The sequence below is a fragment of the Psittacula echo genome (genome assembly GCF_963264785.1).
Source record: "Psittacula echo genome assembly, chromosome: 5".
NCBI lineage: Eukaryota > Metazoa > Chordata > Aves > Psittaciformes > Psittacidae > Psittacula > Psittacula echo.
In genome coordinates, this window is record NC_137739.1 from 74,247,150 (window position 1) to 74,319,238 (window position 72,089).

Here is a 72,089-nt window from a genome sequence, read left to right on the forward strand (position 1 = left end):
GCTGCTCCATCCCTGGCAGTGTTCAAGGCCAGGCTGGACGGGGCTTGGAGCAACCTGGTCTAGTGGAAGGTGACCCTGCTCATAGCACGGGGTTGAACTGGATGAACATCAAGGGCCTTTCCAACCCAAATTGTTCTGTGAATCTGTAATTCAGCATTAGTGGGCTTCATTACCATGAAGCACAAATAGACACTTTTTATTTCCTGTTTTGTTATTGAAAAATGAATGAGGATTGTAAAAACTGGAGCGAAAGAGTAAGAAAATCTCCTTTTGGTATCACTAAGTACGAGCAGGTTCTATTCACAACAACTGGTCTCTATAAGCTGGAAACACGCTGGCAGCAAGGCACTTGTGCTTTCAGAACCAAGCAAAGCGCGGAACACGCTCTGGTGTGTACCTCACCGGCGGCGCCCGGCGGGGCAGCGCCGTGTTCACCGCCTGCACACCTCACCCACACCTGCGCTTCGGTGCCGACCGGATGCGGGACAACGCGCGGTAACAAAACAAAGACTTTCCCGGCCCCAGCCCCCCTTCCATCCGGCTGCACCGCAGCTATGCCGGTCCCCCGGGGCGGCGGGGGCAGCAGGGCCGCGGCGGTGGCCCGGGAGGGGCAAGTGCAGCGCCGCGGCAAAGCAGCGGTGTGTCTCGGTAACGCGGGGCCGGGCCCCTGGGCGCTGCGGGTCTGGGGCAATACACACCCCTCCCGCTGTTCACTGCCGCGGAATCCCGCCCACCCCCGGCCCTCTCGTGTGTCATGCCCCTTTCCTCAGCCAATGAGAAGCGTCGCGGAAGGCGGGGCTTGGGGAGCTCCCTGACACGAGTCCAATGGGAAGCGCAAGCTGACCGAGCGGTGACCAATGGGGGACGACACCGGTGAGTGCGAGACTGAGAGGCGAGCGGCTGGGCGGGCAGGGGGCGCGGCCGAGAGGGCGAGGGCACTCAATTAGGTGAGGGCGGAGTTGACGGGCGGTAGCGGAGGCCAATGGCGGCGAGGAGGCGGGGCCCTGCCCTCCCCTCCCGCCGCCGAAGCTGCCAGAGAGTCAGGTGGCTCCGGGATGCGCGGCCGCGGCGGCAGGCGGAGGCGGCGAGGGGGGGGCCCGGCGGAGGCTCGGCGGCACGCGCTGCCTGCCCTCGCCTCTTCCCGCGCTGGGCTGAGGCGGCCCCGCACCGGGCGCTGACCATCCCCCCCTCAGGCGCCGGGCCGCATGAACAATAGGCGGCGGTACCGGCTCCGCCGCCCCCCGCAGCGCCCGGCAGCCGCGGGCGCCTCCCCCTATGGAGCAGCCTCGCCATGGAGCCCCTCACAGAGCTCAGCCAGGAGGGCGCGGGCGGCGGGGAGCCGCCGGGCGACGAGCCGCTCTGGACCGCCGTCTTCGAGTACGAGGCGTGCGGCGAGGACGAGCTGAGCCTGCGGCCGGGGGACGTGGTGCAGGTGCTGTCCCGAGACTCGCACGTGTCCGGTGACGAGGGCTGGTGGACGGGCAAGATCGACCAGCGCGTCGGCATCTTCCCCAGCAACTACGTGAGCAGCGGCGTGCAGGGGGGCGGCCCGGAGCTGCGGGCCCGATACCCGCCGCCCCCCGCTATACAGCGTAAGGCGGCCTGCGCCCGGGGAGGGGGGCTCGGAGCGGCCCCTTGCCATCTCCCGGCGGGAAGGAGATGGGAGGAGACCTGTTCCCGGCAGTTCGGGAGAGCTGGGGGGGCGGGACCGGGCCGGGTCGGTGGGAGCCAGACCTGATAGGATGGGGTGGGAGGAGAGCCCCGACCCTCCTGAGCTCCCTGACGGCTACTGGGACTGCCGCTGATGGGAGGAGGAGCAGCCCAAGGGGGAGCGACCGCGGCGAGGCGGGGGGGCAGGGGACAGCGGGCACCGCGCCGGCCCTTGCCGCGAGAGCGGAGGGGCGATGCGGCGGCTTGGCCCTTACCACTCTGCCGGTCCGGTCCGTTCCCTTTCCCACCCGCAGCCGCATTCCTGCTGCTCCAGTACCCTTCTGCTTTCCAGGCCGGCTCTCCGTTCCGACCCTCGCTCAGGCGTTAGCGTTTCGCTGGCGCCGGGAGCAGTTTCCCATTGTTAAGTGCTGTGTTTGCAGGGACTGATAAATCTTCACCAAGTGGAAGAAGCTTGGTGGCTGAGCAGTGTGTGTGTGTGGGGTCACCGGGGGCTCTGCTGGCACCCCCTTAGAAATAACATCCTCAAGGAGAGGTCGCTGTGTAGGTAGGAAGCCATTGCTTTCTGCAGTGTTGTTTCACTGCTAATGCTTGCTCAGTATCTTCCTCTCTCCTAACCAAAAGCTTATTATTTCTGACTTAAAAATTCCTTAGTTGGCTTGTGTTACCAGGTTCTTCCCTAGCCCTTTGCTATCTTAATAATTCTTTTTAAATACTGTGAGTGAGTTTTATCCAAGTTTGGATATCTGGGCCTACCTGAGGGTTGCTTGGTGAAGTTGTGATGCTGAAGCCACAAAGGGATTGGTTTGTTTCTGTGAACTTCAGTGCAGTTTTGAAGCCTTTGTTGGAGACAGAGAATAGGGATGTTTCATCTCTACATTTGTTTTAGCCACTATGGACAATTGTGGAAAGAGAAACAGCGTGGAATGACTGTTTCTAGATCCTGTTTATCTATCTCTATTGACAATTCAGGCAAGAGTAAAGCTTTTTTTGGAGGGGCAGAGAAAAATCTTCAGACTAGTAGACTTTTCTAGAAAGGAAAAGGAGTAAAAAGATGCTTTGTCCTATCTAGGACATATCTCCAAGGAATACAACTAATAGCTTTTGTCTTATTCTATGTTCTGATTGAAAACATTTAGGTAAAACCTCAGTGGTTTGTAGTATTGGCCTTTGGATTGTGAAGGGACTAGGCTGGGCAGTGGTGGTGCTTGCATTCATGCTGTACTAGCATAGGTAAATTATTCCTACCCCCGTGCACTGTGAATGCTCATTATGTTTTGCCTTTGAGATAGGAGAACCATTTCTGCAGAAATTCCTGAAGCCTCAGCTCCCCTCCTGTTTTGGCTGTTAGGTGCAGGCTTTGGATTCTCCTGCCTTACTGCACTTGCTATGGTTTGGTAGTTCAGGAACAGTTGTGAAGTTGCATCTTCCCATTTTATTCTTATCTTACCCTTTTAGTGGCACAGCAGGACCATGCTACTTCTGTTAAGTCATCAACCATATGTTCATGACAGTAGAATTTATTGCTCCCCAGTAAGTTTTTAGTATGCCAAAGTAGTTGGTTTTAAGAAACAATGCAATTTGGACAGGGGATAAAGGTGGTTAAATTGGATTGGATTGAAGTTTCATGTTAAAAATCTCTTTGCAAGGAACGATACCTACTCTTAGAGATGGTGATGTTAGTTTGATAGCTGTTGGATTAACAAGCTTATTGTCTGTTAACTTATTGGGCTCTGAAGTACTGAAGTTTTGCAGGAGTTAAGCAAGGTGTCATTACAGATGTGCACTGTGGCACAGGAGCTAATTTTAGTTGCTTTCCTAAAGTTTATTTCATGTTTGCTGAAGGCTTTGGAGTGTAAGTCCTAGAGATTCTGTTCCCACTGAGAGCTGTAGTACTATAACTAGTAATTGCATGCTGTCTTCCAGCCATTCACGTAGCGTGCTTGAATCTTAACCTCAGTGAGGGTACCGTGGATGATCAAAGTAGCCTCTTAAGGCTGTCAGCAGTGGGCCAGCTTGAAGGACCCTCATCTGTGCTGTGGGCTCTTGCACGCCAGAGATTGAATTAAATAGCTTAATTGTATGGTATAATAAATGCAGATTAAACAGCACCTACTTTGCACTTGTCAAGATGGCCACTGGCTCATGGTTTACAGGCTCTGTAATTCCTTGTCAGTCCTCAGAGGAATGATAGCACTTCAGCTCTTAAATTCTAAGCCAAAACATGCATGTTAAACATTCCATTTCCCTTAGGGTCCAGTAAGGCAGGTCTGCCAAATTAAAAAGGAGTTTAGAAAAGCAGTTAGACTGTTTAGAAAGGTGAAGAAAAACAAGTATTTTATGCACTAATGTAGCTCTATAACTAGGAAGCTGAAAAAAAAACCAACAACCAAACCTGAAAAAACTAATTCAGGACAAAGTGCCCTGAAAACCCTCTCCAAAAATGAAATAAAACTCTTGTAAGGATGAGGGGTTGTTTTCTGAGGAAGCTATCCCTGGGGGTAAGCTGGCCGGTCTGCCTTAAAGAAACATGCATTTTCAAAGTAAAGCTAAGGTCATAATTGTGAATAAAACTTTCTTTGCAAACCAACTTGCAGTGTAACACATTAAACTCCATCTGGAAGCAGTTTCACCTTCCAGATTTGCTCTAATTAATTTGTGCACCCGGCAGGGCTCTGTTCTTGCTGAAGTGGAACATAGGGGTCACAACGGACAGAAAGAGTTTTGCTTGCCAGGTCTTAGGTTTTCCTTTGCGGGCCCCGGTGCAGGCAGGGTCCCACCAGAGGCAGGGCCGGGTGCTGCGCTCCGTTTCGGAGCTGTCCGTTCAGCACCGCCGCGCAGGTGCCCCGCTGAGCCAGCGGGAAGTGCTCTCTCTACGTGTCTTCAGTTCGTCCTGAATCCATGAAATCCATGAAGGCACTGCGTATGAATACCACCCGAGTGTTGTGTGTCTGGAGTTCAGGGAATGGCCTGTCCATCAGGCATCGTGGCTCACGTGCTTGTTCATTTGCTGTCTTTTAATTGCCCTCGTCCCTAGGAGCAAGTTAAGTGAGCATTCCACCAGTGCTGAAATTCTGATTGAAGGTGATAGGACTCAGTATCTGATTTCTTTAGTTCTTTTGTCAGTGAGAAATACCAGAGCAGCTCCTTTTGTATATTCTCAGTGACAGAGTAGTCTCATTTGTGGAGTTAGTGTCATTATGGTCTTGTTCTATAATTTCTGTATTTCCAGTCAGAATCTTCTGCTTCATCTTTTCTAGTAATCTGTAGCTCATGAGCATTTGAACACCAAGGCTGCTGCTATAGGGGTGCAACCTTCTTTGTTGTGTAAATCCTTGAAGTTCAGACCATTACCCAAAAGATGTACTCACAGGAACAGGCAAATTCTTCTTGTGTTCTGGACTGGAAAGGGCCTTTTCTCCTTTTGGAAGACTTTCCTGGTCAGCATTCTGTCTTGCTTCCCATTAATCTGTTGTTCATGGAACACTAGGAAAAAGAGCACAGGCATCCTTATTACACTAGCTAAGGTAGTATGTATTGGCTGTACTGCATGGGAAGGTTGATGATACAATCCCCAGATGTAGTCAACTCCTAGCTCATAGATTTGACTGACCTATGAAAGTAAGACAAGCTTTTACGAATCATGTTCAGGGAAGATAGAACTCAGTCTTAAAACCGCAGAAGTCTGCAGCTGTGTTTTTATCAACTCCATACAGTTTTGTGACAATGTCTTGTACTTTTACGTAGGCATTTAATTAGAGTAAGGGAAATATTTTATTTAAGTGGAATCTAACCTGCTCCCTTGCCTTGTGTGACTGTGTAATTTCTTTTGAAAACAGTGGAGAGTTCTGTGTGTACAATCGATAACTAGAAAACCCAGTAATATAATACAGTACTCTGTATTAATACCTACATCAAGTAAGTCCATTACAGACTTAATTTCCTTTCTGCTAGACAAAGCAGGGGAACAGATGTCAGATTTGGCATTTCAAATGCAGGAAAGTATTAAAAGTCTTGGTGAATTTCTGCTTAAATCCTGGCATTATGTTATTTTTTTTGTCAGACAGAATGGCATCAATGGTGTCTCACCAGTGGCCTACCAGTACTGTAAATACAACAGTGTCAGTATGTGGATTTCCCATTCTATATTTGTCAGTATTGAATAGGTTCTTTTGGCCATCTGTGAGCATAAACTGTGTACAGCTGTACAGGGTTCATTTCCTCACCACTTGTGCTCCAGATGAAATTTATATGCTGAATTAAGACTTCTGCATATGTATATTTTTACTACACAACACCACACAGCCATCAGTTACTGTGACAGCCTGTAAAGTATAGCTGTGAGTGCATGGGAATGGAAAATTATGATTCTGTTGTTTCATATAGTTTCTGTAATGCAGACGTAGTGGGCATTAATCAAAACAACATTTTTCCTCCTGAGTATGCAGAGCTAGCAATATGTGGTCTGATCCATCTGTTTGTCACACTACTGTCAGTAATGTCAGAATTGGTTAACGAACCTGCAGTGCTTGTAGAAGTGTGGAAGAATGAGCATGATTTTGGAAGGACTGAAAGATCATTAGTGGCTGTTGAATAAGAGACATTCGAATAAGGGACAAATGCAGGAGCAGATGCTTTTTGTGTTAAATTTTAGCTGTGTTGCATTAAGCACTGTATAGTGAAGTCAGTGGGCGTTCTTTCTTTTCTGGAATCTTGTAATGTCACTGAGGGGCTGTCAGTGTTAGAAGGGGTTAAGTGTGGTAAGAGGAGGCTATTTTATTGTGTCATTTGCCAGCATTAGGTCAAATTCATCACCATTCACAGTGAGTACTTCATACAGGTTTTATAGTACTTCAATATCTGTTTTACTATATTGTTTGTCAATGTAAGATTGTCAGAAGGGACTACTGCTTTCATTTGTATTGTTTTGGAGTGAAAATTGGCCCTTCCTGCAAGGGTGAGGCTGGGCAACAGGGACCTTCAGCTGAGCCAATGTTCAGACTGGATAGTTGCTAAATGTTTACATATTCTTTTTTTTCCTTTTTCCCTAGTCCTGGAGATCGACTTCTCAGAGCTTGTTCTGGAGGAAATCATTGGCATAGGGGGCTTCGGAAAAGTGTATCGAGCTGTATGGGTAGGAGATGAGGTTGCTGTCAAGGCAGCTCGCTATGATCCTGATGAGGACATCAGCCAGACCATTGAGAATGTCCGCCAAGAGGCCAAGCTCTTTGCAATGTTAAAGCATCCCAACATCATTGCCCTGAGGGGCGTGTGTTTGAAGGAACCTAATCTTTGTTTAATCATGGAGTTTGCCCGTGGCGGATCACTAAATAGAGTGTTGTCTGGTAAAAGGATACCTCCTGACATACTAGTGAACTGGGCAGTACAAATTGCAAGGGGAATGAACTACCTGCACGAGGAAGCAATTGTTCCCATAATTCACCGTGACCTGAAGTCCAGCAACAGTAAGTGCTACACAGTGAGCAGCCAGGCTCCTGGGATACGGTTTTGGAAAGAAATTGCACAAAGAACGAGGGCAGTAATGTTAACTTAGTGATCCTTTCTTGTGAACCACTGTATCCTCTAATTCAATCCCAGAGGGGTTTATTTTTTCTACAGTATGGTGTTACAGACCACTGGAAATGTGTAAATGCTTTCACTTTGTAGAAGCAGCTTAAATGATTGGATGGAAGACCAGCTGTAAATGTAACATGCTTCTCTAGTAGTTCATATATATATATATACATACACACACACACAGAGTGTCTCAGTTTTATTGCATTTCAGCAGTCTCCTGTATGTTGAAATGTCTTGTTGAAGTCTTGTTTACTCTCCCTCCACTTTTTGGAAGGATAAATGCTCCTTTGGAAAGATGAATGCTTTCATTTTAGTTGGTAGATTTTGCTGTATAGATAAGATGCAAGCCTGTTTTCCTTGTGGGAGATTTAACCCATCCCTTCTGAATTTGATCTTTCTTTATCCCTCATAGAGCTGGTGTTGACGGAAACATTAACTCAGGTAAATGAAATGTCCTTGCACACCCAGGACTTCAGCTGTTGTTTGTGCTGCTTTACATGGGATGAAGCTGACCCATTAGAGCATGGGGACTGAACTTTGATAGTTACTATTCTGGAAATCATGGTGAATAGCTACTCTGTAGTACTAATAGCATTATTGTCTGCCACTTGGGTGTTGTTTTTGTAGTGTGTCTGTTTTCCTAAAGTTAAAATTACCTTGAAGTTAAACACATGCACAGAACATTATTTATGAGTGTGGGAGCAAACTGCTGCAGTTGTTTGAAGATCATCATCTCCTTTCCTGATGCCTGCATGCAGCTGTTTAGCCTTTCTCTCTGCTTGTCTGTGACTTGTTGGTGAGAGCAAACACATACCTGCATGTTAGCTGCAATGGTTTAGACAGGTGTGTTAGTATAATTTTAATTTATGGCTTGAGTTAATAAAGACGCTAGGAACTGGGTAGCTTGGATGCAGGCACGTGTTCTCTTTTGCTTTGAGGGCAGTAACATCTAGCAAAGAGGTCTGACAGATGGGAATATTAATATCTTAAATAGATTCACTAGAGCTAGCATTAACCATTACAATTGTGTAAATTTCCAGGCTTTGCAGAATCCTTCTGTGTTTTTTCGTCCTCAAATCTTGAGGCAGTGAATTTACATAGCTTGTTATGAAGGAAAAAAAAAAGAATTACTAACTCTTGTTAGTGAGTTTGAAATTAGGAACTAGGAGAGCTTTCAAATTAGTTTCTGTGGTATTATTATTACACTATTGAAGTTTCCCTTTTTGTCAGAATAAGGCAATCTTAATGTCTATAAAATATTTACTAATATCTAAATCCTTCCCTTACAGATGGCAGTATATACAGGCATATGGATAAATGCTGTAAAATGAATGATTGATTGGCTTGGTTAATGGATGACTGGCTGTATCTGTGAATAGTAATAAATTATTCCCTTTAAGTGTTGCACCTTTTCTCCTTACTTAAGAAAATATTTACTTGCTTATTTTGCTAACAGACTGTTAAGACGTTATTGTTTAATGTTGTCTGAACATTTTTTGAGGTTTACAATGAAAGTTATTTTTAAAATAAAAAGCTGCTAGCTCTCGGTATTTCACTGTTTTATTTACACTAGGTACTGCTTGTTGACAGAGGGGAACGTCAACCAGAGGACCAGCCCAACTAGAGGGGCACCAGTGCACAGTGCCACTAACCAGACACAGACATGGATGCTAGAAAACATCTGTACTGTCAGCAGCAAGAGTAAATGTCTCTTGTCACAGTGAATCAGCAGTATGTAATTGTTCTGCACTGTAAATTGTCAGTGAGAATTTGAAGGTATTGCTAAATATATTAGTAGAATTTTCCTCATTTGAGAGGAAGGAAATAAAGGGTGAGGAAGAATCAATAGGAATGTCTGTGGAAGGATTCAAAGACATCCTATGTTTGGAGGGGAGAAGTAGAGAATTTATGTGGTGGTCTTGACCAAAGATACCATCAGATCTAGTACAGAAATAAGGGGCATAGGAAAATTCTAGCCCAGCTAAGTCTGCAGCAAGCAGTATTACATTTGGGAAACTATATAAATGTAGGAGCTGGTACTGGAGGGAAGGACTTCAGATATTTTAAGGAAAATTCCTTGGTTTGTACTCTCTTTTGAAATGATGAGTTAGTAACCTCAGATATGGGCTTGACGTATTACAACAGCTATTTAGTTTGGCAATACAGAATTCTTAATTCTGTGCTGTCTGGTGGAAGAGAAATTTTAAAAAAATGTGTACTATTTTAAAAATTTGAAAATACATGTTATTTTCTGGGTGTATCTATAGAGCAAGTATCATTAATATTAGATTATGACAAGGGTAGAGCTTTGGAGAAGGCAAGGGGGTGAGGGGAACTGTTGGTCTTTTCTGTTTGGTTGGATTTATTGTCCCCAAAAGTGTGTATTAGCCATAGATGCAGATAGACTTAACTCGTTACGATAAACAACTTTGGACTGCCCAGGTCATGTCTTTCCTGAGTACTCTGTCACTGCATTGCTGAAATCCCTTATATGTAGTAAGCATCTTGGAAATTTCTCTCCTCTGTTTTCTATGAAAAGGTTTTTACTAGTTTTGTGAAGATGAGTGGACAAAGTGTGCTGTCGTATTCTGATTTATATATGGCTTTATTTGCGTTTTCAGTGTTTTTCTGATGTACTTAGTCTTCTCAATGTCTGTGGATAACTGAGATCAGGTTATGTTGTTAGCTTTATGCCTGTAGTTGTGAGTCTTTAGCATTTACTTGTGTTACCCAGCTGCCAACAGATAGATTGTAATGTGTCTCTGGAGAAGGACCAGCTTCTGCTTGCAAGAACTGGGGAAAGATTCGTGCAGACTCATTTCTTTTATGTACTAAACATCTAGAAGTACTGTAGAGCTGTCAGGGGAGCATCAGCTGTATTGATCTTCTGATTGGTACTACCTACGTTTAGTAATAGATAGTGATTCTCATGCATCTCATTTTGCTTTCAACACCAGCTGGGACCTGCACTATCCATCTGAAGCTGCAGGATGAGTTAGTTTGGGAGGCAGAGAACAAGATGGGGGAGTGGGAAAGAACGGAGTTGCCTTATTTAAAATCAAAGTTTCTACTAGAATAGAGGAAAATTGGAGACCTGCTTTCAGAGATCTGCCTATATTTTGGCAGATACAGAATGCATAAAGACTGTACTTCATGATGAAACTTTTCAGAAGTCCATGTTACATTTTAAACGGTAAAATAAGTCAAGCGGGCACCTGAATACAAGTCTAAAATTACCCTCAGGATATGGAAGAAAAACAAACCCCTTTTTAATCAGAACTATTGCAGCTTTGTGGACTCAAGTAGGAGGTAGCAAAACAATGCTTAGAATGATTCTCAGCATTTCGGATGGCATGATAAAGAAGATAAGATTCTGATTGCTTTGGAAGGCAATTTCATCTTGTAAAGGGCTGAGCTTCAGGAGATTATTTGAAGATTCCAGGAAGTGTCTGTTTCTTGAGATTCTCATCAAAAAGCACTCTCCAAACTGTTTTTCTTCCTTTAATGAAAAGGTGGACATTTTGTCTGTTCAAGCATTGTTCTTCATTTTTTTCCTCCTTTTCATTAGCATGACTTTATGCTTAATAGTAATACATTTAGCGTGTAATAAGATTGCCCAGTACATTTTAAGTACCACGTTCACTGGAGGCAGATTTTTATTGTAAAACTTACAGGCTGAGGGTTGCCCACTTCATTGCATTAGGGATGCTATAAGGAAATGAGTACGTAAAGATCTTTACAGAACAAATTGAACACCTGTGATTTATTTTTAGAGTCCCTGAAATCCTTTTTGCTGTCAGTTCAGTTGGCAGTGAAGTCTGGTAGGAGAGTGTTCCAGTGGTGTTACAAACTTGCGTGTCAGCTGTATAACTACACAAGAGAAAGATAACAACCCAGGAAAAAAATTGTTTGGCTCTGTAAGGAGATAAGTTTTTCTCCTTTGGCATTTGATTCGAGAGAAGAGATTCAGAGCAGCCCTGTGGAGAAGGACTTGGGGGTGTTGGTTGATGAGAAAATGAACATGAGCCGGCTTCAGTGTGCGCTCGCAGCCCAGAAAGCCAACCGTATCCTGGGCTGCATCAAAAGGAGCGTGACCAGCAGGTCAAAGGAGGTGATCCTGCCCCTCTACTCTGCTCTCGTGAGACCTCACTTGGAGTCTTGTGTGCAGTTCTGGTGTCCTTAACGTAAAAAGGACATGGAACTGTTGGAACAAGTCCAGAGGAGGGCCACGAGGATGATCAGGGGACTGGAGCACCTCCCGTATGAAGATAGGCTGAGAAAGTTGGGGCTGTTCAGCCTGGAGAAGAGAAGGCTGCTTGGAGACCTCATAGCAGCCTTCCAGTATCTGAAGGGGGCCTACAAGGATGCTGGGGATGGAGTATTCATCAGGGACTGTAGTGACAGGACAAGGATTAAAACTTAAACAGGGGAAGTTTTGGTTGGATATAAGGAGGAAGTTCTTTACTGTAAGGGTGATGAGACACTGGAATGGGTTGCCCAAGGAAGCTGTGAATGCTCCATGGCTGGCAGTGTTCAAGGCCAGGTTGGATGAGGCCTTGGGTGGCATGGTTTAGTTTGAGGTGTCCCTGCCCATGTCAGGGGGGTTGGAACTAGATGATCTTAAGGTCCTTTCCAACCCTAACTATTCTATGATTCTAAGAGATGCAGTTTATTCCATATAAAAATTAATCTGGCAGAATCCTCTCTGGCTTCTTTTACTTCCCTTCATCTGGTGATTGCTACTCTTTCCCTCTTCAGCTGCATGTTGGCGCTTCACTGAGCTTATGTTACGGAATTGGTAGTAGGCCTCTCCCAATGTGAAGGCTTCTAAATAATCTAAATGCTGAGCTCTAGCGGAAAAAAGCAACTAGAAATGCCTTCTGAAGTCAAATCACTATGTTTAGTACAGCTCTTAGAGTTTTCCTCCTTCTTATCTCTTATTTGTTATGTGAATTTAATTTCCAGAGAAACGTGCTTGGGATATAATGCTTAGGATCAGAAAGGGCAGTCTTGTTGGTTTTAGTGAAGAATTGTAAATAATGAAGCTGGTTCTGTTTGTTTCTATTTGTCTGTCAGTGTTAGATATGCCAGCATTCCTGTAGGAATAATGCCAGTTAACTAATGCTGCAGAGAACTAGTAAAAGCATATTTGCTCTTTTTTTGACTGGCTCAGCAAAATGCATTTGTTATTTGCACTATGTTGAAAGATTTTGCTGAGGGTGTTCATGCAAGTTAGCAAAGTGCTTTATAAAAGTCACCATGTTTGTGTTCCACAAAGTGGCACAGAAGATTAGCAGCAAAGTGACATAGACAAGGTCAGAGAAAGAGGTAAGGACAGAGCTCAAAATAAACCCTAACAATTCTGATTCAGTCAAGTCAGTGGTTCTTCCCCTCTTGTTCTTTGAAGGCATTCACCTCTCCTACTTTTTGGATCACCGAGGTAAGCTTGTGGCATCCTGAGATTCAAAGCTCTAGCTTTCCAAAGAAATTCAGACTCTGCTATAGCTTTGCTTATTCATTTTTTGCAGTTGTTAAAGCTTTTTTCTGTTCATGAAAGTGCTAATAGAGTTGACCTTCACATGGTCTCTGGACAGTTCTTCCTAAGACTTAAAATATTCCTTGCTCCTTTTCTTCTTTTTTTTTTTAATTTTTTTAAATTTTGTTTTTAAAGTATAGGCAGAATTTAGAGACAGGGATTCTTTGTGACTAGTTCACATCCAACCCAAGGACAACACAGAACTTGAATTTACATATCAATCTCGATAACGTGAGCAGGTATCTCATTCCTTGTTGCAGTATTCACTTCCCAGTCCATTCATAATTGACACTCTTCGTATCAATTATCAATCTTAGTATCAGTCTTAGTATCAATCAAGTATCAATCTTAGTACTTAATGTAAACGTATTTGTTGTAGAGAAGAGCTCTTCCAGGGTCTGCTTGAAGCATGTTGGCAGAGGAGTTTGGAAGTCTGCACTATTATTGCTGCTGCTGGTACTTCAGCATAATTTGCTGACTAACTCCGCAATGTTGTACCTTCTATCAGAATGGATTTCCTTTGTCAGGGTAATTAGACAAGTATGAGTAATGCTTTATGTAAAGTATAGTGAAACTGTTTCAATGGCATTGGATCTGAATGCTTTACACTGGGTGAATAATTGATCCGGCCTTGGCTGGGTGATTCCTTGTGCTTGAAGAGGAAAGTGTTAAAAATTTTTATTTATTTATTTATGTATGTATTTATTTTAGGTTTAGAATGTGTGCAGAGTAGAAATCAAGCCTTTCAAACAGCCTGAATATACTCCTATGGGTGATTAAAGATGACTCTCCAGGTTCTGCCCTTAGGCAATTATCTGATTCTGTGGGCATGCTATACAATATTGCTAATGGTGCATAATTCCTAGTTCTGGTTACTCTGCTTATTTCTCTGTCTCCCCAGAGTATCAGCCTTTGTATGGATATGCTGACCACTTGCATTGTGATTAAAAAAAAATCCAAGTAACTAGGATATTTTTGCATGTGATGAAGAAATTCATGCCGGTAATGCCACAACATTTGTTGAACAGAATGAAGATATTAAACCTGAAAGTGATGATAATTTTTAGGCTGTTAAGACACAGGAATTCATGGAAGTAGGGTGACAGCTTACTTTCTTGATTTTTGTGGTTTTTTTTTTTTTTTTTTGGTTGTGGGTTATTTTTTTTTCTTAGCTCGTATGAATTAGTGCAACTGCTTTGCCTCTGAGAGGTTTGACAGATGCTTTCATGTTGCAGTCTGATTTCCAGTATGTTTTAGTAGATTGTTCGAAGTTGCAAAATGAAAATACACCTCCTGTAAGTGGTTTGGTTTTGATTTGATGTCTTCACTGTTAATTGCATGTCAGAAAGACTTCATGGAACACGTTTGATGTCCACAAGAACGCTTTGGTATTCTCCTGCCCACACCGAAAAGCGAAATGGCAATTTCACAGATGGAATCCCTTATTTTCTTAGATAAGAATGGAAAGAGTTCCTCTCATTTTTAAGAAGTGGAATTGTGTCTGTTACTTTTAAAAACCAGCTCATACCCTTTTCATGTCTTTTTGCCACTGCGTATTTTTTTCTGCAAGGTTCTTTTCTGCTCCTAAGAACAAAATAACCCCAAGTTATGACACTAAGCACTTTCTCTAAATTGTGCATATGGAAGCATAGAACAGATATGAGAAGACTTAAGCACCATGATGCAGGAGGTGTGCCTAGGCATCTGTGTGCCGCTCCCATGAATTCACTGTCTGACCATCTGTGACAGAGCTGGGATAAATCTGTGTTCTTCTGAAATTTCTAAGTAGCAAGTCAAGTGAGAATAGCCTTGTTGTGGCATTTCCAGGAAGCTAGAATAACTTTTTCAGCTCTCCCACCCCCTTTTTTAAATTGGTGTTTCTCCCATGTCAATTATCTTAATTTGAATTTTGAGAGATTTTTTGTCAGCAGTTTCAGTTTTGCTTTTCTCATCAAACAATTTCTGCAGAATTTCAACATACCTAAAGCAAACAACCTCACTTTTGAAGCATCAGAAGTTAAGCACAGTCTTGCTCTTTGAAGTGATGATTCATCACCCAAGATGGTTTCCTTAATTTAAACCCATTTTGAAGATGGTGCCTCTTCCCTTATGGCAAGACAAAGAAAGCCTTAAGCTGTTGGAAAGAATACAGGATATAGCACATGATTTTAAGTAGCTGCTTTTTGGTACACATTTATTTTCTGATTCTAGGAGAGTTTCGGTTAGACTGGTGTGACTTAGATTTCCAGAAGGTTGCCCAAGTTGACTGGCATAGCTGATAATTGCTTCTTAATTGTCTGACCGCTGATGGAAAAGTCAATTCAGTATTCCTCAGACCTGAACTTTTTGCAGATATGAAGAAGAAATAGTAACAGAACCTCATGCATTTAGGAGAAACTGTCTCAATGTATAAAGATTTATAATGATGTTTGTTGGTTTCATCAGTGTTTCTTAAGATCAGAGAGAAGAGGACTCACATGTGCAGCAGTGAATCTTTGGGTCCTAGCCTGTAGCAGACTCATTCTGGTGGTAATGGCAGCATGGTGCAGCATCCTTCAGGGTCCTTTTCGGAAGGAAGTTGCCAAAGGATAGATAGCCCTCCTGTGAGCTGTTCAGGTTACTACCATACACAGCCCTTCCACTCTGCTTTCTAAAAGCATTGTCATATTGCTCAAGCGTTTATTATAACACCATTTTGGTCTGCTGTTTGTATTGCAACTTGAAGCCTTCCTTTAAAATGTGAGCATGGCTTCAACCTTGCTGATTTGTAGAGTTATTGTTTAGATGTGTAGAAAATGATAGTCATCCTGCCAATAGCTCCATTTACTAGTAACAGTTAAATATTTCTGCCAACTAAGACCTTGCTGATCATAACAATTGCTGTGCTTAAACTGGGGATTCCTGGGGGGTTCTCGAGGTACTATAAAGTGGTAGTATGGATATTTGCTGTAAAAGAGAGTATTTGTAAGGGCAGTGGGATGTATATGAACCAGGCCGCGTGGTCCATTTGCCGCAAAAGTGTTAGAGGATTTCCTGTTGTTTCTCCTCTTTGACTATGGGCCTAGGAAAAAATGATAGAGAGAATAGTCCTTAGTTGGTTTTGATTTTGCATTGTTCAAGGATTCTGAAAATAAGAAAATCACATAACTTTGATAAATGGAACTCGATATGCCTAATTCTTCTTGTTGAAGCATTGTCAGTCTTGCCCTTGGATTTATTGATTTGCTTTTTCTTATTTGATGTAATCAGTCAAATAGCATGTGGTTTCGATATGATTATGGTCATCTGGTAACTGGAGGATATTCTTAATGCTTCACCAGGGTACTGTGTAGTCGCTTTAGTGATCACTGAGAAAGCTGAGTCAGAAAACTGATAGAAATCTTACACATCAAAAAGTGAACAGCGTTCTGATAGCTTTACTGCATGAGCTGTTATCTTGCATGGACTTTCATGTGCAACAGTGCAGGACTACCCTCTTTCTCAGCAGCTGCCATCTTGTACTGCTCAGCTTAAGGTAAAACTTGGCAGTATTCAATAAAGTCTAAATTTCACTGTTGTCATCTGTAACTTGGTGTTGATTGTGCATCACGGAGCCCTTTTAATATTTATTCTGATTAATGGAAATATACCTTTCATCCTTTTTTTATGGTTTTTTAATTACATCTGATTTAAAAAACAAAACCAAACCAAAACCACCAACCAACCAAACCACCAAAAATACTTCCTCAGCTTCTGGTGTGGTTTTTGCTGCTGCCTGTGAAATTTTTGTCTTCCCTACCTTTTAGACTGCGGAGTACCAGCCTGTTTCAGGAATTAATGGTACTTGGTGTTATTGTCTGTTTCATAGGGGTGTCTTAACTGAAGCCAAAGCAAAACAGTTTTGCACTACTTTTGTCACCATGAATTTCATGGTTTTATTTGCCTGGAAATGGCTCCCACTGAACCAGCATTATTATTAAATCTCTTTTCAAGCAGTCTCTTGAGCAACAACTAATGAATGTCTTTCATGCAATTCTGCTCATCTCTTTCCTTTTTTTGTTGTTGCCTAATACAGTTCTTGATTTGTTGCAAGCTTTCAAACTGATATGATCTGGCTAAGCACTGTGTTGGGTACAGATGTAGTTATATTTTTTCCTTAGAGCATTTAGCTGATTATGAGGAGTACAGTAATCCATGCCTGAGCTGGAAGGTTGTTCCAGTGCAAGCAGTATGGCAGGATATAGTCTGAAACCAAAGCTGTTCTATTTTCCAGGAAACTCAGCTGAGTGTTCTCCAGGAGCTTTCAGTGAGTTTTTGACCAGATCACTAAAATGATTAAGACTTTTATCAGCTTGGCTGAAAAAAGATGAAAGGATCAATTCTAAATATATCATGGCTGTGGAGGCCTTTCCTATCCCCTCCCCCATTATGCATTAGCTCTTTAGAGTTAGTGAACTGCACAGCTTAAAATCCAAGAACTGCTGTGCTGCCACATCCATCACCTCTTCTAGGTTGATAGAAGAGGACAGTTGGCCAGCTTGGTGGATTTGCTGAACTCTCATGTGCACCCAATAATTAAAAAGCTTTTGCTTCCAAAGTATCTTTTTTTTTTATTAATGTGTTGTTGCTGGATGGTTAGTAATAAAAAAGAGGAAATATTTGCATGTTACTAGGGACAATATTTGTATTTGATTTTCCTTCTAATATATGAAATTTTGAGTGAGTCTTAAATTCTGTGCTCTTCAGGATCTTACGAAACACTTGCTCTAATGTTTGTTTGTGGTGCATAAGCCTAAAGATGCAGCCCTACTGAAGTGAACGGCAGAGTACTCAGCAGAAGGTGGGTAAAGGCTGCATGCGGAAAGCCCAGACTCAATCCATGTGCAGATCTGTTAATCACTTTAAGTACTTTGAATGAAGGATCAAGAGCAGATTGCTCATTATCTGGATACTTGTGAAGCAAAGCTGTGCAGACTGACTAAGGAAGGTAGAGCTAAAATTGCAAATTAGATTTTGGCAATCCGTTACAATATGAGGTCTCATTTTGGAGTGAGTTTTTGAAATCCTTTCCCCAAAGCTTAGTTTTGTCCTGAAGGCAGTATGCCAGTGTACTGCCGGTAGGACTTAATAATTTAAAAAAAAAAACACCTGGCAAGCTCAGTCCCTTGTCCCCTTTGCAATAATGATGCTTTTTCGATGTGTTAGATAAAGTGCAGCTAGCGCCTGGCTAGACCATGACACTCTGACAATGCAGCAGTATATTAAGGCTATATTTTTATCTAACATCTGGTATTTACCACCACCACCATCTGAGCTGAAATGTATCTTGAGAAGATTTGCTTACTCATGGGAGGGAAAAATGGGATTGGAACAATCATGATAAGTTCCAGAGAGGGACTTTTACAAGGGCCTGTAGTGACAGAACAAGGAGAAATGACAGAGGGGAAATTTAGATTAGATATTAGGAAGAAGCTCTTCACTATGGGGGTGGTGAAGCTGTGGCACAGGTTGCCCAGAGAAGCTGTGGTTGCCTCATCCCTGGCACTGTTGAAGGCCAGGTTGGACAGGGCTTGGAGCAACTTGGTCTAGTGGAAGGTGTCCCTGCCTGTTGTAGGGGGCTGGAACTAAACAGTCTTTTAAGGTCCCTTCCAACACAAACCGTTCTATGATTCTGTCAAGTTCAGTGAAGCCATCTTGTATGCAAGAGTATTTTTGTTTGATCTAAGGACAGTTTTCTCCTTCAAACATAGTTTAAAACCTATAGGACTATGGTTAATATTTGCTATTACTATAGTACCTTCTAAATAAGAGCCCTGAAGATTTCAGAATGCATTGTGTTTCTTCAGAGTAGAAGGGAAGCGATGAGCAAATGGCTGCATGGTGCTGAGTTACTGGTTGGGTCTAAACCACAACAGTTTAGGAGAGAGTCAAAGGGATTTGGACATAGGAAAGATTGTACCTAGATTGTGAGGAGATGAGTACAAAAAATACCGTAAACTGAAATGGGGTGTCCCAGTTGTGAAATTCCATTGGGTGTGTGTCGGGGAAGAAATTCAAAATTAGGTGTAGGATTAATATTTTAGTGTTCATGGACCCTTCGGAGTAGAAGTTCTCAGGAAGAGCCTCCAGAGCAGTCCTACCTCAGATAACTTTATTCTGTGGTCTGAAAAACAAACCCATAGAAAACATAAGAGGTTGAGTGAGGAGATTCTTGTGCTCAAGATGAGGTTTCCTGTAACAGATTGGCTTGGTTTTGGACACATTCTGCCATGGGTGGGTGGGAGAGTCTGGATCCTGTGATATTAATCAGTCTTTTTTTCCTTTCTGGCGTACTGTCAGCTTCAGTAAGCCTTTAACTGACTTCTGAAACTTGTGTAAAGCAATTTTTTAATAAACTTGGAATTGTTTGGAAATGTAAATATTCTCAGTTTCCTTCAACTCTTGCACTTGAGACTTCTGCTGTATTGCAGGAAGAATTTTAATGGTAGTGCCTCCTCATACAGGTCTGGATTGTTCTTAAATCCTACCATGGAAAAGTCTTGCAGCTTTTACAGCTGAAACCCTACTTATGTTTTGCATTTAAGGATCTTGGATTGAAAAAGCATTCATTGGTTTCTGTAAGGTTTCTAGTTTTTCTGTAAAGTCTCTATTCTTTTCTTTTTGTAAAGCTGTTGCACCTGGGGTTTGATGGACTAAGCATCTGATACCTTTCCTGAATTATCTAAATGGAGGAAGTGGATGGGCACATGCTTATCCACTATCTGACAAAACTTTTGCTGTTTTTGCATTTTGGTAAATGAAGCCATGGTAAACTGTTCTGTTTTCAGGATGGAGGAGGAAATGTATCTAATATTCCCACCCACAATGAGTGCTCAACTGCAGCAATGGTCTTTCACACTCCAATTATGACAGGGTAAGCATTAGTTTCCCAATTTGAGGCTGCCTCTTGATCTTATTGCTGTTGAAAATGGTGGTTGTACAGTAACAGATGAGCAAAGGCCTATGGGAAAACAAATTTGTTGCTGTAGGTTCTTGAGTTGCTCTGGGCTGATCTGCAGAAACACCCACCTGCAGCAGAAATGCCTGGTATTAGAATTAAATGTTTCTACACCAAGTAAAATAGTAAAGTTGACATTTATCCGATTTGTAGTCCTTCCTCTTGTCACTCTCACCCACCCATCACCATTGCTGCCATTTAGCTCTTGGACTAACCAAGAGAGAGTCCAAGCTCTCTCTTGCACTGTAACCAGCTGATGTGGCTGAGGAAACAGAATGCAGCACAAAACAATGAGTAAGGGCTCTTGGGAATGGGTGTGAGTGGGATGTAGTTGTGGGCCAAATCCTCTTGCTGGAGTTTCTCCTCATGTCTTGATGTGACTACTTTACTAATTCCTGGAATCTTGGAAGCCAAAGCATTCAACCCACAGCAGTGCTAAATTTGGTGAAGACTGTACAGAACTACTGAAGTGCTCTGACACTCACAGGTATTCACGTATTTCCACTACCTTTTGGGTTTTTCAGGTCTTCTCAACTCTACATCATCAAGTCCTATCTGACCAATTTGGTGGCCTTCTCTGATGGGGCTACAGAACTGATTCATAGGGACAGAGCAGTTGATGTCATCCACCTGGACTTGTGCAAAGCGTTCGACACTGTCCTACATGACATCCTTGTCTCTAAATTTGATAGATGGACCACTCGGTGGATAAAGAACTGGCTGGATGGCCGCACACAAAGAGTTGTGGTCAATGGCTCAATGTCCAGTTGGAGACCAGTAACGAGTGGTGTCCCTCAGGGATCGGTGTTGGGACCGGTCTTGTTCAACATCTTTGTCGGTGATATGGACAGTGGGATTGAGTGCGCCCTCAGCAAGTTTGCCGATGACACCAAACTGTGTGGTTCTGTTGATACACTAGAGGGAAGGGATGCCATCCAGAGGGACCTTGACACACTTGTGAGGTGGGCTGATGCCAACCTTATGAAGTTTAACCATGCCAAGTGCAAGGTCCTACACCTGGGTGGGAGCAATCCCAGGCACAGCTACAGGTTGGGCAGAGAAGAGATTCAGAGCAGCCCTGCAGAGAAGGACTTGGGAGTGTTGGTCGATGAGAAAATGAACATGAGCCAGCTTCAGTGTGAGCTCACAGCCCAGAAAGCCAACCGTATCCTGGGCTGCATCAAGAGGAGCGTGACCAGCAGGTGGAAGGAGATGATCCTGCCCCTCTACTTTGCTCTCGTGAGACCTCACTTGGAGTATTGTGTGCAGTTCTGGTGTCCTCAACATACAAAGGACATGGAACTGTTGGAACAAGTCCAGAGGAGGGCCATGAGGATGATCAGGGGACTGGAGCACCTCCTGTATGAAGACAGGCTGAGAAAGTTGGGGCTGTTCAGCCTGGAGAAGAGAAGGCTGCGTGGAGACCTCATAGCAGCCTTCCAGTATCTGAAGGGGGCCTACAAGGATGCTGGGGAAGGACTCTTCATCAGGAACTGTAGTGACAGGACAAGGGGTAACGGGTTCAAACTTAAACAGGGGAAGTTTAGGTTGGTTGTAAGGAAGAAATTCTTTACTGTGAGGGTGGTGAGGCACTGGAATGGGTTGCCCAAGGAAGCTGTGAATGCTCCATGGCTGGCAGTGTTCAAGGCCAGGTTGGATGAGGCTTTGGGTGGCATGGTTTAGTGTGAGGTGTCCCTGCCCATGGCAGGGGGGTTGGAACTAGATAATCTTAAGGTCCTTTCCAACTCTGATGATTCTATGATTCTAAGTTGCTGTGTCTTTTTGGTAGCTTGCAGTTAGGGCTTCACCTGGGACTTCCACCACCCCCGGTGTCTCTAGGTTCGGGAGGTTCCTTTAAGCTCAGGCTAACTTGAAGTACTTTCGTAATCAGATTTTCTTAAGTTTCTAGCAAACAAGCCTATGAGATTTTCATCAGATTGTTCTTTCAACCTGTTTCAAAGCACCAATGTCTACCCTAGCATTCTGAAAACACTCTTAGTGGTAGGCTTAGTGAAGAATGGATAAAGCTTCAAAATATAACAGTAGAACATGAGTTAATGTTGCTTTATCACTAGGTGGTAGCCCTGTTGTTTCATGGTCTGCCTAGAATTGTGGTGGTTAAATAAAAAAAAAAGGCAAGTATTCTGTCACTAAAATACGACTACTGTCTCAGTTGGGGAAAAGTTATGTGGAAGTTAAATGTGAAGCCAGCAATTATCCATCAAGTTAGAGATATATCCTGGTGTACCACAGGCAACAAATCCAGGTTTTTTGGATTTTTTTGAAAACCTTACAGTAGGGAACCTTGTCTTCCAGCCTGCTCACTTCCATATTTCTTTCTATATGCTTTCAGTTCACATTGCACTTAGTCCCTCTCTTACTTAATTCTCCCTTCATTTAATTATTGTAACCATTTCCATCAGGCTTAATATTCATTAGCTAATAGATTTCTGTTCTTGTGTGCCAGGCTTACTGAGTATCATCACTTGGTGTGAACCCTAAGCTGGACCATGCAAGAGAAAGTCTTGGATTTTTTTTGCAATTTCTTCCATGCTTCTTAATACTTACACTCTGGACTGGGAAAGGGAGCATGAAGTTGTTGATGCAGCAGTTGTCATGAAATATGGAGGCAACGGGCAAGTTTGGTGCTTAACTATTGTGTGGTATTGTAAGGTAATCTTACTTTCCTTGGTATTTTGTCAGTGTCAGTTTTTGCCTTAGGAAGTTCTCTATTGTAAATTGGGAATACAACAACAGAGTAGTTAAAGAAGCTGAAGCTGGTATAGCCAGAAATTTTTTGTATGCCTGGCTGTTCACACTGTTTTGTGCAGTAGACAGCAGCCCATTTCCTCTATCTTTGTATGTAACAATGGGCTATTTTTGCAGTGGGTGATCACACTGTAGTAGTTCCTCCCTGAATGTTGTTCTGCTTCAGAAGTGATGACTCAGCTTTGAGCACAAGCAAAGGAATATTCTGTTCAGCATTACACTGTGCAGATAAACCTAATCCTTTCTCTAGGTTGAGGAACCAGGAAAAGGCGATTATATGACTGTATTTTGCTGCCTTGTCACTTGATTTTGACAATGAGCTGAAATGAGGAGCCATTTCCTGCCAGTTCTTTGGTGTTCCTAGCAACTGTATCAGCATGGGTTAAAGTGTTTATTTTGCTCTGCTTGCTCTTTCCCACTGCTTAGGGCCACTAGAGACTAAGAATTGGACAGTTCTAACTGTCCAAAATCGTAGCTGAAAACTAAAATAACCCTCCCAAAAGAAACAAGCAAAAAAATCTGATGGTGTTACTGCCTTCCAGGAGAAGTTTGTGTTTGTGGGAGAAGGTTATAGCATGTTTTCTGGCTTTGCTGGTGTAACTTGAGGGGAACAGCAGCTGTTAATTTAGTTGCCAAAAAAAATTTTCTTAATTTCCCTTGTGAAAACTTTCCTTCTGTGAAAATAATCTACTTCTTTAAATTATCTTTTCCTGCATTCTGGAGGTAGTATAGTGCTGGGTGAAAAACAGGCGGTGTATTACTGAGGTTTTATAAAGTGATCAATCTAAAACCTAAGTAAAGCTTTATCATGTTTGGTTTAGTGATTAGATTGAAAGATTGAGTGCAGATGGCTTATCTGTTTATGTAGGGTAAAGGAGTGTGTTTGAAAGAAAAATAGATGGGTTTGAGAAAAAGAAAATTAAAGGAAAGGGATAGAAATTTTTATATTCTAGCAGAAGGAAAGAGATCCAGACCATTAGTGCCTCTAGCATAATTGGAAAGAAGAAAGAACATGTAATAGAAATAAGTCAAGCGGAAAAAAAAAAAATATCAACAATGCAGTTATTTGCATTGGACCACTATAATAAAGTTGAGAATATTCCCCAAACAAAGTTTGCTCAGCAGTTTTACGCTTCTTACTGCAATGGCTAAGAAGCAGGAGCAATATTGATATATTAGATGTGGTTTATCCGGCCCTCTTCTGATTTATTAAAATGTAGTTATAACTAGATCAAAGGATATACAGCTTTATACCCATGTCTTTACCTTGGCGTGGTGGATTTGTGTGTCTGATCTCATGGTACGTGCAGTAACAAAATTTGAAAGCTGCAGGTTTCGGTGGTTTTGCTGCAGCGCTTTCTCTGTATTCCCAGTCCTAAACGCACCAGTGCAGGTTCATGAGTTCCTAGTGGAAATTCAGTGTTCTAACATGAAGGCCCACTTTTGGAACTTGCCTTAAAGGTCTTATTAGACCAACAGCAGCCTTAACTCTGTCCTGTTAAATAATCCTGCACTGTCTAATGTCTCACAGAACAGCCATCTCCATAATGACTTGTGATGATGACACAGAACTGAAGATCCAGTAGTAATAACTACATAAAGGCTGAAAGATATAATGGTTTTTAGAAATCTTAAATTGTTTTTTTTTTTTATTGCTTTGAATGCTAAGGAAGAGGGTTTTGTCTTTCTAGTAAAGCATAATAATGTGGAATGGGGGCTAGCAGGGGGAAGAGATGACTGTCAGATACCATTGTGTCAGTCATACCTCAGTGGGTCTGTTTCTGTTAGGTCTATTTTCAGTGTAAATCTTTGTTTAAACAGCAAAAGCATCTGAGTTGGCCCTGGCCCTAGAAATGGGTCCTGGCCCATTCTTCTTGATGTCACTGATACACAGCTGTGACTCATGATACTGAGAATCATCTCCTTTGGGATCTGTTACCGCTGGGATCTGCGTACTTCTGAAGACTTGATTACTTTCAGTAAGGCTGACACTGGATTCTATCAAAAGCCTGCTAGCTATTAGTACACATACAAAATGATACTTAAACTGAAGAATGTAAACAGGCTTCACCCAACCTCAAGAAGTTGATTTCTATCACTTCCAACTCTGCTAGAAAAGCTGCTAGCTCAAATCACAAACAAGGGTAGGAGGATGTTGGGTACATCATCGGTTTTTCTCCCCACGCCTTGCTAACCAAGAAACCATCTTTTAATGGTACCAGCATTAGCTGAATTAACTCCCCATTACTCTTTGTGCAGATTGAGACTGGAATGAGAAACTCCAATTGTATCAGGAAAGTCTCTAATGACACTTCTGTTTCAGCATCTGGTGTTGCCTACTAACTAAAGAGGATTAGACACAGTGAAAGATCTGGTTAATGGCCAGCATTCAGTGCTGCAGAATGTACTGAAGATGCTGTTTGTGAACTTTGAGTCTGTTTTGGCTCTGGCCTCTTAACTATTGCTTCAAGAGTCAGAACAACTAAATAGACTGTATCTTAAGTAACTGGACCTATTCTTGTGGAAATTTTTATTGCTCTTCCAGAATATTGTGATTTGGAAGGGGTAAATACCAGGACTTGTGAACTAAGGATGATTATCTGATAATATGCATCTCAATTGCTGATTTCACTTATGGCAACAAGGACAAATTAAAGGATACAAGTAAGAGAGGCTGTTTAGTAGCTGGGATGGTCTTACAGGGGTAGGTGCTGCAGTTAGTACGGTGAGCATGGTGGTAATTGTCCATGAATTGCACAAGCACAGGGTATTCTAAATCTTCAGAGTGGACTACCAACTGCCACCTATAGGTCTGAACTACTCGGAGATGACTGAAAATGCTGTAAAGTTAGTGATGAAAGGAACCCATGCTGCGCTGCCTTTTCTCTTTGTTACTGAAACTTGTTTTGTCCTCAGCAGAAGCCAAAGCATCACGTACATGGAAACCTGTACTGAAAATATAAGTTTACTCATCTCTAGCAATACATGGTTGTTCGATTAATTGCTGTAAAGTCAGGCACTAAGGACTGCACCAGACTGTCTTGTCAAATGATCTTTGAATTCTGCCTTACACTATTCTGCTGGTTAGTTTGTCTTGTCAGCAAACCAATAAACATTGGTTTATTGCCATTGGTTACCTAACCCACCCCTTTGTTTATATGGTGCCCACTTATTTCTCTGTGATTTTCAGGAAACCTCATAGGAGTCTGAAATGAAAATATCCTTAAGGCTTCTTGTAGGGCAGGAAAGATGTTTTCAGAGACTATGGGGGAACCTCAGTAGACATTTCCATTTCAAAGAAGAAAGACGGTTCTTCATCATAACCTAGATAAGAGGAGGCCCAGTGTTTTATTTTTACCTTTGTATCTCTCTTAAGCTCAGACCTAGCATGTCTGAACTGACTGTTGTCTTTCAGAACTTGCTGTCTGCCTGTGTCTCAAGACATTACATAGTGGGATCAAATCATTATCGGCAATGATTCTTGAGAGTACTTATGGTAATAAAATTCCTAGTAAATTCTCAGTGGTTGAAATTACACATCTAGATCACATGTAGCTGTATCTGGATGACTGCCTGATCTAGGGAAGGTCTTGCTAGGAGATACCAAGGCCTATTTGGGTCATGTTGCTTGTTTTCTCAGCTGGGAAACCTTGAGATATGGAAGAGTTCTCTTGCTAGACAGAATTTGTTTGAGCTGTCATTAATTTGTCATTGTCAAATGCTTATTTTCCAGAGGACAAATTAAAAATCTTTCAGGAATATATGAAAATGTATGTGAGCATTTGTGGATTATTACTTCTATAAGCACAGGTGTTGAGGATAACCCTTCATCTAAAGTTGCTAACAATTTTTCATGCTAGTTTAAGCCACTGTGCTTTGCTTTGCACTTGCTATGTGCAAAGAACACGGTATTGGTGATTTGCTATATTAAGTTGTTTTGCTGTTGCAGTTGGGTCCTCAAAGCTGTTATAACGTGCTTTTAATTCCCCTTTTGAATGTGTTTGTAATACCTGGTTTGCTTCACCAGTCCCTTTTGTACACTGCCAGTTGGCTCTTACTCATACTGCTTAAGATCAGCTTTTAGCCTGGGTTACAGTGGGAAAAGATGCTTTTGAGTTATTAGGAGCAGTAGTACATAGCATACCTTCATCTACAACTTGGCTCTGTGCATGCACACAGGAGGAGATCACTTGCATGGGCCCTGCTGGAACAGGGCAATGGTGACCCACCAGCTAACAAGCTAACACACATTCTGCATGTTCCTGCTGACTTGCCTCTTGTTCTTCCCTAGTTGCCTGAAAACTAGGCCTAGTATCTTTGCTGCCAAACAATTCATCTTTTTTAGGGCTGGGAATGTGGAATATTTTCAATTCAATTTTCTACCTTTTGAAAAACCTTTTTATCTCATGCAGAAATTTTAAATCAACACACCAGAATGAGACTATTTACTGCCTTGGTTAGATTAGCTGTGTTTTTTGGTGTAGGTGCTTTGTATTTGTGTCTGAATTCTTCTTGTTAGGCTGATCACCTGGCTGCTGTTAGCTCTGTCCTAAGTGATCAGATCTATTCAGAGATGGAAGGGAATGTTAAATCTAAGTGTAGGAAATATGTTGCTTATTGCGGTAGACTAATGAGTTGCAGAAGAGAACTTGCTCTCAAAGTATTAAACAAGAGGTAATAACTGGTTGTAAATAAACTCACAAGCAAATGAAACCATGTTGGTTAGCATGAATAAAATGCATTTGCAGTGTCCTAGCAACTTGGCTTGTGTTCTCCATGGAAGAGATTTTTAAGGAAGAAACTGAAAGGAATTAATATTTCACCTGTTTATAAGATTCTTCATTGAATCTGAACAAACACAAGAGGGAGAATCAAGGTTTTTGGTTTGAAAATCTGACAAATGGGCTAGGGAGATTCCTAGCAGTTACGAGTGAGCCTGTTGGTACTGACCACGATAAGGAGAACTGAAACAGATACTGGAAAGAGATATGATTCTTAAAATTAAGTTTTACAACTTTGGGTTGCAGGATTGTTATCCCAAGCAGTTTTTACAAGGAAATAAGAGGGGAGCCAAGGATGTAACTAAGGAATCAAGGACTTGCAATAATTCCAGCTCTTTCATTGTCCTTCCTTGTGGTCTTTTGTCATGGTAATTTATCTTACTTAGTGTGCATCTGACAAAAGAACAAGTTCATGGATACAAAAGATCTGTGTAAGTACTAATTATTTTGTTAGAAGCTAATACAAATCAAGGTAATTAGATTTAAATAACCTCTTGCCAGGAAGGTATGTACAATCCAACTGTGATATCTGGCGCTCTGTCTTGTTATTGAGCTCATTCAAATAGAATATGTTCTGCCTTTTGAACAACAAATTTGTTTGTTGCTCACTGTGCTTATGGAGGAAAGCAAAAAACTCTAAAGCCATGCTTGTTTGTTTCAAAGTTTTGTTTTGCCTTTACAGCTTCATGGTATATCTACATATTGCTGCATTTAAAATTTAAATTAGATTTTATTATTCTGCCAACTCTGTAGGCAGAGTGCATACACGCTAGAAGAAGAAACTTGGTATGTATATTCCAATGAGTTTTTTACACTTGCAGTTAGTGAGCGACGTGTTAGCAATTTGTTTTAGCAGTCCTTCATCTACTAGAAAGAAGGAAAAATGGCTTGCTAGAAGAAGATGCACAAAGGAAGCCTTCTTCTGTTCCTGTTTCTTGTGATGGTTCTGTTCTGCACTGAAATGTGGCGCTAAAAATACATATACTTTCGCACAAATGAGAGGAGTAGTAATTACAGTCCTCAAACTCCTCCTCCTTCTGCAATTAGGGAAATGGAGCATTCAGTAATGTTAGAAAGGAATTTTGCAATAGAAGCAAGAACCAAGAGCTTAACCATGAGTCCAGTTCATTCACAACTTGAGCTGGCCCACAAAAGTCTTGAAGTATTATTTTGCAAATTCTGAAACCTTGTAGAAAGAGTAGCTGATTTATTTTTTTTTAATATTAATAATATTAATTTTTTTTTTCATTTTCAGAGAACAGACTCTTCAACATTAATAAAAGTAAATGCAGTATTTAACATTTAGATGTGTATTACTTACTATGCAGAAGGGTTCAAATAACATTTTGGGTTCTATTTCATGGGATATCCCATTTTGATTGTTGGAGGGAAATATGAGAATGGATATAAGATTATTCTCCTCCCTTTCCACTTTCCCCCTCAAAAGCTATGTTAGCTGCAGACTGATACTTGAGCCTTTTCATGGACTGCTAAAAATAGTCATGGAGATGATTTTTATAGTACTGTAATTTTTGCAATGTTTTCGTCTTTTACAGGTTTTGTTATGATCCATGGTTGGTTGGTTGTAGGCTGCTTGGTTTGTTTGGGGTTTTATTATTGTTTTAATTTATTTATTCAGTTCATACACATATACATAGGAAGGGGAAAATCCCCTCTTGTTTTCTAAGAACCTTTGTCTACTAAAATTATTAGTGTAGTAGTATTAGTGGCTTGATGCCTTTCACTGTGAAGTCATTGTACTCATGGCAATACAAATATTTTTTTCTATGTGGCTCTTTACAAGTAGCTGAAAATCATTCCATGACTGTGTCAGTTATGGAAGTTTAGTGGCCTATTATATTCTGTTGCTTGATGTTACATTGCTGGCACACCTTTTGTGGTCACTTTATATTAAGATAAAGAGAATAATGAGGTGCTGCTAAAGCTAGGTGGATACTTCTGGCCTCTGGTTTACACTCATTTCACAGTGGGATGACAGTACAGCTTTCTGGCTAATGAGGAATATTTATACCAAAGTATTCCTGAGTTCTGCCTCCTCAAGATTTTTTTTAAAGTTCTTGGGAATAGACTCCTTTGCCATTGAAACACAGCAGCTTAACTAAAAAAATAGTTTCATAATGATGGGGGTGGGGAGTCTATAACATGGTGGTGTATATGAAGTCTTGAACTGGGCATGTTATTACAGATCCTAAACATTAATTCATCTAATTGTGACTTAAAAAAACCCCAAAACAACTGTGTACATAGAGCTGCCACTACTGACACATTTACATGAACAGTATTTCCAGCCTGTGTGTGTATCTGGATTTAAAAAAAAATAAAGTCCTCTAAGCAGTTCAAGAAAAAGATGCTATTACTGGCTTGCTGAGAGAGGATTAATTAGGAAATGTCTTCCCTCATCTGGATTTCTAGAAGTTACAGTGGTTCACTTCCTCTTAGCAGAGAATTATTATGCAGAATGACACTAGGCACTATATAAAATTATCATGTTGTTATCTGTTTGTTCTCTGGGGCTTGGTATTTTGGTTAAATATGAAGTTATTTGCTAGACAACAGATCACTTGTCAGATAAAGGGATCAGCTTAAAATAACTTGTAACAGTGTGGTATGTTTGAATAACAAAAAGTCAGGGAGAATCTTGAAACTGGGGAGATCTCCAGGAGGATCTTTTTCGCATAAATACTAGCTTTACTCTGCATACCTTTTATCCCCCCCTCCCCTTCCCTTTTCTCCAGTACTGATACTCGAAAAGGTGGAAAATGGAGATCTGAGCAACAAGATATTGAAGATCACGGATTTCGGCTTGGCCAGGGAGTGGCATAAAACTACCAAAATGAGCGCAGCTGGGACATATGCCTGGATGGCTCCTGAGGTCATCCGCTCCTCCATGTTCTCCAAAGGCAGCGATGTGTGGAGGTATACATTTGGCATTAAGTGATTGGATACTAAGAAGTAACTAGACCTGCCAGAAAACCTCTCTTATGTTTAAGGATGAGTAATGGTGAACCAGATACTAAAGTTCAGGTCTTAAAAAAGCTTTATCCATCAGCTTTCCATCTATCAGATTCTCAGACTACTTTATATTGCTTGTAAACTTTATTTTTTTACTGTAGGAAGTGGTGAGCCAGCTCCTGCATGCCTCTAAATTTTTGTTGTACTATAAATTTATGTTCAGATTATCCTATGATTCCCAATTCCATCTGCTTAGTCTAAAACAAACTTTTTGTGCTTATTTGGCTATTGGCTGACATAATCAAAGGCCATAAAACTGTGAAGTACTTAGAATTACAATTTTTTTACTGTTTTACCAACAGTAAGATCATTTTATGGTTTTGGTAATAGTCTATCACTGATGTATATGTACATAAACATGCCGTACTTAGTCAAATTCCCTGTGCAGTTTCAGCATGGATACATTTTTCACTTTCATAATAATCTTAGGAATTATATCCACCCTTCTAGTCTTTCATATAGAATAGTAAATCTCTTCTCTAGGTCCATCTGAGTATGTAATCCATAAGTTGTAATTTGCATGTATATATTGTCTTTTCCAGTCATGCACTGGGATTTTTGAGAATAGGAGTTACTTTGGTGGAGAGGAGTATAAGGGTCAGCCTATAGACTTCTAGAAATTGAGTTTGAATATGACCATTAAGTGGATTGGTAAATCCAGAATTTGGTAAATAGCTCTAGAACAATGACTTTTCTGGATGCTGTGTGACACAGAATTAGTACTGAACATCTGAAACAGATGAGGTAGATGGAATTTTGTTGGTGGGGGGAGAGTTGTTGAAATGTCAGGGTGACTGTCTTTAGAGGAGTTGAATTCTGTTGCTGGCCAGTAATGCTCCCACACAAGTATGTGCATGCTGTGAAATCTGTCAGGATAAAGAAATATCCCAGCTGGCAGAATTGTCTGGTTCTTATGGCAAAGATTTGGTGTGGGGAGTTTAATTTTCCTCATCCAATTTCCTGAATAGATAATATATTGCCTTGTGATAAGCCTGTCAACTTGTATTTTGTGCACTAGTGGTGTGGATAAAATTCTGACTCTGTAATTAAGTGTGGTAGCCTCTGTAGTTAATCTGAGACGAACTAAGCAAGGCTTTTATTCTGAGCAAAGTCTAGCAGAAATTAAAACCTCAAGGCTGTGCACCTTTTCTGTGCACATGATGACAGTACTGGTTTGTACACAGTTTGTCAAGCTCAAACCTCAATTCTTTCTTCTCTGAAACAGTGCTGGGAATGGCCTTTAAAGGGTAACCTGGGGGAGAGGAAGGGAAGGGGGAGACAACTTCCCTGTGATTGTAACTTTACTAATTCAAGCATGCTGTGAACAGATGGGTAGATGTTCTGTACTATTATGACATCATTTTAGGGAAGATAAGATAATAAGTCAGTTGGTGATTTTCATAATGGTAGGTCAAGTGCCTCTGTACCTGTGCAAAAATACCTATTTGGTCATTGACTTAAGGACTGTGAATCACTTCAGGATTTCAGAATTGTAAATAACTGAAATTATTTGTTAAAATATTTTCAGAATATTGTATTTCTATTTTTAAGATTCTTTCCTAATTTTCTCTTTTTATAGTTACCAGTCTTCCCTTGAAAACAGGTTGAGTTTCTCTCGGTGCTCTTCCTTACAGAGGGTCATCTCCATTAGGAGACCTGTTATACTGTCTCTGAATAAGCTTTCTCTCTGGTGGCCAAAACCTTGAATCATAGTTAAATAAGCTGAAAAGAACATGGTGCTTGAGGCATGTATACAGAGGACAAATACTTGCCAGTGCAGTCACTACTGTTGTGCCAATGATTGTCAGCACTAGATTTTACAAAGGCGGTCATGGTCATGTGCAATAAATCCTGTCCCCACCCAAGGATTCAATTTGAAATTCTTAACAGGATGAGGCTAGCCTCTCCTCTTGTCCGCTTCAACCTCTTGGTTAATCACTGGAATAAAGGGAATTTTTTGCCTGACAACCTTACAGTTAGTCTGTGCAGCATCAACAAAATTGGCTGTCTCTATTAGCATTCACAAACCCTTTTATTTCAACACCTTTTCTTTAAAGCTTATTAGAATAATACTGCTGGTTGAATTGCTGCCCAGCCTTTTAACAGTGACAAACAGGTGAAGAAGATGCTGAAGATGTTTGCCAGGACTGAAATTGCCAATCTTACCATAAATAACTGCTTCATGCAATTCCTTTCAAAACATGTATCGAGCTCCATTTAAAAAACTCACTTGTCCCACTCTAAAGGAGGGTTGGCAAAAATTTACAAGGCTGAGGAATGTTCACATGCTCTGGTGTCTGTCACCAGGCTTGAGCCACTGTGAATCTTCTTGATAATAGCAGCACTTGGTACTTCTTGCTAGAGAAGATTTTTTGCTGTGAGTTTTGCTGTGCTTCACCCACAAGCTTTAGCTATACAGTAGAAACCTTGTGCTTATATTGTGTAGAGGACAAAGAAGCTACGATTTTATTTAAATATGTCAGTTTCTGTAAGTCTATTTGTGTTTGAGAGTTATGCATTTGCTTTGCATTTACAGGTGTGAGGAGGTAGTGCAGATAATTGCAGTTTATCCAGTCCTGTACACTAAGCAGTAGACATATAATTCAAATTTCTTTGTCATTTTAACTGTTTAAATGTATTTCTTGTTTGCTGCACACTTTGGTTTTTGACTTGTGCTGCTTAAAAGGCAATCATGTTGTCAGTATGATTGGTATGCAGAATGTAAAGCCACCATACAACCTTCATCTGAGTTCCCTGTGTTCTTCAGTTTAGATGTTTTGAAGATGTATCTATTCTGAGACCAGTAAAATAATTAGGAATTTAGTTTTCATTTAGGAATGGAATACCAGAACTACCTAAAACATCTGATTAGCAGATCAGGATGTTTCAGTGGTGGGTGTAAGAACTTCAGTCACTAGAATATTTCATTTGAATCAGGTCTTGGCAAGCGTTTCCATCTGCAATTTACTGCTTGCAGGCTTCTGTAGTCTTCTGTGTGTAATGAAGCACTGGCAAGACTTCAGTACCTGGCAGATAAATGTTGACTAGCAATGTTGGTAGAAGCTCATGTGGGACAAGTGTTGCAACTGACTGTTGTGAAATATACAGGAAATGTCCACTCTGGAACTGCCAGTCTGATAACAGGCAAAGTGCTAACTTTTAATAGCCATTAAAATGTAATGAAGTTTATTTCTTAACGAAAGTTATGTATTAATGTTCTGGTTTCTGTTGTTGCTGGTATTTCCTTATTGGGCTGATAGTTCCTTTCTCATGGAAAGTGCTGTACCTAGGGAGATGGATAAGAGCAACCTATGGTACAGTAACTTTTGAGCAAGAACAGTGAGAAGAAATTACTGGTTTTTTGTAAGTTCACAGACTTACAAGGGAGGTGGCAAAATCACATGTGAAATCCTGCAAGACCTTCAGCCTTCTTCCTGAAAATTCAGTCTGTACGATTGGACCTGATGTTAAATGGCTTAAGGGATTACTGGGTCACTGGGAGATGGTTAATTATTCATACAAGTGTCAGTTGACTTGGATGCATGGTCAGCATCACATGGCTCATTTTGTAATTAAAGCCCCAAAATTGCTACTATGTGCTGCAAGAATAAAGGAGCTTGATAAGTTTTGGTTCCTCCCTGTTGAGAGTGAGGAGAGGCCCATGATCCTTTCTTCCTATGCCTCTTTTTTTGTATAAATCTCTCTGTCTCTGGCTTTTTCCTTTGGCATTCCCAATCCTCTGCTTGAGGAATTAGTGGAAACCACTCTGTTCAGCACCTCTCTTGCTGTTTAATCACTTGGGATGATTGTTGGTCATATACCACAAAGCAGTGTTTCCCTTGTTCTGCAGAAGCAGTATTATCAGCAAAGAACTGTAAGTACATGAGGAAGAGGTGGATTCAGCTTTGTCAGAAACAAAGTGACCTTTTCTGCAATCTCTCCATTCCTTTGTCTTTGTAAAAATTACCCCACTGAAGAAATGCTTTGAACACATCAGTAGTGCTTTCCTAACCATACCATTACAAACCCTGTCTAATACATGCTTTATTCAGCACTAGTGGTAAAGTAATAACAAAACTCTTTGGTACCTTTTCCTGACTTTTGATATCAACATTTGCACCCAAACTGGAGAATAACATGAAAAAAAAAATCAGATTTATACAGGCCAAATATATATATTCAGTCCAGGATTCCTTTTCTTTGAGTCTTAGGAATCCTAGGAAGACAGAAATAAAATGGGAAATTCTTAAACTCCTATTAATTAATTAATTAATTTATTTATTTATTTCAGATGAAGCCCTTGAGACAGTCAGGAACTGAGAACCTTGATGGAAAGAAACGTGCTAGCAGCAAAGGTGGAATCTAGTGACTAGAATTCTGTATCTAAACAGGAAAAGTAGAGTTAAGCCTGTTCAACAGCAGTAGTTACAATGAACTTGATGGGTTGGGGAGAAGATTGCAGGGGTACAGGTTGCAATGAAATAATGAAAGCTTTGGTGACTCCCAAATGGATAGTGCACTTGCTGCTTTGAAACAAGAAGAGATTAATCTTTGAGCTTCAGAAATTGCTGTTTCATGGAGCAGCTATGCAGGGAGCATTCAGGAGAAGCAGCTTTTCATTTGGTCTTTGGCTGTGCTTAGGAGAGGCTTTCAAAACTGTACAATGTGACTGTGATCAAAATATATGTATACTTAGATTTAATATCTTTGCCAGAGCCATTAAGAAAAATCAGTCTGTTATGATAGTGTTTAATATCAAGGAGATTAATGACAACATTGAGGAATTTTGTGTAAAAACAATAAAACGAGAATGTGGAACATGGTTATATTTTGAGGATGCTATGTTAAAGCTCAGAGAAATGCACAGGAAAGACTTTAAATGAATGAAGAAGACAATATAGAAGAGACATCCTTCAAAAGGATGAACTTGTATTCAAATGAGGCATGGACTTAAGTGCTGGCAAGTTGAATGTAAAACACTCCAGAAAATTAAAAGGATTTTCAGGAGAGTCTTGTGAAAACCGTAGAAACCAATAAATTGCTTTCAAACGCAGCACAGGTGAAAACAGTGCAGGAGAACATATGGCCCACAGGCCACTTAGTGACTTGTGTCTGCTGTAGTGGAACAAAGAGGGGCTTTTTATGCTGAAGATTTCTCTTTAGGGTAGCTGGAGGACATCTCATGCTGAAGTACTGTCCACAGAGGTGTTAAAACTGACTGATGAAATGGGCAGTAACAATTTGCTGGAATTTACAGTGGCACCGAGGATTCTGCAGCAACATAACAGAGCTGTGCTGTGTAATATGTTGCTTAAAGCTGCCTTAATGCTAGAGGAAATGGAAGGCAGCAGACATGATGACAGGTCTTAAGAGCTTCCTGAGGATCAGCAAGTCTGATTTGGAGTTCTACTAAATGGTAGAAACAGCACTAAAGAGGGAGGGCCTGATGGACATATGAGCATATCTAGGGAAGAGTCAGCTTTTGTTAGAAGGAAATGAGATCTTGTGAAAAAATGGGAATTCTTGAAGGAGTTACTGAGTATGTGGACAAGTGGTAAGATTGCTTGTGCTATATTTGGTTTTATGGAAACTTAAAAAAAAAAAATCTTTCTTCAAAAGCTTTTAAAGAAAGTAAATTGATGGGGGAAAAGAGGACATGTCTGTTTCTCATCACTTAGTTCTTAATTACTAGAGGAATAAATCAGTTTTCTTGGGGAATTATGTGTTCAACGTAATCATAAGTAATTAGAAAAAAACCAATAAATGGGTAGGTAACGTTTGCTGATAATACCAAGTTATTCATGATAAGAAAAGTTAATCACTGCAGAGAGCTGAGGAAAAGTTTTACTGTAATGAATGATAAAATAGATGAAATGGTAATAAATACAAAATAGTACATAGGAGAGAATTTCACATGTACAGTGATGGACTCTAAATTTTACTATTATGATTCAGTAAAAAGATATTGGAGTTACTGTGGGTAACCTAGCTCATGTTGTAAGGAGTCAGAAAGGCAAGTGGCAAATTAAAATCTAACAGGAAAGAAAGAAGAAAACAGGAAATACTGTGCCTCTCTGTATCTTTAAAACATTGTGATTTTGGTCATTCCAAAAGAAGAGGCCGAGTTCAATGAAAGATATGAAATGGCTTCTCTTCAGGAGAGTAACTAGATTAGGACTTAACTAGAATAGGATTTTGGGAGCTGGAGGGAAAATGATTTAGGCAGGATGTAGTAGGAGTCTGTGAAATCATGGAAGGCATGGTAGAAATTGACAGAAAATTTATGTTCATTCTTCCTTGTATTGAAAGAACTACAGGGAAGCAAATGAAACACCTAATGACAAGCCCAAACCAAACATGTGCAATTATTTTTTGGTAATGCGCCATTAAGTTTGTGGGGTTCACTACCACAGAACATGGTAAATGTGTTCAGAAGAGAATATGACAGGTCAATGGAAGAAAAAACTGTCAGGTCACAAAGTATGAAGCTGTCTCTGTCTCAGGTTTCCTAGAAGCAGAGAGAATATTCTGAGGATAGGTTGTTTATCATATACCTGGGAAAAGAACAGTCCTGGAACTATTTCTTTAACTTCATAGTTAATATTTCATAGAACATTTTAAGAACAACTTGATTCTGAAGAAGTATTTTTCAGTTATTTTTAACAATTGCAACCTACCAGACAATCCTCCTTCACATTTTTGAGAGTTTCACTGGGTTCTGGTTTGAATTTTGCTAAATTAGTCAGAAGGTTTTTGTTAATGTTTTCCAGAGTGTTCCCGGTTTCCAGAGAGAAAATTATTTTTGCCTAAAAAGCGAAAATGGCTCTTTCAGTCTTAATAAAAAAAGCAGGTAAAATAAGGCAGTTTGCCAGCTTGGCAGCCATGATGAGCTTGTCCAGAAAACTGCTATTTCTTCGTCTACCAGACTCGCCCTGATAGGTTCAGGTACTTTTTTGTTGCTTAACCGTGAATGTGTTAAAGTCAAATACCTATTGTCTTTTTTGTTTTCTTCCTGGCAGTTACGGTGTGCTGCTTTGGGAGCTGCTAACAGGGGAAGTACCATTCCGAGGAATTGATGGTCTTGCAGTAGCATACGGTGTTGCCATGAATAAACTTGCCCTTCCAATCCCTTCCACATGTCCAGAGCCTTTTGCCAAACTCATGGAAGGTAAGCCATGGAAGGTGTGAGTATGGTTTGTGCTGTATCTGGATTGTCTCCTTGTGTTTGGCTTTATTCAGTGGTGCAAGTTATGATGGGAGCTAGGCTTGACTGTTAGTGTTGCTGTGACAGTTACTCTATTGCGAGAGTAGCACATGAAAGTAATTTCCCTGCCATTTTTTAATCAACTGGCTTTGTAGGAAAATGGGGGCTACTGCTGTTGTCATCTAGCTTCTTGTTTTCTAGTACTGAAGACTCACCAACACCAAAACTTAACATATATTGGTCTAGTTTGAAGTCTTCGACTTTATTTGAAATTCATAGCTTGAACATCTTGCTAGGCAGTGTCTGGTTTGGAATGAAACTTTATCCTACTGACATTTCAGGGAGAGGGTTTAAGTGTGGCTTTGACATTTGAAAACAACCCATATTATCAGCCAGAATGATGTGATTTTCTGCTTTGTGTGTGGAGATAGTTCATGCCCAAAGTAGGCTATATATGGAGGAAAGTAATATAGGAGTTTGTTATCAGAGCTTCTGTAGTTATTAAAAAGGATTCTGTGAGGTAGCTTTTGGGTGTACCTATGTGACCTGCTCTGCTGGCTATTGCAACTACTGACTTATCTCCTGAGCTTCAGTTGTGCCTCCCTTCCCTCCCTCCTTCCTTTCCTCTCTCTCTCACAGTAGTACCTTTAGCGTGTTTTTCAGTGACCCTATTCCCAAGTTGCAGGTATGGTAGCTTGGAAGCAATATAAAGCAACAAACTGCATCTGAAAGAGTTAATGCAACTACAAGCTCAGTGCTATACCAGGGCAATTTATTTTGACATGGTTCCCTGAAAATGCCCTGGATTTGTTAAATCTAAGTAAGGTATCTGCTGCTGGGGTTAAAAATAATGCCCTCTATTGGGAAACTAGGCTAGAGACTCATGGCCAGTGCTTGAACCCAGCAGCACAGGAGTGCACCCACATGGCTTTGGAACACTCAGCTTCTCCATGTGCAGGGGGAAGAAGAGAACAAGAAAACAATTACTTTCTGCCCCTTCACCAAAACTGTTTTTCAGATAGATTATTTCCCATCTCGGGTGAACTCTTGTTCCCCTAATGCTGCTTTTGCTTTTGAATGACTGTCCTGGTGGTCTTTGCTGAGACAACAGAGCTGAACTTTCCCTCCTTACAGAAAAGACTTGTATGACAACTGTCCTCATTAGTGCAAATAATGGCAAATCTAGGCCTGGGAGAATAAAAGCCATGGGCCACCTGCATAGTTATCCTGTTAACTCATTCATTCATGCATTTGGCTGGCTGTGGCGTTTTGTTTTACTTTGGGTCACATTTGCTTTGCCATGCTTAAAACCTGGGGTAAAGAAGTAGGAATTATGGCACTGACTGTCCAGCTGTATTGCACATTGCTACTAATTGGTCAGCAGCAGGGGACCTTCACAGTGCTCTTTAACATCCTCAATACTCTATTTTGATAAGAGAAGCATTTTGAAATCCGTAAACACAAATGTGTTCCAGCTTATGCCTCCTGGAACCTGACCAGATGCTTAAATACCAGCATTTTGATACCAGCAGTTTTGAAACCGAAGTTCCCAAGTGCAAAATCTCAGTAATGCTAAAATCAAAGGAAAGACCTGCAAAACCAAGCCTCACCAGTTGCACGGATTTTGTGAAGTGTTATTTGGTTTTAATTACAGCTGCTCCTTGGTGTATTTCAATCCATGAAACTGATGAATGAATGTCTTTTAAGACATCACCAGAATGTTTATAAGCATGTTTCCTTTTTTCCAGCTGGAAGGTCCAGGAAACTTTAGAAAATCTTTACAACTCCTGCCTCATGCTGCAGTAATGTGTATCTGAAATCCAGTGGCCACTTAAAGCAATGATAGTGTGAGCATATTGAGGGACACCCATGTGTTAGTTTCTTCCATTCATGCACAGAAACTGTTTTGCTTAGAAATATACTTGATTGCTAAGCTTTTTCTGTTTGGTTCTTCTCCAGTTTTGGCATGCAGGCCTCTACCAGTACTAGAGAGAATAAGGATACTTGTTGAGCAAGAACCTGTGTAAATGCCAGTATGGGACAATATAGAATGAGAAAGTGATGCTTTCTGCAGGAGTAGAAATAATAGTGAAGTGAGAGGGAGAACTGAATAAGTAAGAATTTTGTATTCAAAAGCATTGTTAAGTAAAATATTTTGACTTAATGGCTTTTTAAAAACATATTATTAATGATTTTTGTAGCTTGAGATGTTGCTTCATACCATTTTCTATTTCAATTTCTGTTTTCAACATTCAGTTCCCATCACTGTAAAAGGAGTACCTTTTTGTACTGTTGCTAGTTGAGTTGCCTCATGTGGTAAGATAGAACCTTAAATTCTGTGGTTTTAGAGCTCTGTAACTGGGTAAGTTATTACATTAGATTGTAAATGAAAAAGCTTATTTATCTGTGGTTTCTCTTAAAAGCAAAATAAAAAAGCCTGATCAAACAATTTTCTCTCAAATAATAAAGATCCCTTAAAAATAAGAAAACTGAAAATGCACTATTTGATGTCATTATGTGCTTGAATCTCCTGTTTTCACTCAAGTTATGCTTAATGCCCAGTCTGCTTTACAGGAGAGATGTTCAGTTCTGTGGAAGAGATTCATAATGACTCAGCTTAATATTAGAGTTTGGCATTAGAGAGAGCTCTTATAGCATATCCTGCACTATGGCTGTTAACATTGCAGTGTAAGTGTGATAGAACAATTGTTTGCACGTCTTGCATAGTGTCTACAGTCTGTGAGCACATACAACTTAAAGCAAAATATTTAAGGAAATTATTTATGATTTTTAATATATACTTGAAAATGTAACTTCCTGTAAAATTAGTAAACTTCTATTTTAGGTGGCATATTACTGCAGTAGAACCTACAGACCAGGTAGTTCAAGATCTTAGGTGATGCTGGGTATTGTATGAACATGAAAGCCTGAAATCCATACTTGACTATGAACCTACAATAGTCAATACAAGTGGGAAATGGAAAAGATGAGGTAACACGGATAGTGTGCATGCTACTCTTAGCCACTGGGGATCAGTAAAGTACTACTCATCTTCAAACCTCCATACCAAGAGATGCTTAACAACTGCTTGTTTTTGTCCTATTCTAGATTGTTGGAACCCTGACCCACACTCACGACCTTCCTTTGCCAGTATCCTAGACCATCTCACCGCCATAGAAGAGTCTGGTTTCTTTGAAATGCCCAAAGATTCCTTCCACTCCCTGCAGGAAGACTGGAAACAAGAGATCCAAGAGATGTTTGATCAGCTCAGAGCCAAAGAAAAGGTAATAATAAGTCCCAAAATCAATGGCAGGTTTTGATGCACAAAAGGGAAGAATCGTGAGTAAAATAAATATCCTCATGCTGAGCTGCTATTCTAATACTGTAGTGAGCTTCCATTACGCACTGTGCAAATTGCTGTGATGAGTTGTCTTCATTGTTTAATGTATCTGATAGCTATTTCACTGTTAGATCTTAATTGAGAAGCCAAATGATAACTGTTAACAGTAAATGCAGAGGAGGTGGTTTCAACATATATACTCTAATAAGCATTGCAGTTTTGGTTCTGTCAGGTTTGTGTTTTCCAGGTTTTAAGCACAGCCAAAGTGGATAGACTATAATAAGCATGAGTGCTACCAGGGGAATGGCCTAATAAGTGTTACAATTGAAGTCCATCTGGGTAAATAGCAGGAAACAAAAATGCTAGCAGGAATAAAAGGAATTGTGGCCGTCAGCCTCCAAGACGCATTTCTTCAAGCATACTTGCGGAAAGCACAGCTTGCTGCATCTATGTAAACATAGATGGGTCCTTGCAGGGACTGCCTTTACAGTTGTTGCTATGAAATACTGCAGTGGAATCACTAATAATATTTTTATAAAGGTTGATCTCTTGCCTAAAAATAATTTTGTAATAAGCAACCAACTTGATTTGGGCTCAGAAGTTGGACTTGGGAGGCAGAGAGAAGGAACTTTATATATCCTGTTCACCTCAGGAGTGAAATGTACTAAATTTCACCTCCATCATGATGTAACATGAGGTAACAGTGACATCACTAAAAAAAATTAAATAATCTAAGCTAAAATCTGTCTGTATTCTAGCTGAAGTTTAGCTTGAAGTTTTTAGCTCTGCATTGGAACTAGCCAGCTGGAGATAATTATTCCGAGTGATGAATTCTTTTGTCCTTGTGGTAAGAGGAGTGCAATAAAAAGACATTTTGAGATCTCAAGGACAGTTTCAATTGATTTATTTTGTCAACAGGGGAAAAATTGAAAAGTTTGCCTTATGCATCTTTAAACCTAAGGAGCAGCCATGCTTGGTGGAAAATGATGGGAATGGCCTCCTGATGTTTTCCTCATTCATTTTTGTCAGAGATGTGTTTTTTGCTATTACGATGCATGAGATGACAAGGTTATTTTTAAATAGTCTAAGTCATTACTGAAGTTAATATAGGTACTTATTGAACAGGAAAGCAAGGATTGATTCTTTTGACTGTTATGAATAAATCTTCCAGAACTTGTTCCCATATGCATGGTGCTCTTCAATGGCGCTCATAAACATGTTCATGTTAGATATCCAGAGTATTTTCTCATGACAATGAATTTAGGACTCAGTGCCTTTGCACAGAATCACAGTGTGGTTGAAGTTGGAGGGGCCTCTGAAGGTCATGTGGTCCAAGTCCCCTATTCACACACAGCCAGCTAGAGCCAGTTGCCCAGGACTGTGTCCCAATGGTTTGCAAGGTGGAAAACTCCACAACCCCTATGGGTAACCTGTGCCAGTGTTCAGTAATGCTTATGGTAAAAAAGGGTTCAGAGGGTATCTCCTGTGTGCCCATTGCCTCTTATCCTGTCACTAGGCACTGCTGAAAGGAGCCTGGCCTGTTTTCTTTGCACCCTTCCTTCAGGCTTTTATATACACTGATAAGATCGCCTTTCCCCCCACCCAAACCTTCTCTTTGCTAGGATAAGCAGACCCATCTCTCTTAGCCTTTCCTCCCAGGAGAGATGCTCCAGTCTCTTTATGATCTTCAAGGCCCTTTGTTGGACTCTTTCCTTGTCAGTTTTTTTTTTTTTGGAGACCCCAGAGCTGGACTGGGGATTGTGCGTGCTGCCTCATGAACTAGAACAGGATTCTGCGTGCAGCCTCACAATGCTGATACTCTTATTGTAATACCCATAGGAAGGATCTTGAATGGCAAGCACAGAAGTTCTTGAAGATTGCTTTTGGCTTTCAGCTGAGCCTTTAAACAGTAGTGCTAGCAGTGCTGTGAGCACAAGTCATTGCTGCTGTATCTTCAGAATATATAGTGTTAGTCTTAACCCACAGGTCACAAGGTAGTTTTTTGTTTCTCCTTTCTTCTCTCCCTGCAGGAGCTGCGCACATGGGAAGAAGAGCTGACTCGTGCTGCTGTTGAACAGAAGAACCATGAGGAGTTGCTACGAAGGAGGGAACAGGAGCTGGCAGAACGTGAGATTGACATCCTGGAAAGGGAGCTCAACATCATTATCCACCAGCTGTGTCAGGAGAAGCCTCGAGTGAAGAAACGCATGGGGAAGTTCAAGAGGAACCGGCTCAAGTTAAAAGATGGCAATCATATCAGCCTGCCTTCAGGTTGGTCACATGTTAGGCTGTGTCAGGTGAAATGGGAAGAACAGTTGAACCTGTAGGTTTGGTAACTCCTTTCTACTGATACTTACACATTAGAATCATAGAATCTAGAAAGTATTTGATGTACCTTGGGAAAAACGTGCGTCTTGAGATCAAGAAACTTATGAAAATATGATCATCTTGTGGCTAGCATTCCCCTAAATTCCAAATATAAAGGACAGAAGTAAGTTGGAGTTATTACATGTTTGTTAGTCAGTGGCTCTATGTGGTTCATGGTAAAAATGTCGGTGTTGCAGTTTAACAATTTGATACTCAAATTGATCAGTTTAAGAAAGAGGATGTACATAAAAAATGATGGAGGTTCTTGCATTAGTAATGTTTTACATAATGCTGCAGCAGAAGCCATAATCTACTGGATTTCGTGGTGCAGGAATCTAAAAATTTTCTAAAAAGTCAATAGCTGTGAGACTACAGCCCTACATTGCTAGTTTCGTATGTGAACTCATATTAACACACAAGTGACCTCTAATACCACCCTTCTGGAAGAAAATGTTAAGTACCAGTGGTGTGTCACGGAAGTCACTCTTAAGAGAGTGAAGATGGTGATTTTCAGAAATACTGAGTCCTTATCATTTCTTCTGTTGGTTCTTTATGGAGATTCAAATTTGTGAAAGAACAAAAGTGCTGGTTTAGTGAATCACCTGAGGCTCATCCATCATTACCTCAAGAATCATGGCTTATGCTATATTTTGTGTTTTCTGAGAGAGGTTGGCTGTTCAGAAGAGCAATGATAAAATGTGCTTGTTAACTATGCTTTCCTTTAGGTCTGTAAACACGTATTGCTGGTGGTTTTGCTTACCTTAAACTGAGAGAAGATAAAAGGAATTTATCCAGGGATATAGTTGGGCTTAAATGTCAGTCAACGCATGGGGATATGTGTGTGTGTGTGTGTATCTCACATATACACTAAGACGATATATTTTTGTGAGTGTGAATGCACATCTTTGTTCTGAAGTAACTGCATGTACAGCAGCAGAATAGCTATTAACTGTAAAACTTCATTTCTACATAGATCCTGTAATTTGCACTCTTCAAAAGTTAGCATGAATTATTACTTCATTTTTCTTATATTAAGCAAAAGAATTTTAACTGTCTTTCTGTTTTTGTTTTGATTTTTTTTCTCTTGGGAAACAGATTTTCAGCATAAATTCACTGTGCAGGCTTCTCCAACGATGGATAAAAGGAAAAGCTTGATCAGTAGCTGCTCCAGCCCTCCTGCAAGTCCTACCATTATTCCCAGACTCAGGGCCATACAGTGTAAGGAGCTCAATGTAGTATTGAATTTGGGAAATGTGCAGTCTGTCAGCGTGGTAAGATGCCAAGATTCCATATCTAGGACAGACTGTAAAGAAAGTGTTCCTAAAATGTTTGCCTTGTGTCCTGCATGTATGCATTTGGAGAGAAAAATGGAGTGCGTTGGTGATGGGGCGGGAAGTATCTCCTTTGGAGCCCAAACCTGATTTACCCATGCTCTTGAAACATTGCTGCTTATATAGAAAAATACATTGCTTGGGTGTACTAACTTGCAGAACAGATCTGTGAAACATTATTGAGGTGGATTAAGTTACTGTTGGAAGGAAAGAAAAACAAGGGCACTTGTCATGAAAATAGTTTCCCATAATAAACCAGAATTAGGCAGACAATCATGTTTAGAAGTATGAAAAGGACATTAATTAATGTGTAGTGTTTGCATTGGATATCACAACACTTGTGTGTCTGGTATCAAACTGGTAGTTCTAGAAGAAAAACCAGTGATGGCATAAAGCTGTAAAGCCTACTTATACTAGTTTTGAAGGGATGTGGTTGTTAGATATGTGTTGATAAATGGTCAGAACTATGGCAAATAAACCTGAAGGGATGTTTTCATTACTATTCCTGTTCAAGCCTAAGTTTTATTCTTTATGTTGCTGTGGAACCAATTCTTTAATTTGTATATCTTTTTTTCTTTCCCATTTTCCACTGTTCTTGCCACCTGTGAAGTGACTCCTGCTGAAAGCAGTAAAACGTGGGGACGAAGCTCAGTCCTTCCAAAGGAGGAAGGAGAGGAAGAAGAGAAGAGAGGCCAGAAAAAAAAGGGACGCACCTGGGGACCGAGCTCACTTTGTCACAAGGAGCTAGGCGCAGGAGAAGATGGGTAAGAGAGAGCCTGGGAGCAGACTGGTTTCTAGGTTCTAAAATCAGTTATGAGCTGGCTCACAGGAGATTCACCTTTCCTCTTGCAAACACTTTCCTTTTCCAAACTTATTTTCTGTACGAGGGATATTAGAGATTACAATACTGCATTGCAGTCAGGCCCTTGTAGAGGTACAGCATTGACTGATGTTTTCACTGTCTTGTTTTGCCTTGATATGTGTACTTGTAAGCAGTAGAATTTTGTGGCTGTGCAAAACTTTTTCTCTAGTAGCTTTTCTTTATTTCCAGGCTCAACTTCCTGTAGTTTCATATAATAGCTGAAACTACTTCTCCTTTTACAATTCACAGCTATGCTTTTTCTTGTCCTAAATGCTGTTATTTGAGGTTCAACAAGGCAAAGTGCTGGGTCCTGCATTTGGGCCACAACCTCATGCTATGCTCCAGGCTTGGGGAAGAGCTGCTCAGCAGACAAGGACCTGGGGGTGTTGGTTGATGGAGCTAAACATAAGCCATCTTGTGCCCAGGCAGCCAAGAAGGCCAACGGCATCCTGGCCTGTATCAGAAATAGCGTAGCCAGCAGGGCCAGGGTAGTGATCTCCCCCTGTGCTCAGCAGTGATGAGAGCACACCTTGAATACTGTGTTCAGCTCTATACCCTCACTACAAGAAAGGCATTGGGCTGCTGGAGTGGGTCCAGAGAAGGGCAATAAAGCTGATGAAGGATCTGGAGCACAAGTCTGATGAGGAACGGTTGAGGGAACTGGGAGTGTTTAGTCTGGAGAAGGGAAGGCTCAGGGGGAACTTTATCACTCTCTACAATTGCCTGAAAGGAGGCTGTAGTGAGGTGGGGGTTGGTCTCTTCTCCCAAGTAACAAATGATAGGACAAGAGGTAATGGCCTCAAGCTGTGCCAGGGGAGGTTTAGGCTGGATATTAGGAGTAATTTCTTCATGTAGAGGGTGCTCAGGCATTGAAACAGGCTGCCCGGGGCAGTGGTGGAATCATCGTCCCTGGAAGTGTTCAAAAACCATGTAGATGAGGCTCTCAGTGATATGGTTTAGTGGTATTCTTGGCAGTCCTGGGATAATGGTTGGACTTGATGATCAAAGGTCTTTTCCAACCTAGTCGATTCTATGATTATTTTAAAAGTATCTGGTAGAGCCAGGAACGTATCTTCTCTTTGGGCTTTTGAAAAGGACATGTAGCTTGAGTGAATATATCCTGAAAGTGATTTTTGCGGAGATCTATTTCTATAGATTCTTATCTTGTGGCTTCTTTTTTTGTGTACGTGTTTGAATTGTTTATACCAGGACCTCAATGGATCATTGCTGAAATGCTGCTTTAAACATAGGAATATTTTGATCTTCTAAGAGGTTTGAATGCCTTGTTATTTTTAGTGGAGTTGGAAGTTTTTTCCCCTGCTAAATTTTTGACTCCTGCCATATTTTTTAGCAGAGAAAATAAAATGGTTGTCATTTTCTTTAAAATTATGTCCTCAGGTGTGAAATTCTTGGAAAATGGATATTTTACATAATGCATCACTATCGCAGTCCTCTGCAAGAGGGCCTGGATCTGAGTGTTCTAATGACATTAAAATGTTCTCCCTCAAAGGTGCTCTTGACATGCTAACAGGGCAATGTGGGGGAAGCTGCTTTGACTGCTGCCTATGCTTTACCTATTGTCACACTTTAAAATCACTAATTATATAAAAGGGTGGGAGATCACTGAAGCTGGTAGAAAAACATTTCTACCTTGATAGAAGTCACGTTCTTAGAATTCTGGGAATAAAGCTCTTCAGTTTTCTGTTCAATCTGAAGCTCTGAATTGCTTTCAGGTTCAGACAGCTGGAGGGGAGTTGCTTGTTAACCATGGTTGCTCTTACAACTGAGATGTTGGGTAGTATTCATCACCTTTTCCAGGGAGACTCAATGCAGCTATAGCATTTTGCAGAGTATCTGAAACATGATAGTGTTGCTGAGAGGGCAGCGTGGTTAACACATAAAATGAACTACGGCTTCTTGCCGAGATTATGCAGACTTAATTTTGAGGTCTGCACTGCAGACTTTAAATTAAAGAGGGCAGAGTTGCAGTAAACATTAGTGACTCAAAAGATTGAGTGCTTGCTATTTTTACTATTTTATAATTCTAATTTTAGAGGGTAGGGGGCTAATGAGGTAAAGTGAAGAGCTAAACTTAGGATAGAAAAGTCCAATTCAAATCTTCTTCGTGACACTGTTCTAGTAGCAGCAGTGCTACTATTCCAGCTGCTTTCACGACTCTGATCAATGGAACTTGAATCTTCATCTTTTTTATTACTTTCCATGTGATCTCCACAGAAGGCAGTTCTAAATCTATGCAAGAATTACATTGTGGGAATTTCAGTGAAATTCTCTAGCATGAATAAACTGACCTGTAATTAACATCAAGTAAAGGCAGTCATTAAAAGATTATACAGTGATTATTCACTCTTCTGCATTTGTCTTTGAGCGTAATTAATATGCACAGCAGCAGAAGGATGCTATGCTAAATTGCAGAGACTGGATGAAGCTTTATGTTGGACCAGTGTTGTGACAGTTCATTTTTGATCTTATGCTATATTCTCAAGGATATCTGGCAAAGTCTTAATTGTCTTTAAACTGGGCATTGACTAGTCTCTAGCTGTTACTGTGGTATGGGTGATCTATACCCTATTTAAGTTTTCATGCTGGTGGTGCTACCGATTTTACAGAAGGTGACACTAGATGTGGGGTAGTCATAGTTCTTTAGCAATGCTCTCTTAAAATCTTGCAAGCTAAATAGGGGTGAGGCTGAGAATAGACACATTTTATTCATGACTGTATTGTATTAGTGCCTCAACATTACAGAATGGTATTACGACACTGGAGGTGCAGTCTTATAGTTGTAGGGAAGTTTTTTGCAGTTTGCTGAGCAAATAAGCCTTGTCACCTTATTACTCCTAAAGAGAGGTGCTTTTGACTTCCCGATAGAAAAAGGCAACAGAGAAGTAACTCAACCATAATATAACAAACAGAGTAATAACCTTCCTGTTATTTAATATAAATAGATTACAGGTAAGTGTAGGGATTGGTGCACAGACGGGAGGTTGCCAGGAGAGACAGGAACCAGCTGATCCTGGGGAAGTGCTTAGGCGGCAAATATAAGGAATTCTAACTGCGCAATAAATGGTTGATGACCCGCATTCCGTGAATGCTCTATGTCTCAGCCCTAGTTCGGAGGGAACTAGTGCTTCCGTCCCTCACCACATGAGTAGCGAGAAACTACAGGTAAGAAGTCTTCAGGTTCCTGAATTGTTGTGCTGGTGTCTGAAATAGATAGTTTTACTGCTAATGCTTTCAAATCATTCCAGCTGATTTTTCCTTGGAGCAGTAACAGGTAATATTGCTGTAGTAGGAATGTACTCAGCATGTTTTGAATTGTTTACAAATGCACACTACTGTCTAATTTTTAAGAGGATGTCCAGCTATCCTCTGGACAAGTTTTTGGGGTTGCTTGTAACTTGGGGAGGAGGGAGAGAAGAAATGAAAAATAAAAAGGATGAAGATTTTATAACCTGGAGGCAATCATAGCAGGCCTTGAAACTATTTTGGTAGCTATTTATCTTTCTGTTCAGATTGAGCTGCTTACTAGAGTTGTTTCTGATGTCATGAAAGTACCACAGGGAACAAATAGGTTGATGGTAGTGAATACCTATGAATACTAATAAGCTCAGGTGCCTGGTGACATACCCTTAAATGCAGATGACATCAGAGTAAGGATTTGGGTTTGGGATTTTCACTCGTTTGTGGTTTAGGGTTTTTTTTTTTTGTCTGTAAGTAAAAGAAGCAATGACATGATTTATGATTTTAATTACCTGTTTTTCCATAATACATTTTTAAATGTCTGTACTTCAATGAGGTGTTTTCTTTAGAGAACAAATATTGGGATTTATAATACAAAGGCATGACTCCACTCTTGCAATGACTTGAGCATATTATTGCCCCAGTGAGTGATCTTTGACTTCCATTGTTCATTTGTATTTCACATGGAGATGTTTTTGGAGATATTTTTCCCCTCCTTCTGCTGAGCACTTTGTTTTTTACCTGCCATGGTAGGTTTGCCTTGGTTTAAAAAGAAAGTGTTCCATCTGATTTTTTTAGTGGTGTTTTCTATTATTCTGCATTCATGGTATCAGAGGGCTTTTGACTGCCATGGTGTAATGAATGAGGGAGGGACTTTTGGACTTTTCTTGTATTTTAAGGTGCTGTAAAGATGTTGCAAAATGTCTTGCTATGGGAGGAGTTCAAATATATGTAGTTAAAGTGGATTCATGCATACCCTATGTAGAATATGGAAGGGGGGAATGAAAATTGGTTGTGAACATGGTACATTTTCTCCCATCTTTCTACTGTTTCAGTCTGAAAGCTCTGGTAGAAGGATACAAACAGTGGTCATCCAGTGCACCGAACCTTGGGAAGATCCAGAGAACTGCGCCTGCTTTTCCAGGTTTCACCAGCTTAGCAGAGATGGGTAAAAGAATTCCCTGGACTTTATATTCTCATCTCCACTTCCATTCACATCTGAATGAACCTCTCTTTTCCTGACCTTCACCCAGTACCTTACAGCAATGTTTTCATTTAGGTGGTATCCAGTTTTCTTTTATTCTTTGTGAAATAACTACTTTCTCCTTTTTGGTTTTCTTTCTGTTTACCTTTCTGCTTGTGCCTCTTATCTGTCAAGGAAACAAGCTTCTTTCAGTTCCCCTCTAGCTCTGTGCTACCTCTCAGCTCCATTCTTGTTGATGTATTTAGATGTGGAGCATGGTTACACCTTCGCTTGTAACGAGAGATCCTTGTAGTTTTCCTGCCTTTTGCTCTTCACTCCCAAACATAAAATTTTACTCTAGAAGTAACTGAGGTGTAACTTGTTTCTGAAATACTGTTCTGCAGTTGATCCCAAACACTTTGGTAGTGTTTCCAGTTATCTGTCTCAGTCTATGTGCTTTGGAGACAGTAGCCTGTGAGTATTTTGGCACTTGGAATGATGCTTGCAATGAGGACACTTCTGTCTTCTGAGGTGAAGCTTATTTTCATGTATATTTGTTAGACAGTGAAATTTACCAGTGAAAACGTTACATCGATGCAAAGTCTGTTTTCATTTGCTTTTCAGATGATGAAGACAGTGAATGCCTTAATGGGGAGGGCAAGGTTCACCCTTCACCTGGGCACAATCAGTCATACCTCTGCATCCCATTTCAGAAGAATGAAGACTGGGATGGCCCTTCTAGTGATGCCAATGAGGAATCCACCCCTGTGAACTCTGCTACAAGTACCCCACAGCTGACACCCACCAACAGCCTCAAACGTAGTGGCTCCCACCACAAGAGATGTGAGATTGCATTGCTTGGCTGTGGAGCAGTGCTGGCTGCTGCAGGCCTGGGTTTTGATCTGTTAGAAGCAGGGAAGTGTCAGCTGCTGATTGAGGAGGAGCCAGAGGCACCCAAGGAAGAGAAGAAGAAGCGTGACAGCCTTTTCCAGCGAGCTGGACGCCCGCGCAGGAGCACTAGTCCACCTTCCCGAAAGATCTTCAGGAAAGATGATCCCATGTTGTTGCTAGGCGAGCCATCCACATCCCTCACCCTTCTGTCCCTGTCTTCCATTTCCGAATGTAATTCCACCCGGTCCCTGCTGCGCTCAGACAGTGATGAGATTGTGGTGTATGAAATGCCTGTCAGCCCGGTGACAGTCAAGGCTCCCATGCCAGCCATTACCAACCCACTAGTCAATGTCCAGATCGAGAGGTTCAAACAAGACCCCAACCAGTCCCTGACTCCCACCCATGTGACGCTCTCTTCCCACACCCAGCAAAGCGGGCACAGGCGCACACCTTCTGATGGGGCCATCAGAGGGAGCGGACTAGTTGTCAATGGGTGCCCAACCAGTGGATGCCCTTCCAGTAGCTGTTTAACTGGAGCACTGGGAGCAGGTAGGTTTTCAGCCATCTTCCTTTTCCTCTTCAGAATAAAGACCCAAAGAGTATAACTATTCATTAGGAAGTAAACATGTTGCTTACACAGCATCCATTGTGATGGCCAGTCCATAAGATGAGCTTACAGGTACTGCCTTTACACAAATGATGAACAGCATAATGCAGTAATGGTCTCTGTTCCAGCATCTCAGCTAAGGAACTCTTCTCTGCTGTGCTGTGAAGAAGCGTGTAGTATTGTTTCTTAGATAAAGATGGTACCAATGTACAAATGCTGTGCATTTTAGCGGTTCCTCAGTATTCCATATCCAATGCCTTTATATCCTTGTTTGTATTGCTGTTATAATATCAAAGTAAATTCTGATCTTTAAGGCAGTGAAAACAGGATCTCTAAAACAGTTTGGGGCTGTGCCACTGTTGCTCTTAGTCTTTTGCAAGCAAAAGGGATCTTCACGTGTAGGCAATGTTCTGGCTGTTGCAGTCTTTAGGAGTGGCTATGACTTGATAACTTAAAAAAAATGCTTTCCTGTTTTCTTGCTCTAGTAATTCAGAGGGAAAAAAAGAACTAGAATAATAAATTAAAATCTGATTTGATTAGACTTTTCCCAAAGGTAAAACAAAATGTGAGGTTGTCTGTTGAATGGCAGTCTGCAGTAAAATGTAGGTTAATGCAACTGAGAATTCTCATTAGTGGTATTCATGAAAATGTAAAAGTTGTGTTTATATATAAAAGAAAACACCATCCCCCACCCCAAAACAAAAAGCAACCAATAAGTGTCCACGGTAGGTGGTGTTTATTGGGTCTTCAGGAAGTTGGTACTGCTCACTGCAAATAGGTGTCGCATACCCTGCTGTGCAAGTGTCTCCCTGATCCATTCAAGTTGTTGATGGGTAATGTGCCCTTCGAAGGATTTGGAGAGTCCTCACCTCTGGTAGGAGGTCAAACCCATGCTCTTCAGTCTGAGAACTGAAGAAAGCAAATGAGAGAATGAACAAAACTTGTTGCTTGTGCTAGGCCACTGTCTTGGAATGTGTTGAGAACAGCGTAGGGTTAAAGAAGATAGTTACTTCAGATTGGTGTGATCCTGAAGAAACACAGTTCGTAGATTCTGACTGGAGGCTTTCTGCTTTGAAAATGTTTTAGCAGTATACATACAGTAAACTAAGATCTGTTGGAACCATTTAGCAGTGACATCTAACATGTTTCCTTCTTCTCTTGCATCCTCTGTTTTGGATAGGTGTATTAAAAACACCTAGTCCAAGTAGAGATCCCAGTGAGGTCCCTCGCCTGCCAGACCCCAACCTTGTTTTCCCTCCAGCCCCGAGACGATGGAATGCACAGCAGGACCCCACACTGGAAAGACCCAAGACACTGGAATTCCTGCCTCGGCCACGTCCTGCAGCTGGTCGGCAGCGGCTTGATCCCTGGTGGTTTGTATCACCCAGCAATACCAAGGGTGAATCTTCTGCCAACAGTTCAAGTACTGATACTCCAAGCAATCTGGACTCTTGTTTTGCTAGTAGCAGCAGCACTGTAGAAGAGAGACCTGGACTGCCTGCACTGCTTCCTTTCCAGGTGGGTCTTCCTGTAGAGGAAAGGACACTGTTGGACATAGATGCTGAGGGGCAGAGCCAGGACAGCACTATTCCGCTATGCAGAAGTGAACTTAACTCACAAAAAGCTGCAGCATATGAACTCAAGCAAGAATTCTGGTCCTAGTATGAAATCCACTGGGGACAGTGAGCCCCTCTAAATTAAATCCTACTTTTTGCACTGAGAATGCACTTTGAAGACAGATGAGAAGGAGGGATGCTACAGAGATCATATGGTGCTGCCTCTGCTGAAGATGTGTTGTTCGACTGCCTGCTTTTTGTTTGCAGTTGGATGAAACTTGGCAGCTGTGAGCTGCTGACTTGCTGTGGGGTTTTTCTGTAGTCTTCCCTGCCCTCTTGTTGCAGTTTGAATCTGCAATGAGCTGAAATTATCATATCAAAGTCTTTGTTACTGACCTTGTAGGATTTGGCACTTGCAGTAAGTATATTGGTATCTATCCTGGTATTAATCAGTATTTTCGAAACTCAGATACTACAGTGCAGCAGACATCAGTGTTTGATGTTTACCCAAGGAATCCAGGACAGAAACAAGTAAATATCTGGAGACTACATTCTTTAAAATGTGTTCAGATCATTAGATAGGCCTGGGGATCGTGGTGCCCCCACCGAAGGAGCAGAAGTAGCTATCTTAGACTCACTTGTCCTCTTTTGCCCATGTGATAGTGCAGGGTGGAACAGATTGCAGAGGAAGGGCATGGCGTTCCTACTGATGGAGATTTTTGAGAACAGACCAACTAGACTGTTGGGAATGAGTAGGTGTAGTTAATCCTGACTTCAAGGCAGGTTGGATGGACTTCAGTGATCTCTTGAGGTCCTTCTTCGCCCTATTTTTCTATGATCCTGTGCTTTCAAGAAGGCTTATGGTATAGCTGTTAACTCTAGCTTGCTTTTTTGTTCAAAACTTTGGTTCCATCAGCCTCCTTTTCCCACCCCCTGTATCCCAGGCTCGTAGTCAAGCTGCTCAGCTTTGGGAAGGGAATTTAAAGCTGTATTGGCTTGGTTGTGTCCTCTCACTTGTTTGGTTTTTTTTTAACTTCCTGGTTTTCCTCCTTTCTTACACTTTTTAGGAGTGGCCCTTGAAACCCAAGACTGTTCTTCTGCACACGAATAATTGTTTAAGGCTCTTTTGAAATTGAGGCTTGTTAGTAGTTGGATTGTGCAAACAAGAATCAGAACATCTGGATTCTGTTTTATTTTGTCACTGTCTCACTGTGTGACTGTGGGCAAATAGTGTAACCTCTGTGCCTAAATTTCCCCATCTGTAAATAATAGGAATAATACCTACCTCACAGGGGGAGGGGTTGGGAGATATGTAATAGGTATAAAGTCCTTTGAGATCTTTGAGTGAAAGGCACTATAGACATGTAAAACTTTAGTCTTGTTCAGATATGTAAAAACTCCTAACTGGAGCAAGAACAGACCCCTGTCTTGAAGGAGGAAGTCACACAAATGGGGTGTGCCTGTGCTCACAACCTTCTGTACAGAGACTGCAAGTGTGTATGTGCCTCTGCAGGTATATCTTACTGGCTTTAATGAGAGCTTCACTCTTCCCCAGTTTTGGCATTATAAATAAGGGATGTTGCCTTTATATGAGCATAGTAGGGTAGTCTGCTTTATTGCAGGGTACAGCATATCTGTTCACTCTTTTTTTAGAGATCAGTGCTCATTTTGCTAATCTACTGACCATTTGGATACAAATAACTGATTTGATAGTGCTGAGAATGCAGTCCTCAGCCTGTTAGCGCAGTCCATGAAGGCAGTGTAGCCGAATACTTTCTCAAAGCTGCCAGCACAGAGAACCTGTGTGTTTTAAATGTTTGTAACCTGATGTTAAAAACCAGCATGCGTGGGGAGGTACTGTACTGTAAGGGTCTTTAGTTCTGTTTAAGGGCTAAAACCAGCATGTTGCCATTAGTCAAGCACACCTTTTTTTGCAAGCAATTACAGTATATTTTCCTGTAGAAAGGAGGTCACACATTTCTTGTTTATCACATTCCATGAAATGTGTTTAATGACAGAATTGCTTTTTGCTGTCTTCCCCAGTGAATGCTCCAGAGCTAGCCTTAATGGTGCTATCCAGCTGCTGAAGCTGGGTAGACTGTTGACTGAAGACAAGGTATTCTGATGTGGAGCTAAGATACTTAAAAAAAAACAAACTTGAATTGCTGACACTTCTGTTAAATGTAGACCTTTAGCATTATTGATTTCTTAAGCATTCATTCTTTTGCTTTCTATTTCTGAAAACTCAGTTTGTGATGTAGAGACAAAAAAAAGGCAAGCCCCACCCAACAGATGGTTAGTTTGGATTGTGCTATAGAGAAAAACTCAAGGTATGACAATTCAGAGGCTGTGTCAGAGGGTCATAAAAGCAGGAGATTGAAACTATCTATTTTTCATACTCTCCCTTACCATTTTACCATCTGAAACAAAACTGGATCAGCTGTTCTGAAATGTAATGTTTTCTATCTAAAAAGTATCATTACAGACATCATAGAAAACATCATCATTTAAGACATCACCTGGAATAGGTCTGTTTGAACAGAAAAAGATCTGTTTACTTGCGTGGAGTGGGAGGTTACTTTTCTGATCACATTAGTTTACTCAGCCCACTAAACTTTATGATAGTTGGCTAGTTACTTTTACCAAGTCAGCCATAAGGTTTCTGTCAAGTCCCCAGCAGACAAGACTGCTGTAAAGCCAATTTGTCCTGTCACCTCTTTTGCTTAGGGAAGTTGAGGATGAAGCATCAAAGCCCCTTTTCCCTCTCTCCCTTTTAGGTGACAACTTGGTGACAGTGGTGTGTAGCTGACCCATTACAAGTACTTTGCTCTGAAGACCATCTTCCCAAATACCAAATAGACATTGTTACATCAAGGGAACTAGGTAGGACAGATGACAAGGAGCCAAGGATCCAGATCACGGTTTCCAGCCTAGATACTCTGTATTACAAAGCTGACAGAAAGGCTGGGTAGAAGTGTAACAGTTGGTGTTGTGGTGGGGTTTTTTTGTTTTGTGGTGTTTTGTGTTTGGTTTGTTTTGTGGTTATGGGTTTGTTACGTTGTTGTTTTGTTTGGGGCTTTTTGGTTTTTGTTGCGTGAGGTAGTCTTTGAGCATCAACCCATCACTGTCTTCCAGCTGGGAGCCCTGTGGCTACCCTGAGGTATCAGGCAAGAGGAGTCTGCTGCAGAACCAAAGCTATTGGCTTTAGCAGGTGGTGGGTATTCTCTGGCAGGCAGAGTGGGCTCTCAAGGCAAAGATTTGTCAGGTGCTTTACCTTATGCATCCCAAAAGCTGCTGCAGCTGGTGACCTGAGGCCTAGAGGCTATGTGCACGTTTAAGCTAGCTGGTATCCTCTCTGTATCTCCATCTATGCCATCCTGGCTTGATTTCCCTCCTTTCTTAATCTGTTGGGGGATTCCTTCCTAGTTGTTGGAGCTGAGGTGCTCCAAATCTCCACTGTAGGCACTGAGAACATAGGAGTCCGTCAACTCACAGGTCTTTTTTTTCTACTTGTTAGTATTCCTATTTGACAGGGAGACAAAAGTTCCAGAATACTGTTGATTGACGTACCCTTCCTGCAGTGCTCTTGAGGAAGATGGTGAAAAACTTTCTATTAAAACATTTTAATGAATGTATTGTTTCTTAAATAGCTGAATATTTTTTTTCTGAGGAGAAAAAGATAAAATGAGAGCATAAAATCACTGAGCAGTCTAAACATAATGACAAAAGAATGGTATAAAGTGTGTTTAAATAATTACAGGGCTCACAAAGAGGCAGTGACACATTTTTAAACTGATAGTAATAGGATTGTTGCTGAGAGAGATCTTTCTGGTCTGGAAATGTATTTTATTCTAAGTAGTCAGCTGGCAGTATATAGCACTAATTTATGTAACTGATGTGGCCATTTAGGAAATAGAAAAGAGTTTGCCAGCCGTTCAAAATATGCTATCTTTGTAGCATGTTTGTTTTTCCTATAAAACTTTGGGGAAAGCACAGACATAGCAACCAGTGCAAAAAATGACAAATTCTTTGATGGAGATGATGGAAACTGCACAATGCTCTGTTTTGCCAGCAAGTAGGTTTTATCTCCTTCCAGTCCTTTTCAGAGGTGCATATGTAACTGTCTGTAGGTGTGTTGGTTTTTTTTGTTTTCCTTCAGGTTATTATTCTGATGGGTTGATATTCAGCATGGGGCCAGAAACCTCAGTGAAAATATTCTTTTTGTAAATGTTTTCTAACAAAGTGAGTATTTGCAAAGTGAATTTTTCATCACTGATGTGGAAAGGCCTGTTCTAGTTTGCCATGCTTTTAGGATGAAGTATTTTTCTGTACCTCTAGGAATGGGAGTAGTTGCCTTCCTCTTCATAGCGTGCTGTTATCTTAAGACTTGATGGACAATACTGCGTAGAGATATTACTTGGATGTGGCATGAAATCAGATACCTCTCATTCTGTTGAAAGTGAGGCAGTAACGATCAAATAAAGGTCTTTGCCATCTAGAGTGTTATGTTAAATAGAAACTTACTTGAGTCACCTTTCTATATTAAGCTTAACTTTTATTTGAAACTTAATTTGTCTGTGTGGGATGAATATGGGAGCTGGAGTCCCATTAGATGTGTGAAACCAAACCTAATACTGAGTTCCAGAATTCAATGATAGCCTGTTACTTTGTAAGTAATTTTAAGCTAATATTAATGGTTTCGTTTCTTTGAGGTTTTTCTGGAAACCTTTCTTCTTGGAAAAAGTGCTTATTGCTTTCTAACCTTTTCCATGTGTTCTAGAAATATTCCGAAGAACTCTTACCAATTGCTTGGCAAAAAAGGAGGCTTATATGTTGCACAGTGATAACAGGTCATCCTTTTGGCTTCCCTTTTTTCAGTATGAAACAAGGACTCCTACAGTTAGAAATGAAGATTTCTGAAGATTTCTGATCCTTAATCATTCCTCTGTAACTGCAGAACAGTTTCTTAGCTTCCATATTTATAACTCACTTCAGGCTATAGTTGGATAAAACAGGACATTAAGAGTGAGGGGATAGGCATGTGTTAAAACATATTTGCAAACAAGCAATAAACACAACATCTATGTGCAAAGAGAACCAAAACATGCTGGCACGGAAGGTAACTTTCAGACTTCATAACTATGGTTGATCATATAATTAAGATAGCTTTAGGAAAGAATGCATTCTTCTGTTTTTCTAAGTTTCCTATTGCAAGATGAGATTGTGTTGGTTTGTACAGCCAGTGGTATTGTATCCAGCTGGACAGAAAGAATCTTTTATCTCTTCCTTTTTCCTTTTTCCCTATTTCTAATTCAGTTCATGGTTTAGATTGTTCTGGTTTGGTTTAGGGGATTTTTTTTTTTATGTGGTTGACAAGCAAAAGAGTCTTAAGAAGAACTTACGTTTATTGTTTCCTCAGCCATACATTCACAGTTTTGTGAGGCAGTATGGAAATGCGTTTACGGCTTATTCTGCTGTTCCCTGTATTGAACGCAGTAGTACGCAGTCACATGCTGTGATTAAAATGTGCATTTGCTTTTGGTTTTTTCTCATGCCCAGCCTTTTCAAGCAACTTTGCCATTGGTCAGAGATGAATACAGCTTCTGAAATGACCTACATCAGCTTTATTTTTGAATGCTAAGAGAAAGTCATTCCCAGGCCGAGGTGTGTGTGCTTGATTAAAAGGTAAATTGCCACTGGTGACTGGATGGTGATCTGATGTAGCTACCAGAATTATTATTGATCCTATCTAACAGAACTGCAACTGGAAAGTCTTCAGCATTTCATCAGTGTTGTGTACAAGAAACACGTTTCATCTCCCTCTGTACAGGAGTGAAAAATATTTTTCTTTTATTTTCTTTTTTCCTTTGGTTCTAAATGACCAGGAACATAATTTTCCTACTGAGAATGGCTTCTTACATTGTTTGTGTTTTATTGGTTTTGCAGGGGTTTTGTTTGGCTGGTTTTTTTGTTTAAGCCTGTGTAATACATATGTATGTGTTAGGTGCATCCTGTGTTTCCAGGTGCCTTCCATCTCATGCCTCCTTGCTAGGGCCTGAGGTTATTTTTTGGAGGGAACTCCCTGGTTGAAACTTTTAGTACTGTAGCATTCTTTGTCACACATCAGGCCATCACACACCAGCATTGTAAACATTTCATGCCCTCCCATTTAGTGATGTGCATACACCCTTGTGGAAATAAGTGTGTTATCCTTATGTCTCAATGAGAATTCTGCCTCTATCCCATCTTTATTGGTTATTAATTCTTGCTACCATAGTACTTGCAGGCCTAAGACAGAAACCAAAACATGTTTTAGGTGTGCTTTCACCCAAAATGTTTCCAAGCTGGAAGTGTAAGACACAACTAGAGGAAGTGAAAGCAGAGGTTGGCAGAAAATAGCAAATAAAATAGTGAAATTATCCTTCTTAATGTAATAAACAAAGGACAGAGGGATAGTAGCTGCTTGGTCATCTATTGGCCATTGTAGGTAAGTTGTGCCCTAAAGAAGAATTTAAGGAATGTGTACTGGGCTGGTTGTTCTATTTTATTTTACCCTGAGCTTCCTCATTTGTAGAGACAGAATGGGAAGAAAGTGTAAGTTTTGGTAAGAATTGCTCTAGGTTGGCAGTTGAGGCTGGAGTGATGGGAGGACAGAAGCAAACACTTTCATTTGGCTCTTTGACATGCAAATTCCTGATGGAAAAATAAATCCAGCAATTCAGTTTTATAAGTTTACACTTGCATTTGCTATGTATGTCTCCAAAAAAAAGAATAAATGACAAGGCAGGGTGTTCTCTTTATGGTTTCCAACCTATGGAACAGCTGATTATCCACAGACCAAAACGTGATTTTATGTTGGTCACTTCTGCTTTGAAAGCAGATCTTTTTAAAAATAATCTCATGTGCTCTTAAAATGGACCTGCACACAATCAGGATTGTTCCCCTGTATTTGCAGTTTTATTTTCCTAATGTATCAGATCCTAATACAGTCCTTATTGTATCTGAATGCTAATAATGTGCAGGCAGCCCAAAATTGTTAATATTAAGAAACCATGGCACATTTTTAGTGTGTAGTGTCATAGTTACAAGCTCAGCTTGAAGCAGGCTATTGTTAGGTCTGTAACTGATGGGTCAGATGGATGCATAGCTGGGAAAAGGGGGCTTAGATCTGCAGGAGGAATGCCAAAGTTTTATTTGCTTAAAATAAATTATTTGAACAATAATTGGGGGGGCGGGGGGAAGGGGGAGGATAGAGAGAGGAAGAGAGAGCTTCATTATCCAGAAGTACTTTTCTAGGATCTTGTCCATGCTCAAATTTTAGCTTGCAGGATAGCTACTGAGAACCTCCATTGTGTTCAAAAGTTGTTGGCTGAAATCCCAAAATAAAACCAGAATAATGCATCTTATATATGCTATTTCAGAGTGATTGATATTTTCTCCCTGTTCTATCTTGATTGTTCCAATTAGCATTTTCTCAAGAACAGATGTTGAGATTGGATAAAGTTAACCTCTTCTTGAAGTGAGACATATGGGTCTGATAAAGAAGAAACATTGTTCTAGCCATGTCCTGATGCTTTTGTGTCTTGCTCTCTTAGCAGTAGAGGTTATAATGGAGCAGGTCATTGATAAGAATGCTGCTAACAGCAGATTTCATTATATATAGATGAACAAGTTATTTGGGAACCTTTGTACTTCATTTCTCATTGAGTTTCAGAACAAACCTGGCTTCTGATTACTGTTTGGCATAGCTCGGAGTGTTGCACAGTGAGCTTCTTGAGTTCATCTACATCTGGAGTAGAATTGAGCTTCTTCCTTGGGTTCTCTGGAATTTGTGAATGTGGCCACTTCTCAGCTTGAGTAATGTATTTTCTCCCAGGCCCAGTTGGTGTCACTAGATGAGTTGTCATCCTCAACTGATTGCCCAGATATTCATAGTAGGTTTGTTCTTCTGTCTTGGGTGCTTTAGTGAGCAGCTCTTACAAAGTCATCAGGGTTAGCATTTGTATCTGAATAGGGCAAGTAATACCTCTGAGCTGAATTTTCACACTGCATCTCAAGTTCTGCTGTTGCTCTGTTTTCAAGGTCATCTTGACAACCATAACATCTAGAAATCCTAGACTGTAAAGAATAAAGCTACAGCAAAAAAAAAAAAAAAGAAGGAAAAGTGTTGAGTTTGGGCAAAGAGTAAAACCCGTTCTTTGTGCAACATAGGTCTCTTTGGAGGACGGCTAAATTCCAAACGGAGACTATATGTAGATCCATTTAAAGTCAGTAGGCACCAGTGTACCTCATATTTGGCAGTTATAATAGCAAACCACGTAAAGCCAAGGACATCTAGTAGTAAAAGTTTATATTTAGGGTAATTAACTTTGAAGTTAAAAGGGAAGAGGCCTCAATTCAAGAAAGCTGTTCGTCACATACGCAGACATCACTGAAGTCAGTGGAATGTATCTGTGGGTCAAAATGTACAAGACTCCAGTTCAGCAAAGCTCTTTTAACCTAAATCGAGGGATTGTCCTGTAGAGATTAATGGTGGAGGACCAGGCTCTGTATGTTGATTGTCAGAGGAAAGAGTCAGTTTACCTGAGGATGGAGTTCCTTCACAAGCCTCTGGGTAAATGCTGGTTTGATTGCTGACTCTTGTGGCCTTTCCCTGACTGCACATGCCATGCCTCGTTGACTGCTAGTTCTTACCACAAACAAGGTAAGCTTTGAGAATGTTTTCTGATGCAGTAAGAAAGAACAACTACTTCTGCATTAGTGCGTTGCCAGCTGTAAAGGGGCAGTAAGTGGTGCATGGAGGTTGTATGTGCAAATGTCAGTTTAACCTGAGGCCTTTTCTCAGGTGTTTTTTCTCATTTTAAAAATGCATCCCTCCAGGCTGGTGGACAGACATGAGAAGTTCAGTAGCGGTCAACATCCACCACTGTTACTCGGGTTCTTGTTTGTCAGCTGCTGGCACAGCACTTTGTGCTGGTATATATGATTTCTTTGTCACAAATTCAGGATAAGCTGGAAATATCTTAGATGATTTTTTTGCCTGACTTGAGAGGCTTATATGGAGTGGGCAGGGCAACAGTGGTGGAAAAATCAGGGAAAATACCTGTGCTTTTAACAATGTCTCTTCTGTGGCTTTGAAAGTCCCAAGAATTTCTCAGCCAGAGAATGTATTTCCTCCCTTTTTTATAAGCTACTTCTTTCTTTTGCCTTATTAATTGTGGATCTGCTCCTGCTTCTATTTAAAGCCAGATGCAAAAATCAGTGACCTGACTTTCCTAGGTACAATATTGTAAATCTGAAGAACCAGGTGAGTAGATTACTCTAGTGTAAGATCATGCCCCCGTGTCTGTTCTTTTGAGATGTGGGATAGTTCCTGCTTGTGTTGAAATCACTGTGTGGAGGGTGTTGGGTATTTTATAAGGAACTCCAAACTCTGCAGGACTGGGATTCATCTTACCACTTAACTATTTCAGTAGGGTTTTGGAGACCTCTGTATGTCTTCTCTTCTGTTCATGCTGTTCAAAAGTCTGTTGCTATGGAAGTAGCACCTGAAGATATGTTTTGCTGAAGAACCTGCAATGAAGCTATTGCATTAGCAAATGGTAATGTATGTACCCCAGAGTTGAGTAAAATAACAGAGGCCACTAAGTTTTTCTTGTTTTTGTGATGAAATGTTGTCGAATTAAGTGATTTGTTGGAACCTTCCTTTAACTTCTGTACAGCAGTAAGCTTAGAGGAAAAGAAGATTGCATTATTTTTTAAAAAGCTTTATTTGTGACCCGGACTTGTTGCCTCTGACCCTCTTGGGCTTAAATAGTTAAATTATATTAATGTCCAGTTTGTTTCACTGTAGGTAACACATCAACTGAATACTCTTGTGCATAATCTACTGTATTTTCCTCTGTTCTGTGTCAATGTATTATGTGTATTTGGATTACAGTTCTTTTTTTGTATTAAATTATTTTATGTTATAGAACAATATTTAAGCGAAGCAAAGAGCTAATGAAAGTTGTTGACGTTTTGAGATTTCTTTTCTCTTTGCTCTTTTTTTGGATGTACTGTAAATTGTAAACCAAGGATGCCAAGCAGGCTTGGTTCAATGGCTGAAATTATTGTATTACAGTGTAATGCTGATCTAGGCCTTGTCTCAACACTAGAGCACACAGACTTGAATAAAACTGTTATAAAAGTGATCGTCTTTAGGCTTCAAGTTCTTGGTTTTGTGCTTCAAATAATTTTGAGCAGATATTTGGAATAGCAGTGGCATTCCTTGCTCTGAGGAATTCAGAGTTTCTCTCAGTGCCGCAAGAAGTTTATTTTTCTTTGCTAGATGCCTTGGTCCTGATCAGCTATTTCAGCTCTGGGTCCATCACAGGGTTTTTGAAACCCCAGACAGCTTAGTATCAGTCTTGGCACACAGTACCTGTCTGCTAACTCTGTCCTGGCTTTTCTCTGAACAGGATAATTAATCTCTTACCATGTTTATTAAGGATAATATTTCTGTTAGCTTAAGATTTTTCTACTCTTTATTTAGTATCTCATCCAGAATGTGAATCTGAATGCACGGATCTGGAGCTAATGCAGTAACACGTTTTGCGCATGATGACATTTAACAGATGGTTTAGATTCACTGCTGGTGCTGTGCCTTTGTCCCTGCCACATCATTCACTGAGGCACAGTTGCTCGAACAAGGATCTTTCCAAGCTACATTCCATCTACTGTCAGTGTGAAAGCCATAACAATGTGGTTTTGATTCCTAGGTTGTGCCTTTGCTCTTCTCTGCCACAAGCCATCATTTCACATTTCTCTGCTTTAAGAAATGTAGCTGCACTGATGAAGGATGATGTACTAAAGAGAATTTGTTGCCTAATTTCCTTTTAAAAGAGGTTTTCCTCTATTGTGGGTATGTGTAAGTAATCCTTCACCTTTCCAGCAGATGAGGACAGTGAACAATGCATAGGTAGAATACCTTTTGTCATATATTCCATTCAAACTGCTATAGCGATGTTTTTTGTGATGAACTGGGAGGAGGGTGGATAGGCAGTCAGTTAAGTTTAGTTATAGATAATAGCATGCACAGTGAATCGCCTTTTAAAACACTTATTTTTAACAAAAGGTATCTTGAAATGTTTTAGCTTTCAAACTCTCTTTCCCTGCCTTCTCCCCAGATCCTGACTGCCTGAAACTAAAACAAACAATTCTATCTTCTGTAATGTTTTGTGGAGTAGGATTTGATCCTAAAAGAATCAGGTTTTCCAGCTCAATTTCATCACCCGTTACAACCACAAGGTTACCATAACGTTCAGACTGGCCTCATCAGGAACAAAATATCTAGACGCATCATAGCAGATAAATTTCTGCCAGCAAATGCAGCCTCTGCAGAAAACAGTAGGAACACAAAACACTGGAGCAGAACATAAAAATACAACTAGCAGGTTTCTAAGCAGGGGAACCTAACAACTTCTAGCAGAGATGCCAGGGTCAGCATGGGTGCAGAATGAACACACCAGCAGATGCTTCAGGCTGAGTAACTTTAGTTTTTCATTTGTTGGCAAGTAGGCAAGGGTTGGACGTACAAATTCTACAGCATGTATCTTGTGTAGGCCTTTAGCTGTAAATACAGCCAAGTGAAGAAATTGTGTATTTATGTTCCTTGGATGGCACATGCTGGAATAATACATGTAAGTGGTGATCTGAGAGCCCGTTGCATACCTTGTTGAAACTTCCAGTAGCTTTCCAAAGCTAAGCAAATTAAGGGGAAAGAGGGCAGGCTTTCCTATGCAGCTGCAGCTCACGTAAGAAATGAATCATAGAATGGTTTGGATTGGAAGGGACCTCATCCGTTCCAACCCCCCTGCTGTGGGCAGGGACACCTTCCACTAGACCAGGTTGCTTAAAACCCCATCCAACCTGGCCTTGAACTTCGATGGAGGAAATTTTGGCATGTTTGGCCTTCTTACATGGAAGCAAAGGGAGAGGCAGTCCTGCTAAAGCTAGGCCTAAAAAGACCCTAATTAATCTTAATGAAAAGTTTGCAGGCATATTGGGATCAAGCTCAGTCAGCTTTGCGAAAAGTGCTGGAGTGAACATGGCAACAACAAACATCAAAGTATCTTAACAAGGGTTAGCAAGCTTTATCTTCGTGCTTGGACACAATTGACACTACATTTTGCTCTGGCAGGGAAAGAGGAAACAATTGTGGCGAAGGATGAGCAAAGCCCTAGGGCTTTCAAGTAGACTTCAACATGCTTTGTGGGTCTGCTGCTTAATCTCAAATCTTATTAAATGGCATGTGATTTCCTTTCTGTTAAGTTCTCATTATTTTAACAAAGAACAAATCCAAGTGGAATGAAAAGAGGCAGGATCAACTGACAGCACTCCAACACAAAGCAGAACAAAACCATAATCGCTTTACTAAATATAACCAAAGCTTGTACACTTCATTCCTACAAAATTTGCTCTGAAATTTATTTCTTTCTCCCAATATCATGCTCTAGCATCCTAATTTTAATAACTAAGCATGGGCTTGAATATCCAAAAGAAAAAGCATGAATGGGGTTACCTGTGACAGATTGCAGCCAATAGTAAAAGAACCATCTGTTACTGGTGCAAATGTCTTGAGCCATTGTGTTCCCCAGTGGGACCCTGAGCCAGTATTTGGAGAACTGGTCATTGTACAAAGAGCTCACTATTTATGCAGCTGTCTGGCATCTCTGGTTTTTGTGATCTTGCTGTGGTTTTATCTGGCTCTTTCGTTTTTTCCACCGATACCCCTAAATCTGGCAGGACCCAGTCAGAGATGTAAGAGGATCTTTTAAGCTGGTGTGTATTCCAAAGGGGCATTTCTCTTGACATGACACGGTGATGGTTTGTGACTGGAGAAGCTGGGGCAAAGGAAGAGGCCTCAGATTGGCGGGGAGGGAAAGAAGGAAGCAAAAGGTGGGAAGTTTCTTTATTCTTTGTCTGCAGAAGGGAAGGGATGGGTGGACTGGGAACCAGCACCGAGGAGAATGTGGGTCAGAACTTTGCAAGGATGCTACAGGAAATGAGAAACCAGCATAGCTGCTATAGAATAGGAAATATCCTGGCTGATACTTGATCATGTAGTGGTTTTCCATCAGCAAAACAGAATTGCTTTCAATTGCTCGTTTCAAATGTCTCCACATTCAGCACAGTCTCCTTTTCCTTCTTATCCTACATGGAGCCCTCACTTAGCACAGGGGCTGCTTCTCTGCACTTCTCCAGGACTACCCTGCCTCACTCACTCAGTTCATATTTCCTATCTATCTTCCACCCTGTCCAAAGCTTCCATTCGTAGAGCCCTCCTCAATGAGCCTTCTAGGTTCCTTGCCTTAAGGTCTCTGTACTTGCTTCTCTTGCCATGCAGTCCTCTCCTTTTGGGTGAATGGCTCTGTAGGAGTAGAAAAGCAAGCCAAACCTGAAATGCTGAGCTGCTTGGGGGATTTTGAAGACAGAGAAAGGAGGCTTCCAAGCAAGGCCAAACATAGAGTTTTCACATCCTAGCTGGTGCGAGAGAAAGAATTTGCATCTCCGGTTTTGAGGGTAGGAAGAGCAGGGTGAATGACTAGAGTGACAAGAAGCAAGTACGGCAGCAAAGATAGATGCTCCATCACCAGCTTCAGGTTTCAGCCCTTGCCAAAGTGAGTGAGACCCTTGTCTCCGTAGGCCTAATTATCTCCCTGCATCTTCCTCCAAAGAAGCAAATGTCAGTGGTGTCTCTGGGCAGGAAGAGCCTTTCAGGCAGGCTCTGTAGCACGGCTGTAATTTCTGCTACTTTTGCATCTATTCTTTCAGGGCTATCTCATGTCAGCACTGAAAGGATTTTAAATTTAGACCTGCCCAAGGCAAAAACAAATAAATTCCCACCTTAGGAGGTATTGTTCCAGCAATGTTGCTAACCCATGAGCAAAACTTCAGGTATACAGATGTGGCTTTTTTAATTAAAAAAATATAATTATTCTACTCATAGAATCACAGAATGGTTTGTGCTGGAAAGGACCTTAAGATCATCCAGTTCCAACCCCCTGCCATGGGCATCTAGTAAAGCCATTCATATATTCCCACAGCAATTGAAGGCTTTCTGGAGAGCCTGTGTATGCCATTGCTGCAGGTGGCAATTACTTTTGGTGGTATCAAGGTTATACCTGCAATGTTTTGGTTTCCTTAATTTTTGTGTCAGATCCTGCTCTGTAAGGGAAGACAAGCTGGAGCAAAGGATGCCAGCAGGGCAGTGGCCTCACCAAGGCAGTCCCAGGGTATCTGGGCGAGATGAGCGGAGCAGGTTTAATGACAGTAATTGGGGCAGTCACAGTGCAGTGTTGACAGACATGTCTGTAGGGATAAGTGTCCTGGTTTAGCAGTAGCAGTCATTTTTTCTACTGGTGCAGTGCTGTGTTTTGACTTTCGGCCTGGGAATAATACTGATAAAGCCGATGTTTTCAGTTGTGGGTCAGAATGTTTACCCTGAGCAAGGACTTTGTGAGTCTCATGCTCTGCCAGGGAGGAGGAGAAGCCAGGAGGAAGCAGGGACAGGACACCTGACCCAAACTAGCCAAAGAGGTATTCCATACCACAGCACGTCATGCCCAGGATGTAGAACGGAGAGTTCCCGGAAGGGCTGGATCATGGCAGGGTGGGGGTGAGGTACCGGTTGGTGAGCGGTTGTATTCTCTTGCTTGTTATTTCCTTTATCATTACTACTATTAGTGGTAGCAGTAGTGATTTGTGTTATACCTTAGTTATTAAACTGTTCTTATCTCAACCCGTAGGAGCTGCATTCTTTTGATTCTCCTCCCCGTCCCTCCAGAAGCAGAGGGAAGAAAGGTGGTGGGGGGGGGAAGTGGACTTCATGGTTCTGATTTATGGCCTGGGCTTAAACCACGACATTCTTTTTGGCGCCCAACGTGGGGCAGGAAGGGTTGAGATAACAACAGATCTGACTGAGGCACAATGCTGATTTATGGGCTCTCAAAGTTGTTCTTTTTGATACCACAGTTTCTGTATGTCGTAGCTTGCTTGGAGCCGGTATTTGCTGTGTTAGTGTTTATCAAGTGTGGGCCTTGGGCTAAGGTTCTTGTTTCACTGTACTTTATGGTAATGACTTGTAATACGGGAGGGCTCCGGCAGCAGGGCAGGATGGATGTGGCCATGGACTTGTACCTGGCCGTCCCGCTGCTCTTCACCGTCCTGGCCCTCGTCCTCGCGTCCGTCTTTGTGAGGCTGCGGGGAGCTGAGGGGGAGCGGCCCCGGGAGCCGGTGACGGCCGAAGCGGCCCGGGAGAGCGGCCCCGGGGACCAAGCGGCGGCGGGAGCGGGGCTGGAGGCCGGGAAGGAGGCGGCTGCCGAGCAGCGGGAGGAGGCGGCGGAGGAGCCGAGCCCCACGGCCGAGCCCAGCCCCGCGGCGGCCGAGAGCATTCCCCAGCAGCCGTCTGCCGAGCCCCGTGAGCCTGAGCCGCAGGAGGATGCAGGAGACCCCGCAGCGCTTTCCAGCAAGGCAGAGGAGGAAGGTCTGGACTCGGAAAAAGAGAAGCTGGTGGTGAGAGAGCCTTCAAGCACAGCAGCTACAGCCCCAGTGACAAGTACGGCAGCAGCATTTGAGAGTTCTGAAGGTTTTGAATGGCCTTTGGGTACCCTTGGGACCTGCCTGCTGATTGTGATGGGGATCACCATGTTGGCACACACACAGAGTGTATTCTACCCACGACCATTTTGTCTGATCCCGAGAGTTAAGCAGAGTCAGGTTTGGGTCTTGTCTGGGTTTAGACAATACAGGGGGACCAAGAGGTTTTCCCCAAGGCTGGACAGCCATGAGTGTCATGGTGTGTGGGACAGTATGGGCGAGTATCTAATCCACTGGGCCCCTCCAGTGCTTTGGAAGCATCGGAGATGGAAGGCAGCTGTGTGGAGTCCCCAGCGACAAGTTGCAGAGACTGCTGCAGGGGAGGGTGAATTATTTTGAGCCTGATGGGCCCATGACACTTCAGGCCATCAGGGCAGAGATGCAACATAGAGATGGACTCATGATCGAGGGGTGGACTTTGCAATGGGCCTCTCCTGCTCTGAAAGACTGTTACAAGTGATGGTATATTGAAAATGTGGGATCTGAGCATGACATGAATGGTATGGAATAAGGGGTGGATACTGTCCTGGTTTAGCAGTAGCAGTCATTTTTTCTACTGGTGCAGTGCTGTGTTTTGACTTTCGGCCTGGGAATAATACTGATAACGCCGATGTTTTCAGTTGTGGGTCAGAATGTTTACCCTGAGCAAGGACTTTGTGAGTCTCATGCTCTGCCAGGGAGGAGGAGAAGCCAGGAGGAAGCAGGGACAGGACACCTGACCCAAACTAGCCAAAGAGGTATTCCATACCACAGCACGTCATGCCCAGGATGTAGAACGGAGAGTTCCCGGAAGGGCTGGATCATGGCAGGGTGGGGGTGAGGTACCGGTTGGTGAGCGGTTGTATTCTCTTGCTTGTTATTTCCTTTATCATTATTACTATTAGTGGTAGCAGTAGTGATTTGTGTTATACCTTAGTTATTAAACTGTTCTTATCTCAACCCGTAGGAGCTGCATTCTTTTGATTCTCCTCCCCGTCCCTCCAGAAGCAGAGGGAAGAAAGGTGGTGGTGGGGGGAAGTGGACTGCGTGGTTCTGATTTATGGCCTGGGCTTAAACCACGACAATAAGGCATGTCCAAGGCTGAGCCAGGAAGGCAAGAGTGGGCATGGGTCAGTAAGGTACTGGCATGGCCATAATTTAGCTGAGGCAAGGACCATGGGCAAGTGAATGTGGCTACCTAGTGATGGGGAGGAGGCTGTGATGAGGTTTCTCACAGCTCTTATCGCAGCATCAGCAGTGTCCAAGGCCACAGAGCTGTATCCCTCTGAGCTGGCCTTGAGCCCAAACAGCCAGACCTGTAGAAGGTTTGGTTATGGAGGCTGTTGGGTACTTGCGGTGGAGGCACCTATTCAATGACAAATCCATTATAGTTCATAGTTATCTTGGTTTGTGCTTGTCCAGTTCTGCAGATCATCATTGTAATCCAGTGCAGCCAGGGGAAGAGAGGAGGGCTAGGACCCAAAGCTTTCACCACTACTGGGGATTTTGGAAACCCAACTTCTGCTGAGTCTAGTGGAAGCAGCAGCTCCTGCAGCCTCAGTGCACAGTGTCTCCAGTACAAACAGCTGAGGTTAAAAACCATTTGGCTGGCTTTCTCCTCCTCCATGCAATTTTCCATCTTTATAACCCAAGTTCCTTCTCTCCAATCAGATAGCTTTCTCTGGAGCAGTCTGTCATCACTGTGTTTGCCAACCAATTTCTCACCTGTATGCAATTCTGACATTAGGGCCATGCTTTTCTTGCAGCCACATGTCAGCTCTTCTGGGTTAGCCTAAGCATTTTTCCCTTCACAAACTACGTGCAAGGTAGGGCAGCCACTTTTGTGTCCCTAGAGATTAGACACGTACCTTCTAGCACTGCTATTTCAAGCAATGTCCATCACTCCCCTTCTGCTTAGAGACATGGATGAGGAATGAAAATTATCCATTCTTAATTCTGGAATGGCATCACAGCAACTTATGCTTCAGGGTTCCTCAACTTAAAACAGCCATCACAGAAAATGTTGCCTAACTCTTCATCACAAAGTCTTACCATCCCCAAAATAGGTTTGTTTAAAAATTGTTGTTGCACAGTGCAGAACTGAGTGTCTGGAGAGCTGAGGAATTTGTTGCAATAGCCTGCTACTTACACGAGTCCTGTCTGGATTTGTACCTACACAGCCTTCAGGATTTAAGTAAGTGCTGCCTAATGTGTCTCCAGAACAACAGGGCTTTCAGGACTAGGGAAGGCCAAGGCAGAAGCTGCCAGCAGAGTCTTTGATCATCAATAATGTCAAGTACTGCATGAGCAACTACTAAGAGTGTTGGAAAAGGTTTTCCTTTCCTCATCTAAACCATGAAGTGGTTGGTGACAGGTAGCTTGCAGACAAGCTTAATAGAATAGAGCAGAGCTTTGGGACCACGTGGCTAAGGAAATCAGAGGGCCTGACCAGCCCTGTGCAACCTCTGGTTTGTCTCATCCAACAAATATTCTCCTCAGGGCTGTTTGAACAGCTTCATTTTGATGAAGTTTTTTAAGGTCTCAGACTGGAAGACACCAAGATTTAGGGTCATCTCAGACTGGAAGCCTTAACCGTGTGGCAGGTGCTTTGTAAACTTATTCTTCTCCAAATGTTTTGGTGTGTATTGAGATGTTGCCTGTATATATCCTCAACAAAACCAGCTGAAAGCAAGACCTGCCGGTCAGCAACATCCCCACCAGCATCCCGTTTGTGACTGAATCACTATGCCAACCATCACATCAAGTGCCATACACCTACCTAGTCCTATAACTCAGGTAGCCATAACTGCCAGCGGATCTGCTTTAGTGTGCTAATGTTGGCTGCTGAGATCCACCGCAGGAAAGCAGGCTGCAGCTTGGGATGTTAGAGCTGGCGAAGCACTTGGATTCATCCCCCCAGTGTGTTTCCCACATGCCTTGTCACACCCCTCCTTTAATGGCTTTTAGAATGAGGATGTTTATGTGTGCACATCACCAAGCTCGCAGGCAGTGTAGTGCCCTCAGGAAGTGCAGCACACCAAAGCATTTCCTTCATCTGCTGTTTCCCATGTCTGGGATAGCATACTGTCCTGGGTTCAGCAGTAGCAGTCATTTTTCCCCTTCTTAGTAGCTGGTGCAGTGCTGTGGTTTTCACTTTCAGCCTGGGAACAGCGCTGATAACACCGATGTTTTCAGTTGTTGCTCAGTAATGTTTACTCTGACCAAGGACTTTCTGAGTCTCATGCTCTGCCAGGGAGGAGGGGAAGCCAGGAGGAAGCAGAGACAGGACACCTGACCCAAACAGCACGTGATGCCCAGGATGTAGAACTGGGGGCAGTCACCTGGAAGGGTTAGATCACTGCTCGGTCGGGCTGGGTATCGATCGGTGGGTGGTGAGCGATTGTATTCTCTTCCCTTGTTATGTCCCTTATCATCATTATTATTGGTGGCAGCAGTAGTGGTTTGTGTTATACCTTAGTTACTGGACTGCTCTTATCTAGCCCGTGGGAGTTACATTCTTTTGATTCTCCTC

At 41.6% G+C, this 72,089-nt stretch overlaps 1 protein-coding gene across 1 annotated transcript; it reads left to right on the forward strand.

Annotated features, from left to right (window-relative positions):
* Nucleotides 1-1,291: 1,291 nt before the first annotated feature.
* MAP3K9 (mitogen-activated protein kinase kinase kinase 9) lies at nt 1,292-53,045 on the forward strand (the record flags this gene model as incomplete). The annotated part of the gene is made up of 11 exons (XM_080618861.1): nt 1,292-1,592; nt 6,720-7,133; nt 30,064-30,244; nt 37,360-37,508; nt 40,653-40,828; nt 42,915-43,155; nt 44,347-44,469; nt 45,193-45,346; nt 49,758-49,870; nt 50,510-51,325; nt 52,564-53,045. 11 exons carry the CDS (start codon nt 1,292-1,294, stop codon nt 53,043-53,045), a joined length of 3,150 nt encoding a protein of 1,049 aa, XP_080474987.1.
* Nucleotides 53,046-72,089: the final 19,044 nt, after the last annotated feature.